Genomic DNA, 72,089 nt, shown 5'->3' on the forward strand with positions numbered 1-72,089 from the left:
CCATTGGTAACACATTACGCCGTAATGGATTAAAATCCTGCAGTGCCCGCAAGGTCCCCCTGCTCAAGAAGGCACATGTACAGGCCCGTCTGAAGTTTGCAAATGAACATCTGGATGATTCTGAGAGTGATTGGGAGAAGGTGCTGTGGTCAGATGAGACTAAAATTGAGCTCTTTGGCATTAACTCAACTCGCCGTGTTTGGAGGAAGAGAAATGCTGCCTATGACCCAAAGAACACCGTCCCCACTGTCAAGCATGGAGGTGGAAACATTATGTTTTGGGGGTGTTTCTCTGCTAAGGGCACAGGACTACTTCACCGCATCAATGGGAGAATGGATGGAGCCATGTACCGTCAAATCCTGAGTGACAACCTCCTTCCCTCCACCAGGACATTAAAAATGGCTCGTGGCTGGGTCTTCCAGCACGACAATGACCCGAAACATACAGCCAAGGCAACAAAGGAGTGGCTCAAAAAGAAGCACATTAAGGTCATGGAGTGGCCTAGCCAGTCTCCAGACCTTAATCCCATTGAAAACTTATGGAGGGAGCTGAAGATCTGAGTTGCCAAGCGACAGCCTCGAAATCTTAATGATTTACAGATGATCTGCAAAGAGGAGTGGGCCAAAATTCCATCTAACATGTGTGCAAACCTCATCATCAACTACAAAAAACGTCTGACTGCTGTGCTTGCCAATAAGGGTTTTGCCACCAAGTATTAAGTTTTGTTTCCCAAAGGGATCAAATACTTATTTCTCTGTGCACAATGCAAATAAATATATATAATTTTGCCAATGTGATTTTCAGTTTTTTTTTTTTTTATATATAATCTATCTCTCACTGGTAAAATTAACCTAGCCTAAAAATTCTAGACTGCTCGTGTCTTTGACAGTGGGCAAACTTACAAAATCAGTAAGGGATCAAATACTTATTTCCTTTTTTTGGGGGGGGGATATATGTCTCGGGGCTTGTGTCCCTAGCAACGCCCCCGATTCCTGGAGACGCGTTCACCTGTACCATTGTTTCAAACACACAACAATTTTTTCAATGTGGTAATGTGCATACAGCCAAAGGGGTTGTGAAGCAGTGGTTTCGGTTTGGGTGGACAAGCGGTAGCACAGTGGGGGTTGTGAAGCGGCGACAAGTGGGTGTATTAAATAGCCTGCATAGGGTTTTTGTGGCATGTTTGTAGTGGGGGCATGGAGAGCAGCAGTGAAATGTTTGGGGTTGGTAGCGAATGTGTTGCCATTTTTGGTGTGTGGGCGTTGCCGTGTTTGGTGTGGGGGGGTTGAGTAGCGTTGCTGTGTTTGGTGTGGGGGGTTTGAAGAGTAGCGGCAGCATATGTCGTGTGGGTGGTTGTAAATAGAAAGGAGTGTTTTGTGTGAGGGGTTGGAGAGAAGCGGTGGCATGTTTGTTATGTGACACTCACTTTCTCCCCACCATGGGGAAACGTTTTTCCCTCTGGTAGATGAAATTACAGTTTACACTTATCAGAGTTCCATTATGGGCAAATTAATTGACCTGAATAGCTCTCCTACGCCGGTTACTTGAGAAGGTCTGGATTACTCTTGGTCATTAGTCTATGTCCAAAAGTAGTTAGTTGTAACTTAGACCACATGATGTAAACCAGCCTATGACGGCTTACAGGGCACAGCAAGAAAAAACCCAGAAAAAATATCACTGACATCACAGGAACAAATACACAAGAATTCTCAAACTGATCTGTAGATTATCTTTGTATTAGTCATTTTTTTTTTTTTTTGTGTTCTTTTATTTCTTAGGAGGACGAGAAGGACAGCACCAGTCAAGAGTGAAGAGCTTGAGGAGTGCGGCTGTGGAGAGCAGATCCATACATTGACGGCGGCAGCAACAGCGGGACCAGCACTGCATCTGCTCCATGAGCGGCTGAGCAAAACATTGGCGTACCGTGCCTTTACGAGCACGAGTTCCCATAATTTTAATAGTGTAAGTTTGGCCGGACCCTCTAATGGGGTTAGGGGAAAGTAGCGTTGGGCTGTTTTTTGTGTGTGGGGTGGTTAGTAGTGGCTGCGTGTTTGGTGTGGGGTAGTTGCCAGACAAACGGCTGCATGTTTGGGGTGGGGGATTCGAGAGAAGCGGCGGCATGTTTGGTGGGGGGTGTTGTCATTAGCAGTGGCCATTTTTGTGTGGGGTGATTGGCAGAGAAGCGGCGGCATGTTTGTATACAAATACACATGAATTCACGAAATGATCTGTAGATAATTGGTTTATTTATAATTTATTTTAGTTTTTTTTGGTTTTATTTTTTAGGAGGACAAGAACGACAGCGGAAGTCAAGAGTGAAGACCCTGAGGAGTGCAGCTGTGGAAAGCAGATCCAGACGACAGCGGCTTCTGAAACACATAGAGTGAAACATACATTGGTAACACATAATAAACAACAACTTTCAGACTTGCTTCAGAATGGCGGGAAGGTGGTTACTGCTGCTCCATTCACACAACCGCCATGCTATTACGTGTGCAACACCTCCTTATGTTCGGCAACATTCCTCCCATTCACTGTATTCATGTGGTACAGGTTTCTCGTGGTCTTTGGGCTATGGACAAAAATGCACCTCTGGCTGCAAGTAACCCCGACCATGTCATGTAAAGCAGCCAATTGTTGTTTATGTGGTCCGGTTTACTTCACGCTAATGACCTATATGCACAGTAGGCCAATGACCGTGACTAACATGGCCCGCGTGTTATGAGTAGGTTTACCCTATGTCGGATCATTTTGTACTTGACATGAAGGAGATTTCCATGCTGGGCGACTTTTGGTCCCTGTTGTAATGCCGGGGTAGGGAGACAGACAGGTGAGCCCTAATCTACCCGCCACTCAGTCCCTGCCTACTTGCAACGGCCCATCCTAGGCGACGGTCCCTACGCTCACTATGTGCACGACAGACAAACAGACAAGGGTACACAGAAGCTAGGGGAACGGGGCAGTTGCCCACGGCAACACCGTGAGCAACAAGAGTAGTGAACCAGGAGTGTACGGGGTACCAAACGCAGAGCAGGAGAGTAGGCAGTAAGCCAGGGTCTATATGGAGCAGAGGACAATAGTACAAGCAGCAGCAGCAGAGCCAGGAAACAGACAGAATCACAGGCAAAGGAGGAGCAGGAAGTGAAGGTATAAATAGACAGAGGGCGGGAGCTAGCTCCGTCTGGCCAGGCTGTGATAGGCTCTCCCACTCCTCAGCCTCCCAGCCAGATTGGTAGAAGGAGGGGTCACTCGATCAGACTTAGGAGTAGGTGCAGACTGACTAACCACGGGCGTTGACACAGAAGCTGTGTCTGGCAGATCCTTTACACCTGTCATGTATAAGTACAAGTTGATGCCTGGTTTTCGTCTGCCATGGTAAAACATTGTTTCGTGCGGCATTTCTTTGGGAACTAGAAAAGTAGCAGAGTGACAAGACAGGGAACACTTTTTGCACAAACTACCACGTTGCGCATATTTCACTGGTTGAAGGGGATAAAACCAATTATATTTTTTATTTTATTCTTCTATAGGAAATATTACTTTGCCATGCCACATGATTGTCAGTACAAATGTGAAATACAATATGGAGGTCCGGTCGGATGATGAGACAATGCAAGGTGTTTCAGCCTTCAGCTAATTAGATTGTGATGGCCTTTGCCGCCTTTGGCCAGATTACTGGTTGTCGTCTGTGTTGTTTCACCAGCAGTGTTTTCTCTACGCACAATTTGAGGCACGGACTACAGTACACATTTCCATGTTGTCTCCTAACCAATCTAAATGTCTTTTACACTTTCTTCTTCAAATTTATATTTTTCTGTGTTTTTTCCTACCTGTCACTATTGACTTTTTTATGTACAATTTATTTGTGACTACAGAACAAAAAAAAAAATCTTTATGTTCTGGATGTAATTCATATATTTGCGTTTGTGATGAAAGACATTTTATGTGTTACTTTGCAATCCAATTAGGGTTTTATCAATAAAATAGAACTTGATATAGACATTTTCTTGTCTTTGGTTCCCTGTCTCTATTCCAGCCCAAATACAAGTAATTGTCAATGACTGTTTTGCAGTGATATAGTGTCACACAAGACCCTTTATTTTTCCCCTTGGTGAACAGTCAATTCCCTGTGCCAAACCGTTACCTATAAACTATTTTACATTTCCCAAACATAATTATCCACATGATATATAGTTGTCACCCACCACAGTCAATATTTATGGAACACTTTACGAAACAGAACCCAACCGTCCATCGCAGGTACCTTGCAATCAGTTGTCATTTGTCTGTAACATACTATGCATCAGGGGCATTTTGATCACATCACGCATTACTGATCACACAAAGCACAGATGGTCTCAAACACTAGACTAATTTACATCTTGTGCATAGAAAACACGAACTAACAATGTTAATCACAGCGTAATATAGATAGCAGCCGGTTAGCCTACATCTGTTTGGGGGGATGGGTAATGAAATGTTTCCACGCAGAGTGTGGCCGCAGACCGTACAGATTATTTTGATGGACTGGTGTGCTTGAGGTAGGAGGCTCCAAGTGCCAGCAGCATTTTTACCTAAACAAAATTAAACACGTGACATAGATATGTCACTCACCACAGTTTATATTTATGGAACACTTTTTAATGAAACAGAACACAACCGTCCATCATTGTAATCTGGTCGTTATACTTTGTCTAAAGAGTGTATTCCTGGTTTTGGCATATAAGTGCAAAGCATAATACTGCGTGAACCAGACATGTTTTTTTAATTTTATTCATCTTGGAACGGGATTAGTTAATTATTAAAACATCAACCAACAACAAAAACGTATTCCTTTCCTTTCAATGCCAATCCATTCACTTCAATAACAAAAGACCCAGCCGAAGTTGCCGTGTAGAGAATGCCTTATTGCTGATTGGGATGTGTAGCGGTCACATGGGATGAAACGTCACCCCAGGCCTGCAGACTGTCATGATGTTGGAGGGATGTGTTGCCATCCTAAGTATCCTTTTTTTGTTTACATAATGTATCCAGCTAATTTTGAATTATAAATCTCGTTGCACACACTAAATACGTCATTGTGGGTATCACATCTCTTCATTGATGCGAACATCCCCCCTCAAATACATGAATTATTTTTTCTCACGCAATAATCCGGGATTTATTATTTTTTTAAATCATTAAGATTTTTATTACGATTTTTCAAACACATCACAGAAAACAAATACATCAAAAAGTCAGCACCAAAGGTCTCTCAACATGAGAAGGCCCAAACATTGCCCAAAATAACATAACAGAAAACAATCCTGTACATACTGTGACTCCATTCATATATAATCACGAATTACTTAAAATATTTTGAGTTCTTCCATAAATTTCACACTGCCACCTTAGATTGAGGTGCATTAAAGTAATAGAAGAAGGAAGTTTCATGACTACAATCCACGTTTACTCTTCTAATTACCTCTGACAGGGAGGGTGAAACAGAAGACTTCCACATTTTAGCTATTGACATTCTCGCAGCTATAAGAATATGGTGAGAGATTAATCGAACCGTATGTGGAATATCTTCCAAGCCAATATCCAATACAGCCAATTCTGGGGACCCTCAAATATGTATACCTGAAATCTCAGAGATCAATTGAAACACTTCCTTCCAAAGAAAACTGATAGTTGGACAGGCCCACCACATATGTAATTTGGTACCTTTATTCCCACATCCTCTCCAGCATATATTAGAACTGCCCCACCAAAGTGGAAGGCATTAAGTACCAACTTAAATGTATTTTCTTAACTAGCTCAATATGATTTATACATCTGGAATGCTTGAAAATCCAGTTAGCAGCTGTAATCCACTGCTCTGAAGAAAATGAATTACCCAACTCTCCTTCCCATTTTAACATATAAGGATCTTTTGTAGCACGCCCTCTATACAGCAATAAATCATAATATGAGGCCCTTTGGAAAACCCTGCCAGTGAAACAAAAACTAATGAAATGAGGAGAATTGGAGCGGTTGGGTAGGAAGTTTTAAGCCTTGTATGAGAAATATGGAATGAGTCGGCCAAGTCGGAAAATGTTCTAAAAACCCCTTTATCATAAAAGTCAGAAAGAACCGTCAAACCTGCTGATTCCCATTCTATCATTGGAGTAGCAGGAATAAAATCTTGAATAGAACTTACCGGCATATGCTGTATGGAGACATACACCCACTGTTGTTTATACACAAACTGCGACCATACATGGATGGAGTCTTTCATAGACGGTATGGGGAGAGGAGGAACTGAACCCCCATATATGATGTTATCATTAGCGTTTTGAGAGAATGATGTGGGACAAGCACATTCTCAATTTGAGACCATAAGTGCATAGGGGGAAGCATGCCACAACTCCCTTAATTGGTCCATTATTGCTGCAACATTATAAGAAGCAATATCAGGAACTCCTAAATCCCCGTCCCTAATCCTACGATACAGAAATGATTTAGCTACTCGTGCTCGTTTATGATTCCAGATAAACCTAAGCAAAACATTTTGGAATTGTGTAGTGAGAGAGACAGGCATAAGAAATGGAATGGTTCTACATAAGTACAAGATCTTAGGCAGTAAGAACATCTTAACCAAGTTTATCCTGGCTATCCACGATAATTGAAACGTATTTAACCGGTCACATTCTTCCTTTATAGACAACAAAAGAACAGAATAATTTTCAGAAAGTATTTGAGAAGGACATGAAAATAACTTTATACCTAAATAAGTAATGCCTGCCTCCGTCCATGTAAACTGAAGCTTTGATAAATCCACAATCAGGGAACTAGAAATGTTAATTGGTAACATTACCGATTTATATATATTTAGTTTATAATAGGATACTCGAGAATATTGGGAGGTAACATTTAATACTGCATTCAAAGAATTCAAGGGGGAAGTACAAGTCATAACCACATCTTCTGCATAGAGTCCAATTTTATGCTCCATGGCGTCTACCTTAATACCTGAGATCTCCTGGGTAGTACGAATCAGTTCTGCGAAAGGTTCCATGCAGAGAGTAAAAATTAAAGGAGATAACGGGCATCCCTGACGAGTCCCATTAGTTATCCCAATAATTTTAGACATAAATCCGGAGGATAATACCCTGGCTGAAGGGGAGGTGTACAAATAGAGAATGGCTGTTTTTATAAAAGATTCGAACCCAAATTTTTCCAGGACAGCTTCCACGAAGCCCCAATGCACCCTATCAAATGCTTTTTCAGCATCTAGGGAAAGAAAAATCATTGCATCCTTAGATTGAGAGGCTATTTGAATCAAATCCAAAAATCTACGTGTTCAATCACTAGCATGCCTTCCTTTAACGAACCCAACTTGATCTAAAGCTATCAAGGAAGGTAAACAGTCATTTAGTCTTGAAGCTAGCAATTTAGAAAATAACTTAATATCACTATTTTGTAAAGATATGGGTCTAAAATTGGTTGGGGAATCCGGAGTCTTGGGAAGCGTAACAATAATGGCCTGCAACATTTCTGAGGGAGGACCATGAGGGGACACTATTCCATTGAAGCTATCTACCATATGTGGAATCGAAATATCTACAAACGTTTTAAAATATTCATTAGGGAGATCGTCTGGCCCGGGGGATTTATTTTGCTTGGATCTTAAAACTACTTTGTTTAATTCCTCCCCTTGTATAGGAGCGTTCAAATGGGTTAGTTGTGCCTCAGACAATTGAGGTAACTTTACCTTACTTAGAAAAGATTGTATAGACTCCCTAGATATTTGTTGGAGGGAAGCATCCTACCTAAGATTATAAAGTTCTCTATAATATTCTGCAAACTCTTCAGTTATCTGTTGAGGATCATAAATTCTCTGCCCTCTGGCAGAGTTTAAATAAGGATAGTAAACCTACAAAACAGCCTCAAGAGAGAGAGAAATAGGGAATCCCCAAAAACTGGTAACGACAACCTAAAAGCACAAAGGCAAGGGGACCAGACTCCCCAATAGATAATATAGCACAAATAACAGCTACGTATTGTAAAAGAACATAGCTTTATTAGTAAACAATACACGGTATCACATGAGATATATAATAACAATACAAATGGTTACATGGAGATTAGCAGCAACAGGTGTAATGTCGGGGTAGGAAAACAGACAAGTGAGCCCTAATCTACCCGTCACTCAGTCCCTGCCTACTTGCAACGACCCGCCCTAGGCGACGGGATACAACTGGGCGACGGTCCCTACACTCAATAGGTGCACGACAGACAAACAGACAAGGGTACAAAGAAGCCAGGGAAATGGGGAAGTTGCCCACGGGAACACCGTGAGCAACAAGCGAGGTGAACGAGCCGAGTCAAACCAGGAGATGAGCGAGGTACAAAAACGCAGAGCAGAAGAGTGGTCAGAAAAGCCAAGGTCAATCACAAGCAGAGGTTCAGTAGTTCAAGAAGCTGCAGCAGGGCCAGGAAACCAACAGAGAAGAATCACAAGCAAAGGAAGAACAGGAAAGGCAGGTATAAAAAGACAGAGGGCGGGAGCTAGCTCCGTCTGGCCAGGCTGTGATAGGCTCTCCCACTCCTAAGCCTGCCATCCTGGGTGGTGGAAGATGGAGTCAGTCTCACAGACATAGAAGCAGGTGCAGACTGATTACCTATGGGCGTCGACACAGAAGTTGTGTCTGGCAGAGCCTTTACAGTACCCCCCCTTTTATGAGGGGCCACCGGACCCTTTCTAGGTGGACCTGGTTTATTGCGGAAACGAAGGTGGAACCTCCTGAGCAATGCCCCAGCGTGAACATCCCGGACGGGGAGCAGCGTTTAAGGAGGGAGGCATGAAACACGTCGTGTACTCGAAAAGACGGGGGCAACTCCAGTCGGAAGGAGACAGGGTTAAGGACTTCAATGACCTTGTATGGCCCTATAAACCGGGGAGCAAACTTCTTGGACGGGACTTTAAGGCGCAAATTTTTTGACGATAGCCACACCAGATCCCCGACCACAAACAAGGGCTTAGTCTTCTATCTGCCTGAGTCTTTTGTATGCTCTGGGACGCCTCTAGGTTCTTCTGAACCTGGGCCCAGACTGTGCATAGTTCCCGATGAACGACATCTACCTCGGGATTGTTGGAACTACCAGGTGAAACGGAGGAGAACCGTGGATTAAACCCAAAATTACAGAAAAAGGGGGAGACCCCTGACGAGTTACTGACCCGGTTATTAAGGGAAAATTCGGCGAGGGGAATGAATGAGACCCAATCATATTGACAGTCAGAGATAAAACACCTTAAATATTGTTCAAGAGACTGATTAGTCCTCTCAGTTTGGCCATTAGTTTCAGGATGGAAGGCAGAGGAGAAGGACAGATCAATCTCCAACTTTTTACAGAAGGCTCTCCAAAACAATGAAACACATTGTACCCCTCTGTCAGAAACAATATTGACAGGGACCCCATGGAGACGCAGGATGTGTTTGACAAATAAGGTAGCTAACGTCTTAGCATTGGGTAGTTTCTTGAGGGGCACAAAGTGGCACATCTTACTGAAGCGGTCTACTACAACCCACACCACCGACTTGCCTTGAGATGGAGGCAAATCGGTGATGAAATCCATGGAGATATGGGTCCAAGGTCTCTGGGGAACGGGCAAAGAACATAGTAAGCCCGCTGGTCGGGACCTGGGAGTCTTAGACCTAGCACAAACTTCACAAGCGGCAACGTAGGCCTTAACATCTTTGAGCAACCCAGGCCACCAATAGTTTCTGGCAATGAGGTGCTTGGTACCCAGGATGCCTGGATGGCCAGATAGTGCAGAGTCATGATTTTCCCCAAGTACCCTTAGCCGGAATTGCAGGGGAACAAACAGCTTGTTCTCAGGAAGGTTCCCGGGAGCTGAACCTTGATCAGCCGCAATTTCAGAGACTAAATCAGAATCAATAGAGGAAATGATTATACCTGGAGGCAAAACACAAGCAGGATCTTCCTCCGAAGGAGGGCTGGCCATGAAGCTACGCGACAGTGCATCAGCCTTAATATTTTTAGACCCAGCCCTGTAGGTGACCAAAAAGTTGAATCTGGTAAAAAATAACGCCCATCGAGCTTGTCTCGGGTTTAGCCTCCGGGCAGATTCTACGAAAACCAGATTCTTGTGGTCGGTAAGGACCGTTACCTGGTGCCTAGCCCGCTCCAGGAAGTGGCGCTACTCTTCAAATGCCCATTTAATGGCTAAGAGTTCGCGGTTGCCAATATTATAGTTACTCTCAGTGGGCGAAAACTTCCTGGAGAAGTAGGCACAGGGGCGGAGATGGGTGAGGGACCTGGTACCCTGGGACAAGACAGCCCCCACTCCCACCTCGGACGCGTCGACCTCCACGATAAATGGCTCCATTTGGTTGGGCTGAACCAGCACTGGGGCTGAGATAAAGCACTTCTTAAGGACCTCAAAAGCCTGGACAGACTCAGGAGGCCAGTGGAGGAGATCAGCACCTTTGCGAGTGAGATCCGTAAGAGGCTTAGCGATGACCTAGAAGTTAGCAATAAATCTCCTGTAATAATTAGCGAACCCCAGGAAGCACTGTAACGCCTTCAGGGAGGCAGGTTGGACCCATTCCGCCACAGCCTGGACCTTGGCGGGGTCCATGCGGAATTCATGAGGAGTGAGGATTTGACCCAAAAACGGTATCTCCTGCACCCCAAACACACATTTTTCGGTCTTAGCAAACAGTTTGTTTTCCCGAAGGGCCTGGAGCACCTTCCTGACATGCTCAATGTGGGAGGACCAGTCCTTGGAAAACACAAGTATGTCATCAAGGTACAATACCCACAGGTAGTCTCTTAAAACCTCATTTATGAAATTCTGGAAGACCGCGGGAGCATTACACAACCCAAAGGGCATGACAAGGTATTCTAAATGACATTCGGGCGTGTTAAACGCAGTCTTCCACTCATCCCCCTCTTTGATGCGGATAAGGTTATAAGCCCCCCGTAGATCAAACTTAGAGAACCATTGGGCCCCCTGAACCTGATTGAAGAGGTCAAGAATCAAAGGAAGGGGATACTGGTTCCTTACAGTGACCTTATTCAAGTTTCGGTAGTCAATGCATGGCCTAAGACCACCATCCTTCTTCCCTACGAAGAAGAAGCCAGCACCTACCGGAGAAGTAGAGGGGCGAATGTAACCCTTGGCCAGGCATTCCTGGATATACTCTCTCATGGCTTCACGTTCGTGACAAGAGAGATTAAATATCCTACCCTTAGGGAGCTTAGCTCCTGGTACCAAATCAATTGCGCAATCGTATTCTCTATGAGGTGGTAACACTTCGGAGGCCTCTTTAGAGAAAACATCAGCGAAGTCCTGAACAAACTCAGGTAGAGTGTTCACCTCCTCAGGGAGAGAAATAGAATTAACAGGAAAACATGACGTCATGCATTCATTACCCCATTTGGTAAGATCCCCAGTATTCCAGTCAAAAGTGGGATTATGCAACTGCAACCAGGGAAGGCCTAAAACCAAATCGGACGATAATCCCTGCATCACCAGTACAGAGCACTGCTCCAAATGCATGGAGCCAACAAGGAGTTCAAAAACAGGGGTATGCTGTGTAAAATAACCATTAGCAAGAGGAGTGGAGTCGATACCCACTATCGGGACAGGTTTAGGCAAATCAATCAATGGCATAGCTAGAGACATAGCAAATTCCACAGACATAATATTAGCAGAAGACCCTGAATCCACGAAGGCACTGCCGGTAGCAGACCTACCCCCAAAAGAGACATGAAAGGGAAGCAAGATTTTATTATGTTTCATATTTACGGGAAATACCTGTGCGCCCAAGTGACCTCCCCGATGGTCACTTAGGCGCGGAAGTTCTTCCGGCTGCTTATTCTTACACCTAGGACAGTTGTTCACTTGATGCTTGTCATCCCCACAGTAGAAGCAGAGACCATTCTTCCTGCGGAACTCTCTACGTTGTTGGGGGGACACGGAGGCCCCGAGTTGCATAGGTACCTCCGAGTCTTCCGTGGAAGAACGAAGCAACGGAACCTCGGGAGGCATCATGGGGGAGTCAGAGGAGAAAACACAAACACGTTCAAGTCGTCGTTCCCTGAGACGTCGGTCAAGTCGTACCGCTAAAGCCATAACCTGATCTAGGGAGTCAGAAGAGGAATAGCTAACTAGCAGGTCTTTCAGGGCGTTCGACAGACCCAATCTAAACTGGCACCTTAAGGCAGGGTCATTCCACCGAGAAGCTACGCACCACTTCCTAAAGTCAGAACAATACTCCTCAACGGGTCTCTTACCCTGACATAAGGTCACCAGCTGACTCTCGGCAAAGGCAGTCTTGTCAGTCTCGTCATAAATGAGCCCGAGAGCAGAAAAGAAAAGATCAACGGAGGAAAGTTCAGGGGCATCAGGAGCCAAGGTGAAGGCCCATTCTTGGGGCCCGTCCTGGAGCCGGGACATAATTATACCCACCCGCTGGCTCTCAGAACCAGAGGAGTGGGGCTTTAAGCGAAAATAGAGCCTACAACTCTCCCGAAAGTAGAAAAAAGTCCTCCGGTCCCCTGAGAACCGGTCAGGCAACTTGAGGTGGGGTTCAAGAGGTGAGGTGAGGGGCACTACCAGGGTAGCATCAGGCTGGTTGTCCCTCTGAGCCATGGTCTGGACCTGTAGGGAGAGGCCCTGCATTTGCTGAGCCAGGGTCTCAAGAGGGTCCATAGTAGTGTCAGGGACCAGGGTAGACTAGGTATATGGGCTTGTGATTATGTAATGTCGGGGTAGGGAAACAGACAAGTGAGCCCTAATCTACCCGCCACTCAGTCCCTGCCTACTTGCAACGACCCGCCCTAGGCGACAGGGTACAACTTGGCGACGGTACCTACACTCAATAGGTGCACGACAGACAAACAGACAAGGGTACAAAGAAGCCAGGGAAATGGGGAAGTTGCCCAACGGGAACACCGTGAGCAACAAGCGAGGTGAACGAGCCGAGTCAAACCAGGAGATGAGCGAGGTACAAAAACGCAGAGAAGAGTGGTCAGAAAAGCCAAGGTCAATCACAAGCAGAGGATCAGTAGTTCAAGAAGCTGCAGCAGGGCCAGGAAACCAACAGAGAAGAATCACAAGCAAAGGAGGAACAGGAAAGGCAGGTATAAAAAGACAGAGGGCGGGAGCTAGCTCCGTCTGGCCAGGCTGTGATAGGCTCTCCCACTCCTAAGCCTGCCATCCTGGGTGGTGGAAGATGGAGTCAGTCTCACAGATATAGAAGCAGGTGCAGACTGATTACCTATGGGCGTCGACACAGAAGTTGTGTCTGGCAGATCCTTTACAACAGGTGTATATATGCATATACCAAGAGGTTAACAGACCTAACCCATCTTAACAAATGACGTCCTGTATATGATAAACCCCATATATGATGTATACTAGAGAGTAATATAAGTACAAAATAGGAACTGCCAAGCCAAATAACGCTAAAACAGCTGCATAGTGTATCTAGGTCAATAGTAAAAGATATATGATAAAGCCTATAAAGGTAAATGAACACAATGGCAGCAATTTCAGCAAACGCTAATGGTGGAAATATCTAAGCATACCTAGAGACATAGTGGGGAGACAAGACGTGATGAGATGTGGCACAAGGACAGAACGCCTCGACGCGCGTTTCGCCTAAGACCGGCTTTGTCAGGAGGCTGACGATATTAAAAATAAGGGGGGTATATATACAAAGCAGCTGGCAGCAATAATACACACCTGTGCACGATGAGCAAAGCGACGCTCAAGCCGCATGTTGCAATGGCAACCATCCCGGAAGCGCCAGTGTGTCTGCAAGGTGATGACGCGTATCATCAGATGACGGCAACACGCATCACCATGGAGATGCAGACAAACAAAGAGGCACTCCGGAATGGGGGCATGCGTAAAAGAGCGTACATGCACACAGTGCACAGAGTGAATGGAAAAGAATGTGGAAGGCAACAGGGTGTGGATACAGATCAAAACAAAATACTAGATACAGATGACATACGAATAAATAACAGAATATCATAGATTACAAAAAATATATATAATGATTGGTAATATAATTCATCTGAAAGATAGAGCCATATATAGTTTTAAATATATAAGGGATAATACATATCAATATATACTCAATATATATACAGAAACAAAATAAATAATATACATAGAATATCTAAAATAATAAAATCATGAAATACACACATACACTGTCCATGCTAATACATATATAAACACAAAAGTGTAGATAAGTGATCAAAATGTGAAATGAGTATATATAATAATAAAAATATAAATAGATATTGAAAATAAGATATCTACAGATCAAAGACCATACATAAATATGAAAATTGATAATAAATAAGTGAAAGTGAAAAAATGTAAAGTGGAAGTAGACAAAAACGTGACAAAAAGTTTAAATGCATATATATACACATACAGATATTCATGAATACATATGTTTACCCCTAGTAAGAAAGAGACATATGCAAAAAATGATGATACAAAGAGGAATACAATAAGTGATAACAGTGATAGACAAAAATAACATATACACATAGGCAGGTATATCTAAATAAGGATATAGACACTATATACATAGTAAATAATTGAATAAATATATAATATACAAAGAAAAAATTCTCTCTGTACATATATATATATATAAATAAAAAACACACAAATTACAATAAATGTAAAAATAACGTATGAAAATAATTAAATGAATAATAAATAGAGAAAAATAAAAAAATATAAAAAAATATAAAAATATAAAAAATAAAAAATAATAAAAAATGATAAATAATAAACAATAAAAAATATAAAAAATAATATATAACAATAGTAATTAGAAAAATAAAATGAATGAAAAGATATAAATATCTTATATAAAAATAAAAAATAAATATAAAAATAAATGAAAAAATAAATATGAAATAAGAATAATAATGGAAAAATGATACAAGTATAAATAAAAAATATATAAATAACAGCTCCAGGGCACGGCTATGGGGGCGACTTGTGCTCCCTCATATGCTAATCTGTTCCTGGGGCTGTGGGAGAGAGAAGTTGTCCTTAACACCCCTGGTCATGATGCCGTACTTCTATGGTCTAGATATATAGACGATATTTTGTTTATTTGGCAGGGTTCTCCGCAGAACTTGGAGACCTTTTTAGCCACCCTTAGTGTTAATGATTTGAACATTAGGTTGACATGGAAGCTAAGTAAGTCATGCATTGAATTCCTCGATGTTCTGATCTCTAGGGACTGTAACAATGTTGTTTCTACTGACATTTTTAGAAAAGCGACTTCGACAAACGCCCTTCTTCATGCCACCTCTTTCCATTACCCACAAGTTAAGAAGGCAATACCGCGGGGCAGTTTTTAAGAGTTCGACGTATTTGCTCTAATTTGAGCAGTTTTGAACATCAAGCATCTGATATGTCAGCACGATTTCGTGACCGTGGGTACAATCACAAAGTTATTAGACGTGGCTATTTGAGAGCAAAGCAATCGTCAAGAGAGTCACTCTTGGTAAGTAAGTTGGAAAAAAATGTACGATGGCTGAAGGAATGCAATTCCAACTATATTTGCTTATCAGGAAACAGAGTCTCCTCCATGTAAACGGAAAAGTATCGAACATGAACATAATTATACTTTGCAACCCAAAAGCATGGAATTATCTATGGCTTCTACATCCACACCCAGCATTCATCATGTTTCTACCAGTACTTCAATGAAAAAAGCTGCACCAACGTCAATGTTCAAAGTAATGGAAGGGAAACATGTAAAAATCAGTGTGAAACAAATTTTTTTTTCAAAGGAATGCTACAACAAACACATCAATTAGGACATTGGCAATGATAGCCACCAACACACCTTTGAAAAGAAAAAGAGATGCAACCACTGACTCACAAATCTTGACAGTGGATAGAGGATGCCAGTTTCCAGAGGAAGTACTTGTTTTTGCAAACCAATCGGCTATGAAGTTGAATCATTTCTACCCATCAAAGTTTTCTACCCCACGTACAAGCTGACAAAAATCATGCCGAGGTATATCGGAGGATCCAGAGGAAAGCTTTGTGTCTTCCCCTGGCAGAAATGATGCAAATGATCCTGACTACGAACCCCAAGATGCAAGTCTGTCATTTGAGAACTTGTCAAACAACTTCATGCTTCCCTCTGCTGACAAGCTTTAATGAATCTATATAATACATGAGTTTCACTTTTTGAATTGAATTACTGAAATAAATTAACTTTTTTATATTTAAATTCATTGAGAAGGACTAGTATACAGCACCAGCACCAAGCTCAGTACATATATATATGTTTTGAGCTTGGTTGTTCTGGTGCTGTATTTATATATATGTATGAGCTTGGTTCTGATGCTGTATATATGTATTGAGTTTGGTTCTGATGCTGTATTTATGTACTGAGCTTGGTTCTCATATATATATTTCTTATTTAAATATTAGTTTGCTTATAGTTTTCCCTTGAGTTCAAAATTAAAATTCACTGTATTTCATATCACAAGGGATATATTTTTTATTATTACCATCTAACTGTGGTTCATTTATTTGTCATCTTGGCTTGTACAGATTGTGGCAATAATATGCCTTTATTTCTAGTGCCTGTGCACTTTACGTTGACACCATAAATGTAGTAAGATAGATCAAAGAGTTTTAATTTCTGCCTGTTTGCATAAAAGGTCTCTTGACATTATTTGTATTTTTATTATATTTTTATATTATTTATATATGAATTTTATTCACCTTTTTGATGTTTTTGTATATATATTTATATTTTTCTCATCTATCAATAACAGTGGATGTGTTGACTGTTCCGCTCTGTATCCAAGTTCCTAGCACCTATATCCAAGAGGTGACTGGAGATAAAGAAATGAAACACTGTTGAAATCAGCCAAAACTCTATCACTACCAGCCCTACGCGTTTCTTTACTAGATTATGTCTGCCGTAAATCATCAGGGACTTGCAGAGTCAGAGTGTTATAACTTCTAGCATTCTAGAAGTGTAAAATGTTTTAGACCAATATATTAGACTAATGTATTAGGCCAAAAATGGGTCAATTTGCTCAATCAGATGTCTTCGGAAGCTCACTTTTTCAACATTTCTGCACCTATAAACGAAGAGCAAATTCTTATGGTGCCACAATCTATGCCCCTAAATATAATAGTATCATACACCATGGACCCGAATATAATAGTGCCACACACTGTGCCCCTGAATATAATAGCACCATACACTGTGCCCCTAAATGTAATAGTACCATACACTGTGCCCATGAATAAAATAGTGTCAAACACTGTAAAGTAATGCACCACACACAGTGCCCCCTGTAGATAGTGCTCGTCCTAGAGCCCCCTGTAGATAGTGCCCCTCATAGAGCCCTCTGTAGATAGTGCTCCCAGTAAAGCCTTCTGTAGGTAGTAGCGTTCCCTGTAGATAGCACCACATGTACTGTTCCCTGCAGACAGGGCCCACTGTAACGTTCCCTGTTGATAGAGACTGTTCCCTATAGTCCGCTGTAGTTACTGCTACCTATGTATTGTCCCCTGTAGTTACTGTTACCTATATAGCCCTCTGTAGTTCCTGTTCCCTGTATAGTCCCCTGTAGTTAGTGTTCCCTATATAGTCCCCTGTAGTTACTGTTCCCTATATAGTCCCCTGTAGTTACTGTTCCATATATAGTTCCCTGTGGTTAGTTCCCTATATAGTCCCCTGTAGTTACTGTTACCTATCTATTCTCCCCTGTAGTTACTGTTACCTATCTATTCTCCCCTGTAGTTACTTTTCCCTATATAGTCCCCCGTAGTTATTATTCCCTATATAGTCCACCAGTTACTGTTCCCTATATAGTCACCTGTAGTTACTGTTACCTATGTATTGTCCCCTGTAGTTACTGTTCCCTATATAGTCCCCTGTAGTTAGTGTACCTTATAGTCCATTGTAGTTACTGTTCCCTATATAGTCCCCTGTAGTCCCTGTTTCCTATATAGTCCCCTGTAGTTACTGTTCCCTATATAGTCCCCTGTAGATACTGTTCCCTATATAGTCCTCTATAGTTCTGTAGTTACTGTTCCCTGTATAGTCCTGTATAGATAAGGCCCTCAACGCTGCCCATGGTAGAAGGAAAAAAAACATTATATTCTTACCTGTTTCGTTCCCGTTCTGTCCCTCAGCGGCGCCAGTCCTCCTCCAGCAGAACGATGCAGCGGCGCAATTACGTTATCGCGCCGACTGCATCATCACTAAAGCGTCGAATGGCATCCTGTGCCTCGCCAGGACAGCGCTAGGCTACTCAATTGTATCCGCGTCCTAAGGACGCGAGTACAATTGAGTACAGGGGACCGTTTCCGGCTTCCCACTTCACCCGGTTCCGTGAACCGGCTGTCATCTTAACAACCGGTTCGGGAGAACCAGGGCGAACTGGCCGGATCCCACCCCTAGTCTTGTGTGACACTATATCACCGCAAAACAGTCAATGGTTGCAGTGCCAGACAGTTTCATCATCTCCATGGCATTGGTCGAGCAGATTTGTGTGATTTATCAAAAATTACTAGTATTTGGGCTGGAATAGAGACAGGGAATCAGAGACAAGAAAATTTCTAAACCAAGTTCTATTTTATTGATAAAACCATAAGTGGATTGCAAAGTAACACATACAATGTCTTTCATCACAAACACAAATATGTGAATTACATCCAGAACATAAATATTATTTTTTTCACTCTGTAGTCACAAATAAATAAATAAATTGTACAAAAAATGTCATAGGTAGGAAAAACACAGAAAAATATAAATTTGAAGAAGAAAGTGTAAAATACATTTATATTGGTTAGGAGACCACATGGAAATGTGTACTGTAGTCCGTGCCTCAAATCGTGCGAAGAGAAAACACTGCTGGTGAAACCACACAGATGGAAACCGGTAATCTTCCTATAGAAGAATAAAATAAAAACTACAATTGGTTTTATCCCCTTCAACCGGTGAAATATGCGCAACATGGTAGCTTGTGCAAAATGTGTTCCCTATCTTGTCACTCTGCTACTTTTCTAGTTCCCAAAGATCTGCCGCACTAAGCAATGTTTTACCATGGCAGACGGAAACCAGGCATCAACTTGTAATTATACATGACAGGGACCAAAAGTCCCGCAGCATAGAAATCTCCTTCATGTCAAGTACAAAATGACCCAACATGGGGTAAACCTGCTCAGAACACACGGGCCATGTTAGTCACGGTCATTGGCCTACTGTGCATTGAGGTCCTTAGCATGAAGTAAACCGGACCACATAACAAACAACAATTGGCATTTTACAGCTGTCAGTGGCTGCTTTACATGACATGGTCCGGGTTACTTGCAGTCAGAGGTGCACTTTTATTCATAGCCCAAAGACCACGAGAAACCTATACCACATGAATATAGTGAATGGGAGGAATGTTGCTGGACATAAGGAGGTATTGCACATGTAATAGCATGCCGGTTGTGTGAATGGAGCAGCAGTAACAACCTTCCCGCCATTCTGAGTCAAGTCTGAAAGTTGTTGTTTATTATGTGTTACCAATGTGTGTTTCACTCTATATGTTTCTCTACATGGATCCTCTAAAATTCGGTGGACTCCCTTGGACCTGTCTTACTTACTTTCTAAAATTCCTGGGAACTGCTGCTCGAAAGGTAAGGTACGTCCACGCCGTGCTCAACCGCTCTGCTTGCTGCCGCCGCTGTTGTCTAGATCTGCTCTCCACAGCCGCACTCCTCAAGGACTCCACTCACGACTGGCGCGATCCTTCTTGTCCATCTTCAAAAACAAAAAAAATTTAAATGTTTCCCATGGCGGAGAACGGGTGTCAAATACCAAACATGCCGCCGCTCATCTCCAACCCCCACCACAAAACATGCCACCACTACTCACAACCCATACACAAAACACGCCACCACTACAACGACCCCCCCCCCCCCACACCAAACATGCCGGCGCTCCTCTGTCAACTACCCGACACAATATACACTGCCGCTTTTCACACCAAAAAAATGTGTGCGTGTATTTATATGTGTGTATGTGTATATATAGCTATATGACAGCATATCTGTAGCACTCTGCCCCTATTGCAATGGATACGATTACATACTGTAGCTCAGCAGACCGTATCACACATGATGGGGTTAGATGCAGTGGTTCAGCAGATAGTATCACACATGATGGGATTAGATATAGTGGCTCAGCAGACAGTATCACACATGTTTGGAATACGTACAGTGGCTCAGCAGACAGCATCACACATGATAGGATTAGATATAGGGCCCAGCTCGCTGACATTGCGGCTCCAGCGCTCGACCCAGGACAGGGAAGTATAAGAATTTTTTATTTTTGTAATTGTTACAAATGTTTTTACCTTTTTTTTTTTTAAGATTTGGTTGTTGGACTACGTCGGATTAGAGGACTACTTCTATGACTGCTTTTTTTACTGTGGCTTTTTTTTTAATTTCAATAAAAATAAATTTTTATGTCGGATTTTTTTAAACTGTATTAGTACTGCCTTATTAATAGCTGCTGGCTGATTGACAGCGTCCATTACTAAGGCAGGGCTTAGTGTTAGCGGGTGTAGAGGTTAACACTAACCCCCATTATTACCCCGAAACCTACCACCACCAGGGGTGCCTGGAAGAGCTGGGTACCATCCAGTACCCAACGATGTGTAGGAATGGTCGGCCACTGGGGCAGCTGCAGGCTGTTGTTATTAGTTTGGGAAAGGCCAAAAACCGTGACCCCTTTCACCCTGGAAATGTTAGCCTGCCGCTGTGTTGTATCTGGCTCGTTATGGAAAATAATTGGGGGGGGGGAGCAGAATGTCATTTTTTCTAATAATTATTTTAGAAATAAATAAAAAAAATTACCTGGGGTCCCCCCCATTTTTTATAATCAGTCAGATTATGGGTATAAGATTATGGAATGCTGGGACCCCATATCTAAGCCTACAATGTGGTAAGCTTAGATACAGGTCCCATCAGACAGGATCAGACATGGGCCATGTATATAAGAATACCATGTGGTAGGCTTAGATACAGGGTCCATGTGTGACACGGTCTGTTAGACCCTGTATCTAAGCCTACCACAAGGTATTCTTAGATACATGGCTCATGCCTGATCCTGTCAGGTGGGACCTGTATCTAAGCTTAACACAAAGCTTATCCCCCAAACACACAGTCACACATCAGACACTATCATAAATTACCTGCTGCCTCCACTCTTCTTACCAAGTTCATGCCGCCTCCACTGCTCTTCCTTGCGCATCTGCTTTGTTGAAACTATTGCTGGAAGACGCGGCCGAAAGTCGTCATCTTACTGTCCGGCAGCGGCTTCCGTTCCACAGGAAAATGGCGCGGATTTCTCTCTAGGAACTAGCTTTGTTGAGATACTGGTGTGAACTGCGCATGACAGAGCATGCGCAGTTCACACACAGACTGCGCACGCTTCGAAGAATGGAACGGCTCCCGTTCGCATTCTCTATGGCATTGTATGTGCCGTATAGTATCTTAGTATGTGTCGTTAATTGACACATACACAGATGAAAAAAAATGTCAGCCCCATAGAGAACGAAAAGTATGAATAAATAAAAAAGTTTAAGGTGACAACATAAATAAAATATTTTTTAGTTTACGTTATGTTAAAAGCAATAAAATTACTAAATAAAAAAAACATGACACCTTTGCTTTAAAGAGGCTCTGTCACCACATTGTAAGTGCCCTATATTGTACATGATCGGCGCTGTAATGTAGATTACAGCTGTAAAGGATCTGCCAGACACAGCTTCTGTGTCGACGCCCGTGGTTAGCCAGTCTGCACCTGCTCCTAAGTCTGATAGAGTGACTCCTTCATCTACCACTCAAGCTGGGAGGCTGAGGAGTGAGAGAGCCTATCACAGCCTGGCCAGACGGAGCTAGCTTCCGCCCTCTGTCTATTTATACCTTCATTTCCTGCTCCTCCTTTGCCTGTGATTCTGCTTGTTTCCTGGCTCTGCTGCTGCTTGTACTATTTGTCCTCTGCTTCATATTGACCCTGGCTTTACTGACTACTCTCCTGCTCTGCGTTTGGTACCTCGTACACTCCTGGTTTGACTCGGCTCGTTCACTACTCTTGTAGCTCACGGTGTTGCCGTGGGCATCTGCCCCATTTCCCTTAGCTTCTTTGTACCCTTGTCTGTTTGTCTGTCGTGCACATAGTGAGAGTAGGGACCGTCGCCCAGTTGTACGCCGTCGCCTAGGACGGGCCGTTGCAAGTAGGCAGGGACTGAGTGGCGGGTAGATTAGGGCTCACCTGTCTGTCTCCCTACCCAGTCTTTACATAATCACAGGCCCATATACCTTTTCTACCCTGGTCCCTGACACAACTATGGACCCCCTTGAGACCCTGGTTCAGCAAATGCAGGGCCTCTCCCTACAGGTCCAAGCCCTGGCTCAGAAGGGCAACCAGCATGATGCTACCCTGGTAGTGCCCCCCACCTCACCTCTTGAACCCCACCTCAAGTTGCCTGACCGGTCCTCAGGGGACCGGAAGACTTTTTTCTCCTTTCGGGAGAGTTGTAGGCTCTATTTCCGTCTAAAGCCCCACTCCTCAGGTTCTGAGAGCCAGCGAGTGGGTATAATTTTGTCCCGGCTCCAGGACGGGCCCCAAGAATGGGCCTTCTCCTTGGCTCCCGACGTCCCTGAACTTTCCTCTGTTGACCTTTTTTTTTCTCCTCTCGGGCTCATATATGACGAGACTGACAAGACTGCCTTTGCCGAGTCAGCTGGTGACCTTACGTCAGGGTAAAAGACCCGTTGAGGAGTACTGTTCAGACTTTAGGAAGTGGTGTGTAGCTTCTCGGTGGAATGACCCTGCCTTGAGGTGCCAGTTTAGATTGGGTCTGTCGAACGCCCTGAAGGACCTGTTAGTTAGCTATCCCTCTTCTGACTCTCTAGATCAGGTTATGGCTTTAGCGGTATGTCTTGACCGACGTCTCAGGGAACGACGACTTGAACGTTTTTGTGCCTTCTCCTCTGGCTCCCCCATGATGGCTCCCGATGTGCCGTTGCTTCGTTCTTCCACGGAAAATTCGGATGAACCTATGCAACTCAGGGCCTCCGTGTCTCCCCAACAACGTAGAGAGTTCCGCAGGAAGAATGGTCTCTGCTTCTACTGTGGGGATGACAAGCATCAAGTGAACAACTGTCCTAGGCGTAAGAATAAGCAGCCGGAAAACTTCCACGCCTAAGTGACCATCGGGGAGGTCGCTTGAGCGCACAGGTATTTCCCGTAAATATGAAACCTAATAAGATCTTGCTTCCCTTTCAGGTCTCTTTTGGTGGTAGGTCTGCTACCGGCAGTGCCTTCGTGGATTCAGGGTCTTCTGCTAATATTATGTCTGTGGAATTTGCTATGTCTCTAGCTATGCCATTGATTGAATTGCCTAAACCTGTCCCGGTAGTGGGTATCGACTCCACTCCTCTTGCTAATGGTTATTTTACGCAGCATACCCCTGTTTTTGAACTCCTTGTTGGTTCCATGCATTTGGAGCAGTGCTCTGTACTGGTGATGCAGGGATTATCGTCCAATTTGGTTTTAGGCCTTTCTTGGTTGCAGATGCATAATCCCACGTTTAACTGGAATACTGGGGATCTTACCAAATGGGGTAATGAATGCATGACGTCATGTTTTTTTGTTAATTGTATTTCTCTCCCTGAGGAGGTGAACACTCTACCTGAGTTTATTCAGGACTTTGCTGATGTTTTTTATAAAAAGGCCTACGAAGTGTTACCTCTTCATAGAGAGTACGATTGCGCTATCGATTTGGTACCAAATTACAGCAAGGCAAGTGTAATCTCGCGAGAGTACGCTGTAAACGGTCTTTTAAAACGAGATTATGCTTTCCTTGCTGTAAATCTCACACAAACGTTTCCGAAGTGTCAGGATTCTGAATAGACATCACATCCTGGCTGGTAGTGATGTCTATTCACTGTCAGGAGACTTCAGTAACGTTAATATGTGAGTAAATGACTGCACATAGTGATCTAGCAAGATCACTATGTGCTGTGTAAATGAATGGAGAGAAGTGTATGATGCCGATTGGTCAGCGTCATACACTTCTCTCCATAACGCCCACTTGGTCAAAAAGTAAAACACGCCCAGTTGTCCATTAAGAAGTCATTAGAATAAATTAAAAATAGGTCATAACTCCGTCAAAAATGATCGTTTTTCTAAATAAAAAACACTGCTGTAATCAACATTACAGCGCCGATCATATTATGTACAAGATAGGGCACTTATAATGTGGTGACAGAGCCTCTTTAAGCTGTGTTTATAGACAGAGCTATAGTAAGATAACATATTTATAGGACGATTCTTTAACCGGTTAAGGACTAGGCTATTTTACAGTTAAAATGACCAGAGCAAATTTCACAATTTTGCTATGCGCTTCTTTAGATTACTATAACTCTGCAGGTAAATAAAGTTCATCTTTGAATTTTACTCATTTTAGAGGACATATAGGGCTTTGTTTTATTGGCATTTGTCAGTATACATTATTTTTATTTTTTTCTGTAAAGTGGGCAAAATTGGAAAAAAAAATGCAAGAATTTAGCAATTGCGTCAGCTTATGATAGCATTTTTCACACACAGTATAGACCACAGACAAAACTCATCTCCTTTCACATTCTTTCACTTCTCCCGTGCATGGGGATACCAAATATGTGTGCTTTATACACTGTGCGGGCATGTGCCAGGGCTTGGCATAAAAGGAGGCTTTTTGGCCTTTTCGGTCCAGGACTTCTGCACTTGATTTTATAGCAGCATACTGTATTCTGGGGGGCCTAATGCTGCTGAATCATTAGAAACACCCCATAAATGACTTCATTCCCACAAGTAGACCCCACAAGGTTTTCTTCAAGGGTATTATCATCTTTTTAGAAAGTCCAGTTTTCTTCTGAAAGTTTCTTGAATAAGATGGAACAAAATAAAATTAGCAATTTTTTAGCAAATGCGTCAGTTTATGCTAGTATTTTTCACTCACAGTATAGATCACTGACAAAATTCATCTCCTTTCACATTCTGCCACTTCTCCTGTGCATGGGGATACTAAATATGTGCACCTTATTTATCACATAGAGATGTAGGAGGGCGGACGATAGAAGAAGCTTATTTCACATTTCGCCTTTTTTCAAAGCTGGTTTTACAAAACTCAACAGAGTTTCTATAACACTTTCAAAATATCTGCTCTTGAAGCAGAGATGCCAAAACATTCATCTAGGGGTATTATGGGAATACATTTTTTGGGGTTTCTTAAAATAAGAAATTGCAGGTTTATGCAAATGGAGCTCTCCAGCAGATGAACTTTAGAAAATATGCAAACATGACATCCACCCCCCCCCCCTCCCCATTCCCTCCCGCACCCTTGGAGTAAAATCATTGGAAAAATACAAATGTAATGTAGGGCAAATATATTTTCAATTAATTAACTAAAATCCAATAATTCTGAACACTATGGTATTTTTTAAACATGTGTGAATGCACAGGCCTGGTTGCGAGGGACATGAGGGACAGAAATATCGGGAATCTTTGCGGTGCCCGCCTTTTCTGCAGGCGCAGAATTTTTTCTGCGTGTTGCTTCTAGTTGGTGTTGGGGGAATGCGAGTGATGAAATGTCTTTCAGTCAGTCGCTTGACATCCACAATCTCTAGTGTCCTGAACGTCAAAAATAAGGCCTTCAATAATTTTCTCCTGGAAATCCAGATATGTGTCTCTGCCTCTGTTTTTTTTTATAGAGCACAAATGAATTGCGGATGGCCACCTGTAACAGATAAATGGCCACATTTTTGTACCAGGTTTTTGTATTGTGTTTTACTAAATACAGCTGTAAAACCTGGTCGCTTAAATCAGGAAGGTCTCTCTGCCTCTATACACTACAGTTCTCTAGCAGCAGAGCGCATGGAAGAGACTGTGCACTGGTCTCTGTGCCTGCATGATTCTCCCCCTTCCCTCTGGCAAAGACTGCCAGGACAGTGTAATCTGAGCTGCTAATCAGCATCAGATAAGACTGGGACTGCTCCGTCCATCCCCCCCCCCTCACCCCCCCCAATCACCCTGCCGTCCTGTCTTATCTTCCCGGCACTTGCCAGGGAAAGTGAAAAGAAAAACAGATTGCTTTCTCCTGGAGTGTGCAGAGATATTTACATCTCTGTATATAATGTGTTGTGCTGTGCATAGCTCCGTGCTCGCTCACAGTATTGTAATGATCACCTCAGAGTTCACTGCCCATGAAATACAGACAGATCGTAACATCACACACAGCAAGACACGCCCATAGACACGCCCCTAGCAACTTGCCAGAATCAGAAAGTGTGAGAAAATAGATGTGAACGGTTTCACAAGAAAAAAAAGCTGCAAAAAAGGTACTTTGAAGTGAATAGCATAATAGCAGTTTAAATATTTTTATTTTTTTTGCGAAAGTTTAGCTACGCTTTAAGCCTTACACTTTTGTTTGGCGATTTTTCTACTACTTTTAGTTCCTTGGTGGATTCTCTTATTTGTTGTGAATATTTTTATTAGTTTTTGGGGCCATTTTTAGTGGTTCAAGGCCTTTCTGCTTCTCTTGTAGTTTACCACATATTTTTTTAACCAAACGTTCAATCATCTAGAGCACACATAGAGTATGTAATAATTAAACATTTCAGCGATTCTCCACTCCATATATCCATAATATCACGTATACAAGTAAGAGAAAAAGTTCTGTTCCCAGAAAAGAAATGTCACAGAAATACAATGAGATTCACTGCTGGCCATTGCAAGCTGTTGCACACTTTAGGTAGCTAAAGAATTTAATGCATGTATTAACTTCGTGATGATTCAATGCACATTTATCAGAGATTTTTACCCATCTTTTACTTTGTATTCAGTCGTCTGTAGCATCCAATCACTGAGCTGAAAAGCTTGATATAGATCATTATTGCATACTGTTGCAGGCTATTGCGGACCATTGCAGACTATGCACATAAAAGACTTCATGCAGAAAAATATCCTTCCTACATATTCAATGTACGTTTGTCCCGGGTTTTACCACAAGTATTCAGCCAACCGTTTCTGTAGCATCCATGGCCGCGGGTTCACTCACCTCCCGACGCCCGCAGCCATGGATCTGTGAGCGCTGGTCCCCGTCTCCCTCCTAGGAGACGCCAGCGCTCACTTCCGCTCCGTTCGGCTGTGTCCCGTAGGGTGCGCGCGCATGCTCACGCCCGGCCTTAAAGGGCCAGTGCGCGTAATAAGGAAATCGTCATCATCAACTGCCACGATTTCCTGGTCTATAAGAAGGCCCCTGGCCTTCTAATCCTTGCCTGAGCGTTGTTAGTTTTCCCAGTCTGTCTTGCAAATGGTCCCTTAGTGTTTCCCGTTCCTGTGGTTACCCGTGCCTTGTTCCCCGTTCCTGTTTCCCGTGTTGTTCCTTAGTATCAAGTCGTGCCACGTCCTGTGTCATCTGCCACGTCCAGAGGAATCTGCCACGTCCTGTGTCATCTGCCATATCCAGAGGAATCTGCCACGTCCTGTCATCTGCCACGTCCAGAGGAATCTGCCACGTCCTGTCATCGGCCACGTCCGGAGGAATCCGCCACGTCCTGTGTCATCTGCCACGTCCGGAGGAATCCGCCACGTCTGGTGCAACTTGCGGCTCCTGTGTCATCCGCCACATTTGGCGCCATCCGCTGCACCCATCTCATCGGTGCCAGAGCTGCGGCCACCATCTGGACTATTCAGGTACCCTTGTGCGGGATATTGTATTTCTGGGGTTTCCTGTGGTTTGGCCAGCTGCCTTCCCGCTACGGCGGTACGGCCTAGTGGGTCCACTAACCCGCTTCGTGACAGTTTCTTAATGATAGCCTATGTAGCTTATTTAGTGGCTTGTTTTTTTTTAAGGTTTAGCAACCTATTCCTTATATGCAGTCAAGTTAAAAGTTCAGGGCACTCCAGAGTTCCTAAGAGCATTTGCACAAACTCAGCCCCATGATGGATTAGCTACAGGGAGGCCAGGTGTACTATCATAGGTGGGGCTACACAGATGGAGCAGTACAATGCAATACAGGTGGAGCAGCACAGAGACAATAGCACATTAGCAGCATTATCACAGTAGGCCAGCCAAGATATCTGTGATGTCACAGCAGATCGGCATCACTTACATTTAAAGAATGAATAGGACAAATTCAGGGTCAGGGCGGTATCCCGCTCAAGTTTACCACAAACTCCAGGGGTCACCCCAGGATCTTCAGTAGTGGCCTCTGGAGGCTAGCAGGGTATGACAGAGAATGGCGGGGAGAGCCCAGTCGCGCATGTGTGCGGACGTTCCTACGCCATTACGCCACTGTCCTTAATGGGCAGAAGGGACATGTTAAAAATTATCCCCCTTTTACAGAAAACAGTCTGGTCTTATAATTCAATCAGCATGACAGGGTGATATCAGCTGCCTTGTCCTTGTTAACACTTTGCCTGGACTAACGAGAACACCACTGATATGATGTTAGCAGGTAATTTTGTGGCAGGGCTGAAATGCATTGCAAATGGGGACTTTGTGATGAAGTTAATTTTCCTGGCAAGGAATGACTTTGCAATTAATTGTAATTCATCTGATCACTCTTCAATCTAAAGTTAATGCAAATTGCCCCTATAAAAACTGAAGCAGCATATTTTGTGAAAAACAAAATTTGTGTCATTCCCAAAACTTTTGGCCTGGACTGTACAGCTGACACCCACTGGTGATAGTGGAGACTCCCCGTCATACATGAACAGCGGTTTGTGGAAATGCTATTACACAGTGCGGTTTTGTACGTGACAGATAACGGTAAAGGACGTTAAAATGAATCTCACAAAGTGATACATCAGATTAAAAAATAAAAATGGGGCTGTGTTCACATGGCCATAATTAGTTACGTCGCCAAGGTGTTATGGTCTGTGAATAACCTGATAAGTTAAAAATCTTTTTTTGCTCCAATAGCTTTTCCCACATTCAAAACAAGAATATGTTGGTTTTTTTTATGCAATTTTTTTGATGAGGTTCAAAATTTTATTTCCATGTAAAACATTTGCCATACATAGAACAAAATGACTTCTCCCCTCTGTGGGGTTTCTCACGTTTAACAAGTCTTGATTTATCTATAAAACATTTCCCACATTCCGAACATTAATATGGCTTCTCTCCTGTATGACTTCTATGGTGTTTAACAAGATTTGATCTATCTGTAAAACATTTCCCACATTGTGAACATGAGTATGGCTTCTCTCCTGTGTGAATTCTGTCATGTGAAGTAAGACCTGTTTTATCTCTAAAGCACTTCCCACATTCTGAACATGAATATGGCTTCTCTCCCGTGTGACTTCTCTCATGTATAACAAGACTTGATTTAACTGTAAAACATTTCCCACATTCTGAACATGAATACGGCTTCCCTCCTGTGTGAATTCTCTCGTGTGTAACAAGATTTGATTTTTGTGCGAAACATTTTCCACATTCTAAACATGAATACGGCTTCTCTCCTGTGTGAATTCTCTCATGTAAAGTAAAATGTGTTTTATCACTAAAGCACTTCCCACATTCTGGACATGAATATTGCTTCTCTCCTGTGTGACTTCTCTTATGTGTAACAAGACTTGATTTTTCCGTAAAACATTTCCCACATTCTGAACATGAATACGGCTTCTCTCCTGTGTGACTTCTCTCATGTTTAGCAAGATGTGATTTTTGTGTAAAACATTTCCCACATTTTGAACATGAATACGGCTTGTCTCCTGTGTGACTTCTCTCATGTTTTACAAGACTTGATTTTTCTGTAAAACATTTCCCACATTGTGAACAGGAGTATGGCTTCTCTCCTGTGTGAATTCTGTCATGTGAAGTAAGACCTGTTTTATCTCTAAAGCACTTCCCACATTCTGAACATGAATATGGTTTCTCTCCTGTGTGACTTCTCTTATGTGTAATAAGATGTGATTTTCGTGTAAAACATTTCCCACATTCTGAACATGAATACGGCTTCTCTCCTGTGTGACTTCTCTCATGTCTAACAAGATGTGATTTTTGTGTAAAACATTTTCCACATTCTGAACATGAATACGGCTTCTTCCCTGTGTGACTTCTGTTTGTAAAAAGACCTGAGATTTTTGCGACCTGTTTACCACATTGAAACCGTTTAACCCCTTTCCGAGCTGCACTTGTGGTAACAATCTGTGATTGGTCAGGAGAAAGTTCCTTATAATTAGGGGAATTATATGATAGATCTATACTGTGAAGTCCTGGATGTACACTAAGGGCAATGTGGTTTTCTCCTGAAGACTGCTGCATATCTTCATCTTCTACTTTATAATTTATCGAAAACATGACGTTTCCCTCAGAGTTCTTACTGGCATCTTCTGTTGGGATTAAAAATGGATATTGTGATTTTTATATCTTCCAAACCACAAATTAGACACATTTATAACATATTAGGCTGCATGCAGTTTTTTTTTTGTTTTTTTTATAGTCAGAAGTGGATCCAGCAGGAAGGCAAAGTTTGAGCCATTCCCTTCAAAACCACCACTGGCTTTAGCTCACAATACTGCCCCAAAAACGGGAATTCCTGATTCCAGCCTTATAAATCCTTAAAAAAACACTTTAAATTGACTTTTTAATTAAAAACTTGTGTTAATATAATAGTATACCTGATATATAGCAATTTTGCTATTTGATTTCTTTAAAAAATTTCTGTTTATCCTTGCAAAGTCTGTATGAAGTTACTGCCACTAGGTGACTCATTTTCTATAATTTGTTGTCCACCCTCGGTTGTCCTGCAAATTCAGTCTCTAGAAGAAGAGTAGACAGACTGCAGAAAATAGGGGTGACTCTCTCTGGTAAAGCTTCCTGTACTCATAGCCTGTGTCACGGGCACAGTGTATGTGGACCAACTAGGCCGCTCCGCCGTAGCGGGGAGGCAGCTGACCAGGTCACAGTCTAAGCAGAAGTAAATGGCAGACAGTATGCTTGGGTACCTGAAATAGTCTGGGCGGTGGCTATGGCTTCAGCACGGATGGAGGCAGGTGCGGCAAGTGGCGCCAGACGTGGCGGGCAGTTTCCGATGACACTTGATGTGGCAGATGGCACTTGATGTGGCAGAAGACACTTGACGTGGCAGATGGCACTTGACGTGGCAGATGGCACTTGACGTGGCAGATGGCACTTGAACGCGGGTAGGCACAGGAACAACACGGAATACAGGAATGGTAACAGGGCACGGGTAACAGCTGAAACGGGAGACACTACGGAACCATTTGCGAGACAGACTGGGAAAGACTAACAACGCTCAGGCAAGGATTAGAAGGCATGGGGCCTTCTTATAGACCAGCAAATCGTGGCAGTTGATGGTGATGACGATTTCCTAATTGCTCGCACTGGCCCTTTAAGGCCGGGCGCGAGCGTGTGCGCGCGCACCCTACGGGATCCAGCCGAACAGAGCGGAAGTGAGCGCTGGCATCTCCTAGGAGGGAGATGGAGGCCAGCGCTCACAGATCCATAGCTGCGGGCGTCGGGAGGTGAGTAAACCAGACGGCCCGCGGCCATGGGCGCTACAGCCTGCCTGACTCTCTCATGTAATCCTTGCAGTAGCTTCTTGCATCTCTGTCTGCTTTGTTATAGATATTTTCCGAAGTCCCAGCATTTCTCTGACTCCCATGTGCACTTCTCCCTAGATGTTTGCGGCAAGTATTTCTCAATAATAACTAAAAAGCTGCAGGTACAGGATTCTCAATTAACGATAAAAATTGTCTTTTACAGAGAATTGCAGGAAATTTACATTTTGCTGTAACAACAAAAATCGCAGCAAAATTGTAGTTTTGCTTTAATTTTCAGGAATTTTCAAAGCTCTAAAATGCGAGTGGAACATCATAAGATCTTTGGGGACAGAAGAACAAGACTATTTTGAACTTTTGGATAAAGACATAGGTGTGCTTTAAAATCTATCAATGATAAAGTCCAGGATTCTGGCCTACACCTAGTCACCACTTTTATTACACAAACCTTAAACTTGAAAAAACAAAAATATTTAAAAAACCATAACCTGTCTGACAATCCCACCTGTCCGCTGCCAACACACTTTGACCCTTTAAAACCAATTGGGAATCACTTTATTACAAGAACCTAATATTGTCATTGACAATCTAATCTTGGCCACATATAATGTGTCACGAGACAAAGCACACATCTCCGGCTGAATTCACGGACATGACAATGAGGTCTGTATATCCTAATGGCTGCACAGTCACCAGATCTCAATTTTATAGAACTTCTTTAGGATGTAGTGGAATATACAGAACGTCGTCATCAATCAGAATCTATAATGAAGGTTTCCAGTACATTGTTATGTAATTTCTGTAGCGTCCATGGCCGCGGGCCATTGGGTGTACTCACCTCCCGACGCCCGCAGCCATGGATCTGTGAGCGCTGGTCCCCATCTCCTTCCTAGGAGACGCCAGCTGTAATGTCCGTGGCTGCGGGCTGTTAGCTAAATTCCCCCCTGACCGCTGCAGCCACGAGTCGGCAAGCGCTGGCCCCAGCCTCCTCCTCAGGAGATGCCAACGCTCGCGTCCTCACCTCAGCCGGATCCCAGAGGGTGCGTGCGCACGCCCATGCCCGCTCTTAAAGGGGCAGCGCGCGCACTGGACCTTGTTGATAAACTTTGACCTGGGAGTACCCTGGACTATAAGGAGTGGTCCAGCCCCCTGGTTCTATGCCTGAGCGTTGTTGTGTTCCCCAGTTTGTCTATGTGATGGCCTCCTAGTGTGTACCTGTTCCAGTTTCTTGTTCCTGTACCTGTTCCAGTTCCTTGCATTTCCATACCATCCGGGTCAAGCACTGTGCTGTGCCAAAGTCGGGTCTTGGTGTATCCACGTCTGACCTGCTTCACCTCGCCTGATGTCTACCTGCTGCCTAGTCCAAGCCGAGCCTGCCCTGCTGCTGTCTGAGCTGCCACAGGTACATATATGGACTATAGACTTTCCCTTGCTCCCTGTTGGCCAACTGCCTTACTGCCAAGGCGGTGCGACCCAGTGGGTCCACAGACCCTTCGTGACACCAGCGCTCACTTCCGCTCCGGTCCAATGTGCCCGCTCTTAAAAGGGCCAGCGCGCACATGAAAATATTCATCATCAACCCACATGATTTCCTGGTCTATAAGAAGGCCCCAGCCCTTCTGATCATTGCCTGAGCATTGTAAGTATATCCCAAGTCTGTCTTGAAAATGGTCCCTTAGTGTTTCCCATTCCAGTTGTTACCCGTGCCCTGTTACCTGTTCCTGTATACCGTGCTGAGTTCTTGTTCCTATGCCTACTAGTGTTGGAGTCGTGTCCTACTGCACCTTATGTCGTTTGCCACGTCCAGTGTCTTCTGCCACGTCCAGTGTCTTCTGCCACGTAGTGTCTGCTGCCACATTTTGTACTGCCCGCCACGTCTGGCGCAACCTGCTGCACCGACCTCCATCCGTGCTGAAGCCACAGCCAGTCTGGACTAGTTCAGGTACCCGAGTGTTACGAACTGCTATAGACTTTTGTATAGACTAAGACCTGGTCAGCTGCCTCTCCGCTACGGCGGAGCGGCCTAGTGGGTCCACATACCCTGTGACAGTACGTTTAGACCATGGAGCCCGCTGGTCGGCCCAAGACCGCAGTCCAGAAGATACAGTAGGAGATGCATGACCTACGCCCACATCAGGATCAACTCCTTGAGGCTGTAAATTCTATCATCATCCGTCTGGATCAACTCACTGTTCCACCTCCGGTTCTTCCTCCAGAGGCTGTTTCTGTACCACTGCCCGTTGCTCCTCTGGTTTGTTCCGGATACACAGTTCCTCTGCCTCTTCCTCCTCGCTATGACGGTGGTCCAAGAGCATGTAGAGGATTTATTAACTAATGCACGGTTCATTTTAGGCTACGGCCTCATATCTTCACCTTCGAGGAGGCCAAAGTAGCATTTATCATCTCCCTTCTTGCTGGCAAGGCCCTCACATGGGCGAACCCAATCCTGGAGAAACAAGGACCTGTATCCTCGGACCTAGCCTTGTTCCTGCAGTCCTTTTGTGCCATGTTCGAGGAGTCGGGTCGAACATACTCTGCCACAGCTACTCTGTTGTACCTCAAGCAAGAGAGTTCCACAGTAGGGGAGTATGCTACCTCCTTCCGTACCCTGGCAGCCGAGCTGGCATGGAACAATGAGGCACAGGTGGCGACCTTCTGGCAGGGACTATCCTCTCACATCAAGGACGAACTGGCTGCCCACGACCTTCCTTCTACCTTGGATGCCCTCATCCTGTTAGCCACTCGGGTTGACATGAGAATCCGGGAGCGCACTAAAGGAGGTTCGACAGGGGAGCCGGGGCCACAGACCAGCACCCTCGTTCCAGAGACCACTATTGCCTTCCCCTAGTGCGCTACCTGAAGAACCCAGGTAGACAGAGTCCGATTGTCTGAACAAGAGAAGCAGCGCAGACGCTCCTCTGGACTATGTATGTATTGTGGCCTTAAGGGTCATTTTGTGCGCCAATGCCCACAGAAACGGGGAAACTCCAGTACCTAGGGTTGGTTGGAGAGGCAACACTAGGTGGGACGTCTCCAAACGTTAAAACCTCTTCCAAATTATCGATTCCTGTGGCCATCGTCTCCGGAGAGACGTCACATCCCTCCTCTGCCTATCCGGAGCAGCTGCTAATTTCATCCAGCAGGATTTAGTGGATCGTTTACATCTACCCAAAGTTCTTCTGGAAGGACCCCTGGCTGTTGTCTCTGTGAATGGTCTACCATTGCCCGATCCGATTGTGTTTATCACGGAGCCGTTGATACTACGGGCCAGAGCTCTTCACTCGGAACCGATCGCCTTCCTTGTACTACCTAAGGCTATCAATCCTATCCTGCTGGGACTGCGGTGGCTTCGCCTACACGCCCCGGTTCTTGACTGGAGTTCCGGAGAGATTCTTCAATGGGGTTCCAGATGCCATAGCCATTGCCTGTCACAAGTTCGCCCTGTTATGCCCCCTCTGCCTCAGTCACTCTCCGATCTGCCATCTCAGTATGCCAGTTTTGCAGATGTCTTCTGCAAGCGAGAGGCTGCGACGTTGCCTCCATCGGAATTATGACTGTCCCATTGAACTGGTTCAAAATGCTTCTCTTCCCCGTGGACGGGTATATCCTCTCTCCTTGCCAGAGACTTTATCCATGTCAGCCTATATCAAGGAGAATTTGGAGAGCGGTTTTATATGAAAATCTTCCTCCCCGGCTGGGGCAGGCTTCTTCTTCGTTAAGAAGAGAGACGGATCTCTTTGACCCTGCATTGACTACCGTGGTCTCAACCAGATCACGGTCAAGTACAAATACCGTTGACACTTATATCCGAATTGTTTGATTGCAAACGAGGAGCCCACAATTTTTCTAAGCTAGACCTGCGGGGGGCTTATAAACTAATCCGGATTCGCCGGGGTGACAAATGGAAAAACAGCATTTTAACACCCGTGACGGGCACTACGAATACCTAGTGATGCCCTTCGGACTGTGTAATGCTCCCGCAGTCTTTCAGGAATTCGTCAATGATATCTTCCGAGATCTCCTATATATGGGTGTTGTAGTTTATCTCAATATTTTGATTTTCTCCCCAGATTTGATGACCCATCTGAGGTATGTTCGTCAGGTTCTTCTGTGACTAAGGGAGAATCGCTTATTTGCCAAGTTGGAGAAGTGCGTCTTTGAAAAGAAGTCTTTGCCCTTCCTGGGCTACATCATCTCAGATCAAGGTCTTAGGATGGATCCTGAGAAACTAAAGTCTGTCCTGGAATGGCCACATCCTCAAGGCCTGAGGGCCATACAGTGGTTCCTGGGATTCGCCAATTTCTACCGGCAGTTTATTCCAAACTTCTCAGCTCTGACGGCTCCCATCTCTACCCTTACCAAGAAGGGTGTGAACGCCAAGGTGTGGACCCCAGGGGCAGAGTCCGCATTTATTAGCCTCAAGAAAGCCTTCACTTCAGCCTCAATCCTCCATCATCCTGAAGTATCTCGGCAGTTCTAATTGGAGGTGGACACTTCCTCTGTTGGTGCAGGTGGCTATTACGCGAGACTTTTTTCTTCTGCAGAGCGCAAATACTCTATTGGGGATCGGGAGCTACTGGCCATCAATTTGGCTCTGGAGGAGTGGAGACATCTTCTAGAGAGCACAGCTAACCCAATCTTGGTCTACACCGACCACAAGAACCTTACCTATCTTCAGTCCGCTCAAAGACTAAATCCCCGTCAAGGCAGGTGGTCGCTGTTCCTCACCCGTTTCCAAATTGTGCTCCACTACTGTCCCGCTGACAAGAACGTGCGGGCCAATGCCCTGTCCAGGTCATTTGAGACGGATGACACGGTGGAGTCCCTTCAAACTATCATAGACCCGTCCTGCATTGTCACTGCTAATCCTCTGCAGGTTAGAGACATCCCTCCGGGGAGGACTTTTGTTTGGTTGGCAGACAGGAGAAGAATTCTCCGCTGTGGACACAGTTCTAAACTGGCTGGGCACGCTGGAGTTCGTAAAACCCGAGACCTGATTGCTCGTCACTTCTGGTGGCCCACGCTACCTAAAGATGTTCTGGACTTTGTCTCTTCTTCCACGGTGTGTGCTTCTAACAAAGTTACTCACTCCAAGCCTGCCGGCCTGCTTCAACCTCTGCCTGTACCCAATGCCTCATGGCAGCACATTGCGACGGACTTTGTCCAGACCTTCCTCCCTCAGCAGGATGCAACACTGTCTAAGTGGTGGTGGACCGGTTCTCGAAGATCGCACATTTTATCCCGCCGACCGGCCTACCTTCTGCTCCCCGACTGGCGAGTCTCTTCATTCAGCACATCTTACGCTTGCATGGTTTGCCCCTTCACATTGTGTCTGACCGGGCGGTTCAATTTACCTCAAAGTTCTGGAGAGCCCTCTGTAAACTCCTGGATGTGAGTTTGGACTTTTCCTCAGCTTATCACAATCAGTCCAATGGGCAAGTCGAGGGGATCAACCAGATCATGGAGAATTATCTCCGCCACTTCATCTCTTTACGGCACGATAACTGGGTACAGCTTCTTCCATGGGCCGAGTTCTCGTACAATAACCACACAAGTGAATCCACCACTTCCACTCCATTTTACATTGTGTACAGTCAACATCCTAGAGTCCCTCTTCCTGTGTCGACTACATCTCCAGTACCCGCTGCTGACTCTGCATTTGGGGACTTTCTGCAAATCTGGCAACAGACCCGGTCCTATTTTGCTGGCAGTCGATCACATGAAGTGAAAAGCGGATACAAACAGAAGAGAGCCGCCTCAGTATCTTCTGGGTACCAAAGTCAGGCTGTCCTCTCGGAACATTCGTTTGAAGGTGCCTTCATACAAGTTTGCTCCCAGGTTCCTTGGTCCTTTTGAAATTCTGCAACAGATAAACCCTGTTTCCTATAAGCTGCGGCTGCCTCCTACCTACAGAATCCCTAACTCCTTTCATGTGTCCCTCCTGAAACCAGTGGTCCTGAACCACTACAGAAAGGCTTCTAGTTCCACAGTTGCTCCCAGCTGTTCTTCTGATGTGTTCGAGGTGAGGGAGATCCTAGACTGCAAAAGGGTAGGAGGAATGACTTTCTATTTGGTGGACTGGAGAGGGTTTGGTCCTGAGGAGAGATCCTGGAAGCCGGATGAGAACCTCAGTGCTCCTGCTCTTATTAAGAAATTCCTCTCTCGCTCTGGCCCAAAGAAGAGGGGGGATACTGTAGCGTCCATGGCCGCGGGTCATCGGGTTTACTCACCTCCCGACGCCCGCAGCCGTGGATCTGTGAGCGCTGGTCCCCATCTCCTTCCTAGGAGACGCCAGCGCTCACTTCCGCTCCGGTCCGCTGTGTCCCGTAGGGTGCGCATGCATGCTCGTGCCCGCTCTTAAAGGGCCAGCGCGCACACATGAAAACAATCATCCTCATCAACCCACATGATTTCCAGGTCTATAAGAAGGCCCCAGCCCTTCTGATCCTTGCCTGAGCATTGTTATATCCCAAGTCTGTCTTGCAAATGGTCCCTTAGTGTTTCCCATTCCAGTTGTTACCCGTGTCCTGTTACCTGTTCCTGTATCCCATGCTGTTCTTGTTCCTGTGCCTACTAGTATTAGAGTCGTGTCCTACTGCACCTGCTTTCGTTTGCCACGTCTAGTGTCTTCTGCCACATCTTGTACTGCCCGCCACGTCTGGCGCAACCTGCTGCACTGACCCCCATCGGTGCTGAAGCCACAGCCACTGTCTGGACTAGTTCAGGTACCCGACTGTTACGAACTGCTATAGACTTTTGTATAGACTGAGACCTGGTCAGCTGCCGTGGGTCCACATACCCTGTGACCGTGACAATTTCACTAAGACTTCAGGCTGTTCTAAGGGCAAAGAAGGTCCTATCAAGTACTAATAATGTGGACCTAGTGAAGTGGCCTCTCAGTGCAGGTGATCATCGCTGAAACATCTTTGTATGTACAATAATTACATGTGAAATGCGAGCTTCCTAATAATCATGGATCCAGAAGATTGGATTACCCCAAAATAGAACAAAAAAATCCCCTTGTGACTTGTGTGCAGAGTTGTTGTGTGTTTTCTAATAGTTCCTCGATTCTAGTCCCAATTTCATATTAAAGAGAACCTTTCATACATGTGCAGTTGGGTGTGGCACTGTCCATATCTGGTTGGACAGTGTCACAGCCATAGTAACACGCCCCCTTGCCATTACACGCCCCATTGACAGTTCAGGGGGTTATTTAAATATCGGGCGCCAAATAGAACGGCATCGATATCTAAATAACAGAGGAGGGTAGGAAAAAATGTAAAGTGCCCCAGGGTTTGTGCAGCCCTCCCCATTACATGCTACACTCAGCTGCACATGTATGGGGAGGTGAAAGGTTCTCTTTAAATATAGAACTATAATGAGGATGTTTTTTCTCAGCTGTTATTATTAGGGGATTTGTAATGGTTGAATCAAATAAAATTAAAAAAGTAACAAAATGTATGTTTTTTGATGTTAAACTATAACAAAATGTTTTTTAACCTTTTCCCGCAAAATATAAGTGATTGGTGGTATGTAGTTCCTCCACAATGTACTGACCTTTATAGTAAATTCAGACGCGGCAGATTTGTTATAGAAACTTCTGCAGATGAAACTCATGTGAATGGAATAGTTTCTGTGCATGAATTTCTGCAAACCTCATACAGATGAATGGAAAACGTCGCAGAAATTTCTGCAACAAATTTGCAGAATGTAAATTCTTGAGTTGTAAAAAACGCCATGAATTTCATGCATGTTTTACTGGCGTCTCATGTGGACTTTTTTTGTTTCTTTTCTTCATATATTTGTAACACCTTTTTCTGCCGTTTTTCCGGTTCTATAGAGAAGCAGGCTGCGTTTTGAAAATAATGCCACAGAAGCAAAACACTCACCAAAAGAGCAGAAAAAAACCACAAATAAAAAACAGCCATTGTGTGCATTGCATTTTATATTTTACTATAAACTGTAGTGCAACATCTGCCTGAAAAAAAACCCCAAAAAACGGCAGGAAAAACGCCACAAAAATCTGACACTGTAAAGGTGGTTTCACATACAGTGCAAGGCTGGAAATGTCAACGAGAGCCACCTATCAGCATTGATCTCAGTGCTCAATTGGTTAAACTGAGATTTCCCGGCTGTAAAGGGCAGCTGTTGCCCCCCAAAATCTGATGCTAAGCCTAGTGCAAGACCGGATTCATAGAACACCTTGTAGAGAACTTCTACGTGCAGTCACAGCTCCCCCCCATTGTCGGAAGTGTTACTGTAATGTAGAACTAAGGAGGAACCGCACCTTAACAAACCTCCCAATTCACTTTCTAATGTCATTATTACTTACCTGTGGTAACACCTCCTGGAATTTCCTCCTCCACTTCACTATTACACAGTTGATTGCCCCTCACCCGCTCTTCTTCTGCTTCATCCTCCACTTTAATATTAGTCAGATCTTCCCCCTGATATCAAATATGTAACAATTCAGTACAATACAGCAGGGAGTGCGAAGAATCTAACAGATCAACATAACAAACCACCAAAATCTATGACCACATCTATGACCACAGGACCCAAAAGCTCCACACCCCCCTATATAGATCTGGTATAGGGCTCAGCTTCATCTACCTGATGATTCTCTGGGACATTGTGATTTTCCTCTGGACAGTCCTGGGAATACAGAGGACTGGGACAACTCTCTGGTGGATTTCTCCTACTAGATCCATCTGTAGGAAACACACAGTGACTGAATACATGACTACTGTATATCTGTCTATATATCACACACTTCTCACTACACTTCTATGTTTACTGATCAGAGCCGAAATTACAATGTTTTGCTTCTCACCACCAGCACCACGGACCCAGTGCTTTGTAAGACGCAGTTCTATTATGGCCTATCAGAGTGAATGGACGGGAACCAACGGCTTTCTGCTCCACCATAGTATTCAATTGCATTTGCCTCCTAAGCATGTGAATACACGTGAAATTGGCAGGAAGCAGGGGTCCTATTATAAGAGACTCATGCCAACCAAAAGACTACCAGGTCGTTGCCCTCGGTACAATACCCGCTGCTTATCAGGGAATTCCACAATTCACGAGAGGAAACCCACGGTCAGACAAAGTACCTGTAGTAAGGAAAACAAGTACTCTAAGTTTCCTCTCTACAAGGGATGGTATTGGAGGTATTGGAGGAAGCTCTATGGTTATATAACCCCAAGTTTCCTTTCCCTGGTGCTGTTATGGCGACTGGGGGAAAAAAATAATATTTATGATTATATTTACCGATAATTTGTTTTCTGTGAGACCATGACAGCACCATGATAGAGACGACCCATACCGTCCTCCTCCATATACAGTATACACCGATCAGCCATAACATTAAAACCACTGACAGGTGAAGTGAAGAACATTGATGATCTCGTGACAATGGCGCCTGACACGGGGGGGGGGGGATATTAGGCTGCAAGCGAACAGTCAGTTCTTTAAGTTAATGTGCTTGAAACACGAAGTCTAAAATAACAAGGGCCAAATTGGTCAGAGAAACCCCAAAACGGCCAGTCTTGTGGGGCGTTTCTGGTATGTAAAGGTGTAAACGTTCTTACCTACCAAAAGTGCTCCAAGGAAGGACAACCGGTGTACCGGCAATAGGGTGATTGGCGGTCAAGACTCATCAATGTGCGTGGGGAGCTCATCTGGTCCCAACCCACAGAAGACTTACTGTACCACAAATTACCACTGCTAGCTATAATAGAAAGGTGTCAGAACATGCAGAGCATCGTAGCTTACTGCGTATGGAGCTGTGTAGCCGCAGACCAGTCAGAGCGCCCATGACCCCTGTTCACCACCAAAAGCGCCTACAATAGACAGTATCAGAACTGGGCAATGGAAGAAGGTGGCCTGGTCCCATAAATCCCGTTTTTTTTAACATCATGTGGACGGCCAGGTGCGTCGCTTACCTGGGACAGAGATGGCAGCAGGATGCATTATGGGAAGAAGACAAGCCGGCGGAGGCAGTGTGAAGATCTGGGCAAAGTTCTGCTGGTCCTGGCATTCATGTAAATGTGACACGTACCACCTACCTAAAGCTTGCTTCAGACAAGTACCCCCTTTTGCCAGTGTTTTTCCTAGTTGCAGTGCACTTTCAGCAGGATAATTCCCCCTGCCACACTGCAAATATCGATCAGGAATGGTTCAAGGAGTTGACTTGCCTACAAATACCCAAGATCTCAATCTGATTGATCATCTGTAGGACGTGCGGGAAAAACAAGTCCGATCCATGGAGGCCGAACCTCACAACTTACAGGACCTGAAGGATCTGATAACGTCTTGTGCCAGATACCATGGAGATGCCACGTCTCCATGGGTCAGAGCAGTTTTGGCAGCACGGGGGTGACCTACACCATAATGGGCAGGTGGTTTTAATGTTAGGGCTGATGAGAGAAAGAGAGAAAGAGAGAAAGAGAGAAAGAGAGAGAAAGAGAGAGAAAGAGAGAGAGAGAGAGAGAGACATTTTACATAGTTACATAGTTAGTGGGTTAAACAAGGTATAAGTCCATCAAGTTTAAACTTTTTAGACTTACAAACCCCAGTTCATCCAGAGGAAGGCAAAAACCACTCTTTATAGGACTTGTCGGCTCTCCTCACACATCTGTATAATAAATACTTGTATTCCCCATGAATCAACAATTCTGGAGCATCTTTTCTCAGAACTCTTTGTTATGCCGTTCCTGTTATTCCTACTGGAAGTCTAAGAATAAATTGAGAAAAGGGTTTTACCATTCCCCTTGTGAAAGTGTCGTGTCCCTACACCTTCTGTTATTGTCAGCACTGATTGGACATTGTCAGACTATGGACACGCCCCCAGACTGGTAACCCCTAGTTGTCAAATCATGCATGCATTTCTAGGAGGAATAACAGAGGAACAGCACAATGCAAAGTTCTGAGAAAAGGTGATGTATAATTGTTAAATTATGGGAAATGCAAGTATTTAATATAGATAACCAATCCCAGTACATCCAGAGGAAGGTGAAAACCAATCATCACTCAACGGAGACCCAATTCTACATAAAGAGGAAAACACCTCCCTGCCCCGGCTGACAATCAGACAGATCCCTGGATCCACATTCTACATTACTACTAGTGACCCTGTATATTGTGTCTTACAAGGAAGATATTTAACCCTTTGTTGAATCTCCACATGATTGTCATGTCCGCTGTTCCCACATTGTAAAGCTTTACACTCCTCATGTTGTAGAGATTATAAGAGCAGCACAGATCAGTCACTGGTTATATAAGACTATATTCAAACATGGAGAAATGGTGGCAGAAATTTCTGTGATTGTCCAACTCATCTGACTGTGGTTAGTAAAAATTCATGTACCTGCTACAGAAACAACAGCATTCTGTTATATGGAAACTTCTACAACAAATCTGTGACCATCCCCTAGTGCAGCACTGCAGCAAAGCAAGGAACGTGTGATCGGAGATCAGGAATCACATATCTGTATATACTGCACATGACTAAATTAACACTTCAACAACAAATAATAATAATATATAAATTATATATCTATATCTCACCTTGTGATGTGCGCGGCCGGTAGCTCTCCATCATGACCTCCTCGTACAGATCCTTGTGTCCTTCTAGATACTCCCACTCCTCCATGGAGAAATAGACAGTGACATCCTGACACCTTATAGGAACCTGACACACACAATGATACAGTCATCCCCCAGACACCTCCAGTGCTGTTAGGCTGGGTTCACACGACCTATTTTCAGATGTAATGGAGGCGTTTTACGCCTCGAATTACATCTGAAAAAACGGCTTCAATACGTCGGCAAACATCTGCCCATTACTTTCAATGGGCTTTACGATGTACTGTGCCGACGACCTGTGATTTTACGCGTCGCTGTGAAAAGACGGCGCATAAAATTACTGCCTCGTCAAAAGAAGTGCAGGACACTTCTTGGGACGTAATTGGAGTCGTTTTTCATTGACTCCAATGAAGAACAGCTCCAAATTACGTCCATAAAAGACGACCCTCAAAACGCGAGTACATGCAATTAGGTCTGAAATTCAGGAGCTGTTTTCTCCTGAAAAGAGCTCCGCATTTTCAGATGTAATTACAGTTATCGTGTGCACATACCCTTACTGTAGAATTTCCCAGCATTCCCACCTCTCCAGTCAGCAGCTCAGTCATCTTGTAGATCAGGTCTAAGATCTTCTTCTCATGTATCCGGGAGCGAGGGAGAGGCTCTGTGATGGGACTACTGCTCCATCCTCCTGACTCATGGATGATGGGAGTCGTACAGTCACCCGATGTCTTCTTCACTATTGTGTACTCCTGTGTATGGAGAGAGACACTTAGAGAACTGAACACAGTATTCCCCCCTCAGTAGAAAGAGGGAGATTGTGACCCCGCTGTATAGAGCTTTAGTGACCCCACATCTGTAATACTGGAGACCTCACCTACAAAAAGATATTGAGAAAAAAAGAACGAGGCCAAAACAAAAAAGCAAATAATATTGGGGGGACTAGATGGACCATGTGCTCTCCTCCTGCCGTCATCTCCTATGTTTCTATATAGATGTCATCCTGATCCTCCTGGTTCCTGGTCATTCTCATGGCTATTGCTGCATTGGTGACATGACACATAACTGACCATATTGGTGGCTGATCTTCAGCTTCTTGACGTCACTTGGAAGGTCTGGACGCTGTTATACAGGACACTGGATTCTTCCTATTATGTATTGTCCCTTCCCTATGTGTGACTTGTTCCATAATGTAGAAAAGTTTACCTCTCCGCTCAACAGGTAGATGATCTCTAAGGTGAAGTCTAATATTCTTCTGCTCATCTCATTCCTGTCCTTGTCCATCCTTGGTGGGTCATTCAGGAGAAGAAACGTTGTGGATGAGAAAACTGGAGGATCTGGAGGATCTAGTACTGCAGACGTCTTTATGAAGAAAGGAGAAGATGGAAATCATACAGGGGACAACATCATGTGTGACATACAGAACCTCACTTATTGATCATTGAGGGAAACATCTTCTCAGAGCCGTCACCACATGGAATAAAGGGGTATTCCCAACACGGACATTTCTTCCCAGGATACGCCAGAAATGTCTGATAGATGCGGCTCCACCTCTGGCCGTGCTCGGCTGTTTCTAGACCTCCTATACAAGTGAATGGAGAGAGCCGTGCACATGTGTGGTCACCTCTCCATTCATTCTCCACCTGGATGTAGTCATCACCTCACCAGACGGGTCGGGGGACCCCTGTTCTCCACATAGAGGTGGGACCCCCATATATCAGACATTTATGGCATATCTCTCAGGTGAGAAGAGTAAAATGAAGACATTTCCCCCAGACAATGAAGACCTGACTCCTGACAACCTGACACATGGCGGATACTGGGGAGACACTGCTGACATCGCACAAGACACGGTGCACACTATGCAGTCAGTGTTTGATATGAACTGTGAGGTTCTGCAGCAGTTGAGGTGACATTATATATAAAGGGAACATGCAGTGTGATCTCTTATCATCATGTTATAGCGCAGGTAGAGCAGAGCAGAGTGATACATTTCTTTGTGGGATAAGATTCAGTATAAACTTGTATTTTACTCATTTAACCCCTTCCTGCACAGGAAATTTACCGCTCAGGAGTTGTTCACATGACATAGCGAAGACCTGACACCTGCTGCAAAGGCCGGAGACCTGAGAGAACTAAGATTATTAAACTACTTCGATCTTGTGGTCAATAGCGACTGCAGAATCTAAGCTGTAAGAAAGAGGGGGTGGTCCTCTCTGACAGCTGATCGGCCCTACGCCACACGATCACGGGGAATGGATGGTTGTCATGGCAGCATGGGGGTAATGAAGGTCCGCCATCTTTCCGCTCCTATAAACACCTTTATATTAATCACGATATATTGTGATACATTAGTATTACAGTGAGTTTTACCAGCAATCTAATCATCACTAGTTCAAGTCCCCCAGAACAGTAATACATTTTTTTTTTTAAATAATAGTTAAAGTTTTGATTTATGTATAATTGTTTTTAAAAATTTAAAAAAAAAAAACCTCCCTTCTCCCATTTTTTCTCTAAAGTAACGTAAAAAACATAAGCATAACTGGTATAACCGCATCCCTAAAAGTCAGAATGATTACAATATAATATTATTGAACCCGCATGGTGAACGCCGTAAAATGTTTTTTTTAAATTATATAAAATAAAAAAGTACTAGCAGCTCTAAAATATAAAATAAAAAAATTATTATAAAGTGATCAAAAACTACAGCTCGTCCCACAAAAAATAATCCCTCACTCTGCTACATCAACGGAAAAATAAAAAAAGTTCTCGGTTTTCGTATACAAAGTTGCCAACATTCCCCCCCCCCCAAGGACAATTAGGGTGTGGCTTATTTGGTGGGTGTGCCTAATGGGGCGTGGTTTATCTGGTGGGTGTGGCTAATGGGGTATGGCTTTCTTCCCAGAATTTCTGCATCCAAATAAACAAACAAAAACGTCTGCACTAGTTTGGCTGACAACCACTATGGTGGCCAGCATCTCTCTGGTTGTTTACAGGCAGGTGATGTCTCACTTTATCACTAGGGCTAGATGATATGTGCTGACCTCTACTGGCAGCGTAAATACCAGCGTAGATTGTGTCACACTGTAGATAGTGCTCATTGTAGATGGTGCTTCACACAGCCCCTGTAGATAGCTCCACACACAGCCCCCTGTAGGATAGAACCACACAGGGCCGCCATCAAAAATTTCTGGGCCCCATACAGCCAAGGAGTCTGGGGCACCCCTCACTATTGGGGCGGGCACAAAGTAAAGGGGTGGGAGGTAAGGCAGCGGTGAAAAGCAAACTAGTCTCTTTGGAGGGGCAGGGCAGAGACAGCTGGTGGGTATCAGGGGGCAAGATGGAGAGACTAAGTGCCAGAGCTCAGTGGGGGAAGGAGGGGGATTTCTGGGAGAACAGGAAGTGGCATGAGTGGCGACACCGGGCATGAGGGCGCCCGTGCCGCCCGTCGGAACGGGCCCCCCCATGGCCGGCGGCGTACTATAGCAGAGCAGGGAGGTATATCCCTGCTCTGCAATCTACTAGTGCCACTGTAGCTCCCTGAAGGAGCGAAATCCCTGTGTGGCCAGGGGTTCCACTCCTGGTGCTCTCCTCTTGATGTCTCTGTCCGTATATGGACAGTGACATCAGGGGCAACTCCTTAAGGGGAATCCCCATCCACAGCGTTGACGACTCTGTGACCAGGGATTCCACTCCAGCAGAAGCCCTTGACGTTACTGTTCATAAATGGACACAGACGACAGGGGTTTCTCCTGGAGTGGAATCTCCGGACACAGCGTCGGCAACGCTATCTACAAGAAGGGGGGTGCTATCTACAAGGGGGCTGTGTGGCACTACCTACCAGGGGGCTGTGTGGCACTACCTACCAGGGGGCTGTGTGGCACTACCTACCAGGGGGCTGTGCGGCACTACGTACCAGGGGGCAGTGCGGCACAACCTACAAGGGGGCAGTGCGGCACTACCTACAAGGGGGCTGTGCGGCACTACCTACAAGGGGGCTGTGCGGCACTACCTACAAGGGGGCTGTGCGGCACTACCTACAAGGGGGCTGTGCGGCACTACCTACAAGGGGGCTGTGCGGCACTACCTACAAGGGGGCTGTGCGGCACTACCTACAAGGGGGCTGTGCGGCACTACCTACAAGGGGGCTGTGCGGCACTACCTACAAGGGGGCTGTGTGGCACTACCTACAAGGGGGCTGTGTGGCACTACCTACAAGGGGGCTGTGTGGCACTATCTACAGGGGGAATTTGTGAGTCACAGGCTGATGGTTATTTTACTGTGAGGGGGGGCTGATGGTCATTTTACTGTGGGTGGGGGGGGGCTGATGGTCATTTTACTGTGAGTGGCGGGCTGATGGTCATTTTACTGTGAGTGGCGGGCTGATGGTCATTTTACTGTGAGTGGCGGGCTGATGATGATTTTACTGTGAGTGGGGGGGGGGGGTCGATGATTATTTTACTGTGAGTGGGGAGCTGATGGTAATTTCACTGTGAGTGGGGAGCTGATGGTAATTTCACTGTGAGTGGGGGGCCGATGATTATTTTACTGAGAGTGGGGGGCTGATGGTCATTTTACTGTGAGTGGCGGGCTGATGGTCATTTTACTGTGAGTGGCGGGCTGATGATGATTTTACTGTGAGTGGGGGGGGGGGGTCGATGATTATTTTACTGTGAGTGGGGAGCTGATGGTAATTTCACTGTGAGTGGGGAGCTGATGGTAATTTCACTGTGAGTGGGGGGCCGATGATTATTTTACTGAGAGTGGGGGCTGATGGTCTTCAAGTGGTTTCCACCTCTTACCTCCAACTGAAATTAATAGGAGGCAGAAAATACCTGCGCCGCCCGTTTGGAGCTTTTTTTCCTGCGTCTTTTGCATTTGATTCAACAGCTTACAAAAAATGAAGGAAGGAATTTTGAGGCAGATTGTTTTTGCCTTGCAAAAAACGCTGTGTCAACATAGCCTATGCGTGTAGTGCTTGTTTTTAGCTGTTTTCTGTCTTTCTCTAAACAATGTTTGGTAGGGTGGCCCTGAGGAAAAAATTTTTTCCAGTGGTGCCTCGAGTCCGAAAATGTTGAGAAACTGTGTACTAGGCTACAGGATCACCCCGGCCGACGCAAGGATCCCGTTGTGGAGCAGCTCAGTTCATCGTGGGAACGGGGCCTAGGTGAGTACAACTTATTTTTTTGGGGGGAGGGCACTGTCTACAAGGGGGAGGTGGGGAGATGTATGGCACGATCTACAAGGGGAGGTGGGGGCTGTATGGCGCGGTCTACATGATGGAGATGGGGGACTGTATGGCACGATATACAAGGGGGAGGTGGGGGCTGTATGGCACTGTCAACATGAGGGAGGTGGGGGGGGGAGTGTATGGCACTGTCTACATGAGGGAGGTGTGGGGCTGTATGGCACTGTCTACAAGGAGGAGGTGGGGCTGCATGGCACTGTCTACATGAGGTGGGTGGGCTGTCTGTATGGCACTGTCTACAAGGGGGAGGTGGGGGGATGTATGGCACTCTCTAGAAGGGGGAGGTGGGGGATGTATGGCACTGTCTACTAGGGGGAGGTGGGGAGATGTATGGCACTGTCTACAAGGGGGAGGTGGGGGGATATGGAACTATCGAAAAGAAGGCTGTATGGCACAATCTACAGAGGGGCACTATCTACAGGGGGGGCTGTGTGTGGCATCCAGGGGAGGGGGCATTATACTGTGTGTGGGCCTCTAAGCGGACATTATACTGTGTAGGGGTACTACATGGGGCAATATACTGTGTGTGGCAGCCAGGGGAGGGGGGCATTATACTATGTGGGCACAATTAGAGGACAAAATACTGTGTCCTTGAAGGGGTTATAATATATTATTATTATACTGTATGGGGGGAACTAAAGGGGCATTATACTTTTTTTATGGGGCATTTTTTTTTTATGATGGGGTGGGGCGCCGAAAGATATTTTCGCACGGCGCGCCATCTTTGTAAGGACGGCCCGGTCACTACCCACCACAGGTTTGAAGGCTATGAAATCCTTTGAATGTGTTTTTTGTTGTTTTACCAGTCTGTTTGGTGCTACTTTGTAAATACTTTTTATTAAAAATTATTTTTACTTTATGAGATACAGCTTCTTTGTATCCTGTATACAGAGCAGCTGTATCATGCACTGAAACCTTTATATGTCAGATCAGCGGAACTGACGGGTTCAGTGTCAGCGGGTCCTGCGCGTCCATGTTCATAATTTAGATTTGATCGATAACAGGTGGATCCTGACCCGCCGACACTGAACCCGTCAGTCCCCCAGACTTGACGGATACAGGATACAAAGCAGCTGTATCTCCAAAAGTAAAAATAATTTAAAAAAAAAGTATTTACAAAGTTTCATAGTACACACTAGTAAACTCTTTTGTATGAAAAAAAGAGGTGTATACAGCCTTTAAGATCTCTCCCCCTCCCCAAGGTATCCCCTCTCCTTCCTCTACCACTCCCTTCAGATATCCTCTTTTCCTCCAGTTATCATGCCCCTAGTATAATGTCTCCTTGAGTGTCATCCACCCTCCATTATTATCTCCTACCCACTACACCATCATCTCCCTGTCCCCATTGTCATCCCATCCCCACATAGAAAACAAGTACCTTACCCATGTCTGTATGATCCTCCGGATACTGAAGCACCACATTGTATCACTAGCAGCAGTTCTACAACCGGCTCTTATCTCCTGTGCTGCGTATAACGGGACAATAAACCTGTCTTTTCCCTCTGCTACGCAGACCGGGAGATAAGAGGGAAGAACTGCTGCTGGTGATGCAAGACCATGAAGCAGAGCTGGGAGGATATAGTACCGACATGGGTAACATTGCTTTTTATTGGGGGGGTTGTGATGTGAGGAGGCTCCGGGCAGAAGCAGCAGTCTGACAGACATTACATACTGTACTCACTGTGTCAGAGGACTTCTGCTGCTGCTTGACGCCTCCACTGCATTCAAACCTCCCGCTGACTTCATGACGTCTCCCTCCTTATCTCCTCCACACACGCTGTCACGCCGCTGTGGAGGAGGGTCGGGCTCTATGTTAATAGCGGGCCCCTATGATTTTACTTTGATGTAAAGAACGGGCCCCGGCTCTGTGATGGGACCTGTTCCTTTTACCAAAGTGAAATCATAAGGGCCCGTGAGCAAATGAATTCCAGCAGTGGAGAACGTTTTTTCACATTTATGACCGGCCTGATGGCAGCCATGGCACCACACACAGCCCCTCTGTAGATTGCGCCATACACAGCCCCCCTGGAGATTGCGCCACACACAGCCCCTCTGTAGATTGCTCCACACACAGCCCCCCTGGAAATTGCATCACACACAGCCCCCCTGGAAATAGTGCCACACACAGCCCCCCTGGAAATAGTGCCACACACAGCCCCCCTGTAGATAGTGCCACACACAGCCCCCCTGTAGATAGCGCCACACACAGACCCCCTGTAGATAGCGCCACACACAGACCCCCTGTAGATAGCGCCACACACAGACCCCCTGTAGATAGCGCCACACACAGACCCCCTGTAGATAGCGCCACACACAGACCCCCTGTAGATAGCGCCACACACAGACCCCCTGTAGATAGCGCCACACACAGACCCCCTGTAGATAGCGCCACACACAGCGCCCAGTAGATAGCGCCACACACAGTGCCCAGTAGATAGTGTCACACACAGCCCCCTGTAGATCGTGACACACCCAGCCTCTTAGATAGTGCCACACACAAACCACACTTTAGATCGCGTCACACACAACACCTGTACATAGCGCCACACACAGCTCCCTTGTAGATAGCGCCACACACAGCCTCCCTGTAGATAGCACCACACACAGACCCCCTGTAGATAGCGCCACACACAGACCCCCTGTAGATAGCGCCACACACAGCGCCCAGTAGATAGCGCCACACACAGTGCCCAGTAGATAGTGTCACACACAGCCCCCTGTAGATCGTGACACACCCAGCCTCTTAGATAGTGCCACACACAAACCACACTTTAGATCGCGTCACACACAACACCTGTACATAGCGCCACACACAGCCCCCTTGTAGATAGCGCCACACACAGCCTCCCTGTAGATAGCGCCACACACAGCCTCCCTGTAGATAGCGCCACACACAGCCTCCCTGTAGATAGCGCCACACACAGCCTCCCTGTAGATAGCGCCACACACAGCCTCCCTGTAGATAGCGCCACACACAGCCTCCCTGTAGATAGCGCCACACACAGCCTCCCTGTAGATAGCGCCACACACAGCCTCCCTGTAGATAGCGCCACACACAGCCCCTTGTAGATAGCGCCACACAGGGCCAGCCTTAGGGGTGTGCGACCTGTGCCATTGCACAGGGCGCATCACTCCAGCAGGTGGAAGGGGGCGCTGCGCTTGCTCCCTTCCCCTGCTTGTTTCAGAAGCCCCTGGGCCTGACGTCTCAGCAGCTGCCTTTCCGCCTGGGCGCTTCTTCTCTCAGTGTTGCCGCTACCGCTATAGCAGCCATAGCGGCAAAACCGGGCATGAGGACGCACGTGTAGCCCGTCGGGACAGGCCCCCCATGGCCGACGGCACCGCTAACAGCTGCTACGCCACATTCAATAGTATCTGCGTCCTTAGGAAGCAGGTACTATTGCATACTATAGCAAAACAGGGAGGTATCTCCCTGCTCTGCTTTCTACTAGCACCACCGTGTGGCCAGGGATTCCGCTCCTGGACGCTCGGAGTGCTTGATGTCTATATATATGGACAGTGACATCAGGGGAAACTCCTGATTCGGAATCCCCATCCACTTGCTATCTACAAGAGGGCTGTGTGGCACTACCTACAAGAGGGCTGTGTGACACTATCTACAGGGGGAATCTCTGAGTGACGGGCTGATAATCATTTAAGTGAGAGTGGCGTGCTGATGGTCATTTTACTGTGAGTGGGGGCTATTGGTCTTTTTACTGTGAGTGGGGGCTGATGGTCATTTTACTGTGAGTGGGGGGCGGATGGTCTTCAAGTGGTTTCCACCTCTGAGCTCCAATTGAAATAAATAGAAGGCAGAAAATACCTGCGGCGCTCGTTTGGTGTTTTTTGCTGCGTCTTTTGCATTAACCCCTTAGTGACCACCAATACGCCTCTTTTACGTTGGTCACTAAGGGGCCTTAGGCTAGGCTGACGCCTTTTCACGTGAGCCTAGTCTAAGTCCTGCACGGGTCTCCCGTGCAGGCTGGAGCCGGGGCTCTGCTGTCTGATGACAGCTGGGCTCCTGCTCCAACGCCGTTTAACCTGTTAAATGACACCGTCAATACGACCGCGGCATTTAACTTGTTTACAGAGGGAGTGCGCTCCCTCTGTCACCCATCGGCGGCCCGCAAATGCAATCGCGGGTCTCCGATGGGGTGTCATGGCAGCCGGGGGCTTGATAAAAGCCCCCAGGTCTGCCCTGGACATATTCCTGTTAGGACGCGCCGGAGGCACGTCCTAACAGATTGCCTGTCAGATTTACACTGACAGGCAATAATGCTCTGGTATAAGAAGTATACCAGAGCATTATAGCAGCGATCTGAAGATCGCACAGTAAAGTCCCCTAGTGGGACTAATAAAATCAGTCATCAAAGTGAAATAAAGATTATTAATAAAAATTACAGTAAAAAAATAAATCAATTTTTTTCCATAAAAAGTGGTTTTATTTTGTAAAAGTGTAAAAAATAAATAAAAGTACACATATGTGGTATCGCCGCGACCGTAATGACTCCATTAATAAAGTTAATATGTAATTTAAACCACAAGGTGAACACCGTAAAAAAAAAAAAAAAAAACTCAAAAAACAATGGCGAAATTGCAATTTTTTTCCATTGCCCCCCAAAAAAGTCATAATAAAAATGAGTCAATAAGTCCCATGCACCCCAAAACAGTACCAATCAAAACTACGTCTCGTCCCGCCGAAAATATCACTACATTGATGGAAAAATAAAAAAGTTACGGCTCTTGGAAAGCGACGATGCAAAAACAAATAATTTTAGTTCAAAAGTGTTTTTATTGTGCAAAAGTCGTAAAACATAAAAAAACCTCTACATATGTGGTATCGCCGTAATTGTACCGACCCATAGAATAAAGGTAACATGTTATTTACGGCGCACAGTGAACGGCGTCAATTTAAAAACGCATAGAAAAATGGTGGAATTTCAGGTTTTTTTTATAATCGCCCCAAAAAAAGTTAATAAAAGTTAATTAATAAATTATATGTACCCAAAAATGGTGCTATTAAAAAGCACAACTAATCCTGAAAAAAACAAGTCCTCATACAGCTATGTAGACGAAAAAATAAGAACGTTATAGCTCTTTGAATGTGACGATAGAAAAACGAATAAAATAGCTTGGTCATTAGGGCCTAAAATGGGCTGGTCACTAAGGGGTTAACTTCAACGGCTTTAAAAAAAAAACGCAAAAAAAAAGTCAAACAACGCTGTCAATTCAAAATCTGCACATTTTTTTCTGCCTTACAAAAACGCGGTGTGAACATACCCTAAGAGTGTAGTGATTGTTTTTAGCCGTATTCTGTCTCTCTCAAAACAATTTTTGGTAGGGGGGTCCTGAGGAAATGTTATTTTTCCAGTGGTGCTTCGAGTCCGAAAAGGTTGGGAACTCTGTACTAGGCTACAGGATCACATCGGCCTACGCAAGGATCCCGTTGTGGAGCAGCTCAGTTCGTCTTGCGATCGGGGCCTAGGTGAGTACAATTTTTTGTTTGTTTGGGGGCACTGTCTACATGAGGGAGGTGAGGGGGGGGGGGGCTGTATGGCACTGTCTACAAGGAGGAGGTGGGGGGCTGTATGGCACTGTCTACATGAGGGAGGTGGGGGCTGTATGGCACTGTCTACATGAGGGAGGTGGGGGCCGTATGGCACTGTCTACATGAGGGAGGTGGCGGCCGTATGGCACTGTCTACATGGGGGAGGTGGCGGCCGTATGGCACTGTCTACATGGGGGAGGTGGGGGACTGTATGGCACTGTCTACATGGGGGAGGTGGGGGACTGTATGGCACTGTCTACATGAGGGAGGTGGGGGACTGTATGGCACTGTCTACATGAGGGAGGTGGGGGACTGTATGGCACTGTCTACATGAGGGAGGTGAGGGACTGTATGGCACTGTCTACATGAGGGAGGTGGGGGCTGTATGGCACTGTCTACATGAGGGAGGTGGGGGGGGGGGCTGTATGGCACTGTCTACATGAGGGAGGTGGGGGACTGTATGGCACGGTCTATATGAGGGAGGTGGGGGCTGTATGGCACTGTCTACATGAGGGAGGTGGGGGCTGTATGGCACTGTCTACATGAGGGAGGTGGGGGGGGGCTGTATGGCACTGTCTACATGAGGGAGGTGGGGGCTGTATGGCACTGTCTACATGAGGGAGGTGGGGGGGGCTGTATGGCACTGTCTACATGAGGGAGGTGGGGGGCTGTATGGCACTGTCTACATGAGGGAGGTGGGGCTGTATGGCACTGTCTACATGAGGGAGGTGGGGGCTGTATGGCACTGTCTACATGAGGGAGGTGGGGGCTGTATGGCACTGTCAACATGAGGGAGGTGGGGGGGCTGTATGGCACTGTCTACATGAGGGAGGTGGGGGGCGGCTGTATGGCATGGTCTACATGAGGGAGGTGGGGGGGCGGCTGTATGGCACAGTCTACATGAGGGAGATGGGGGGGCTGTATGGCACTGTCTACATGAGGGAGGTGGGGGGGCGGCTGTATGGAACAGTCTACATGAGGGAGATAGGGGGGCTGTATGGCACAGTCTACATGAGGGAGATGGGGGGGGCTGTATGGCACTGTCTACATGAGGGAGATGGGGGCGGCTGTATGGCACAGTCTACATGAGGGAGATGGGGGGGCTGTATGGCACAGTCTACATGAGGGAGATGGGGGGGCTGTATGGCACGGTCTACATGAGGGAGGTGGGGGGGCGGCTGTATGGCACTGTCTACATGAGGGAGGTGGGGGGGCGGCTGTATGGAACAGTCTACATGAGGGAGATAGGGGGCTGTATGGCACAGTCTACATGAGGGAGGTGGGGGGCGGCTGTATGGAACAGTCTACATGAGGGAGATAGGGGGGCTGTATGGCACAGTCTACATGAGGGAGATAGGGGGGCTGTATGGCACTGTCTACATGAGGGAGGTGGGGGGGCGGCTGTATGGAACAGTCTACATGAGGGAGATAGGGGGGCTGTATGGCACAGTCTACATGAGGGAGATGGGGGGGGCTGTATGGCACTGTCTACATGAGGGAGATGGGGGCGGCTGTATGGCACAGTCTACATGAGGGAGGTGGGGGGCGGCTGTATGGAACAGTCTACATGAGGGAGATAGGGGGGCTGTATGGCACAGTCTACATGAGGGAGATAGGGGGGCTGTATGGCACTGTCTACATGAGGGAGGTGGGGGGGCGGCTGTATGGAACAGTCTACATGAGGGAGATAGGGGGGCTGTATGGCACAGTCTACATGAGGGAGATGGGGGGGGCTGTATGGCACAGTCTACATGAGGGAGATGGGGGGGCTGTATGGCACTGTCTACATGAGGGAGGTGGGGGGGGCGGCTGTATGGAACAGTCTACATGAGGGAGATAGGGGGGCTGTATGGCACAGTCTACATGAGGGAGATGGGGGGGCTGTATGGCACTGTCTACATGAGGGAGATGGGGGCGGCTGTATGGCACAGTCTACATGAGGGAGATGGGGGGCTGTATGGCACTGTCTACAAGGGGGAAGTGCAGGGCTGTATGGCACTATCTACAAGGGGGAGGTGCGGGGCTGTATGGCACTGTCTACATGAGGGAGGTGGGGGGCTGTATGGCACGATCTAAGAGGGGGAGGTGGGGGATTATGGCACTGTCTACAGGGAGGCTGTATGGCACAATCTACAGGGGGGACTATCTACAAGGGGGGCTGTGTGTGGCAGCCAGGGGAGGGGGGCATTATACTTTGTAGGGGCCACTAAGACGACATTATACTGTGTAGGGGTATTACAGGGGCAATATACTGTGTGTGGAACTTAGGGGGATAGTACGGTGTTCTTGAAGGGGTTATAATATATTATTAAATATTATTATTATACTGTATGGGGGGCACTATATAGGGCGTTATACCGTGGGTGGACATTATAGTTTTTTATGGAGCATTTTTTTTTATGACGGGGCGGGGGGCCGAAAGATCATTTCACTCGAAGCGCCATCTATCCTAAGGCCGGCCCTGGTGCCACACACATCCCCTTGTACATAGTGACGCACACCCCTCCCTATAGACAGGCCATTGGGGCTCCCCCTGAGTGTAGAATCCCCAGTCAGAGGGTTGCCGACGCTCTGGCCGGGTATTCCGCTCCCGGAGGAGTGAATGGCAGAGCAGGGAGCGGAGAGTTTCCTGCTCCGCCACAGTATTCAGTAGTACCTGCGTCCTGAGGATGCAAATACAATTGAAAATGGCGGGGACAGTTATTTGCCGGGACTGTCTCTGTAAATTTGGGACAGTCCCGGCAAATTCAGGACTGTTGGCAACTATGAGAATATGGCGACACTAAATAACATTGTTTTCTAACAAAAAATTATTTCTATGTAAATATCGCACATCATGAAAAAAACGATAGAAATTTGGTATCGTCCGGCAGAATGTAATCCTCGCACCGCGGGACCGGCAGAAAAATAACCAAGAAATAGATCTGAGGGAACAACTAAACCCGTCCTGGTCATTAAGGGGTTAACCTGCGGTGCGGATTATAGACACGCAGGATATCGGATTTATACCGCGGATTCGCTGCGCATTTGTTGCAGAATTTCCCCATTAAGTTCAATGGGAAAGTCAAGTTCTGCAACAACCGCCATTGTTCCCAGAATCCTCTGCGGCTCCACCGCGTGTTCACAGCAACGCTGCAGGTTACACATATATAAAACAGAAGGCGTCACGTGACCCCTGCAGCCAATCACAGGCCGGAGAGGTCACATGTCATTATAGGGGTCACCTGGACACGGCCGGAAGAGCAGGGACGTGTTGCTATGGTAACGCTCGGAGAGGTGGGGGATCGGCCTGGTTGTATTTCTGTAGTAGATATTCGGGGGGATTATACGTCCACCATTTGGGGTGAATATTCGGGGTGATTTCCTTGCGTGTTGTGGGTCGTATTCGCTGCGTGTGAACATTCCCTTAAACCGCACTGTGAACGACATGAAGAAGAAATGTATAAAAGTCAGTGAATAAGTTGTAAGTCCCGAATATTATGTCATTACAAAACACGACTCGTCCCACAAAACATCCGACCACTACAAAGACCAGAAATAACAACTTACCCCAAAGAGGCCGGCACTGGAGGGGTTAAACTCCGGCTAGGAGTCCAGTGGGCGGGGTCACTCAGTGATTGACAGCTCTCTGTATACACACTCATACAGGGGTGACTGATAACAGAGAGAACACCCGACCGGCGCTGCTCTCCACCTCTTACACGGAAATAGCTGAAGGACCTGTGATGACGTCACCACCATGTGACCGGGAAGGAGGGCGGAGCTTATCAGTGGAGCGAAATGGGGGGATGAAGAACCTCTGATAATGATCACTTGACATGAGGGGCGGAGTTCTCTCTCCTCCTTCCCCGGTCACATGGTGGTGACGTCATCACAGGTCCTTCAGCTGTTGCCGTGTATGAGGTAGGGAGCAGCGCTGGGCGGGTGTACATGACTTCTGGTCACCGCTGTTGTTTAGTGTTCTCTCTGTTATCAGTCAGGAGATTTCCCATGATGCAGTAGTAAGGTAAGGTTACATGAGGACATTTCTGTCCGGTTTTGGTGCGTTTTTGTCTGGCACAGTGTTGGTAATTATTATTATTTATTTTAAGGGCTGTAAATATGAAATACAGGAGGGTTTAACCCCTTGGTGACATCAGATCTATAGTATTATCTTGTACGTGCGCCGTCACACTAGAAGGAGCGGAGCCTGCACCGTACACGACTTCTCACAGCCGCCGGCAACCGCCAAGATCAGAGACAGCGCAATCCCGGCCGCTTAACCCCTCAGATGCCGTGATTAATAGCGACCGCAGCATCTGATCAGTTAGAGATCGCGGCTTCCTCTGTCCTCCGAAGAAACTGCGCGATGTTGACCGGTTACCAGTGTAATACATTGTAATAAGTTTTTGTAAGCATTAAAAATAAGTAACGTAATCGCCGCATCCGTTAAAGTCCAAATAATTAAAAAAACAAGTTATAACCGGCACAAAATAATTCACAATGTGAACGTCGCTATTTTTGGTCGCCGCGCTTCTCCAACATTTGGAATAAAAAGTCATAAGTCCCCAAAATGTCACAAACAAAATCTACATCTCGCCCCACAAACCCCCCCCTCCCCCACACTGCGCAATCACCGGAAATATAAACCCCCTCACACCGCGCAATCACCGGAAATAAAACCCCTCACACCGCGCAATCACCGGAATTATAAAGCCCCCACACTGCGCAATCACCGGAAATATAAAACCCCCCCACACCGCGCAATCACCGGAAATATAAACCCCTCACACCGCGCAATCACCGGAAATATAAAACCCATCACACCGCGCAATCACTGGAAATATAAAACCCCTCACACCGCGCAATCACCGGAAATATAAACCCCCCACACCGCGCAATCACCGGAAATATAAAACCCCTCACACCGCGCAATCACCGGAAATATAAAACCCCTCACACCGCGCAATCACCAGAAATATAAACCCCCCCACACCGCGCAATCACCGGAAATATAAACCCCCCACACTGCGCAATCACCGGAAATATAAAACCCCCCCACACCGCGCAATCACCGGAAATATAAACCCCTCCCCCACACCACGCAATCACCGGAAATATAAACCCCCTCACACCGCGGAAACACCGGAAATATAAACCCCCTCACACCGCGCAATCACCGGAAATATAAACCCCTCACACCGCGCAATCACCGGAAATATAAAACCCCTCACACCGCGCAATCACCGGAAATATAAACCCCCCACATCGCGCAATCACCGGAAATATAAAACCACCCACACCGCGCAATCACTGGAAATATAAACCCCTCACACCGCGCAATCACCGGAAATATAAACCCCCCCCACACTGCGCAATCACCGGAAATATAAAACCCCCCCACACCGCGCAATCACCGGAAATATAAACCCCTCCCCCACACCACGCAATCACCGGAAATATAAACCCCCTCACACCGCGGAAACACCGGAAATATAAACCCCTCACACCGCGCAATCACCGTAAATATAAACCCCACACACCGCGCAATCACCGGAAATATAAACCCCTCACACCGCGCAATCACCGGAAATATAAAACCCCTCACACCGCGCAATCACCGGAAATATAAAACCCCTCACACCGCGCAATCACCGGAAATATAAACCCCCTCACACCGCGCAATCACCGGAAATATAATCCCCCACACCGCGCAATCACCGGAAATATAAACCCCTCACACCTCGCAATCACCGGAAATATAAACCCCCTCACACCGCGCAATCACCGGAAATATAAACCCCCCACACCGCGCAATCACCGGAAATATAAACCCCTCACACCGCGCAATCACCGGGAATATAAACCCCTCACACCGCGCTATCACCGGGAATATAAACCCCTCACACCGCGCAATCACCGGAAATATAAACCCCCCACACCGAGCAATCACCGGAAATATAAAACCCCCCACACCGCGCAATCACCGGAAATATAAAACCCCTCACACCGCGCAATCACCGGAAATATAAACCCCTCACACCGCGCAATCACTGGAAATATAAACCCCTCCCCCACACCACGCAATCACCGGAAATATAAACCCCCTCACACCGCGGAAACACCGGAAATATAAACCCCTCACACCGCGCAATCACCGGAAATATAAACCCCCTCACACCGCGCAATCACCAGAAATATAAACCCCTCACACCGCGCAATCACCGGAAATATAAACCCTTCACACTGCGCAATCACCGGAAATATAAACCCCTCACACCGCACAATTACCAGAAATATAAAACCCCTCACACCGCGCAATCACCGGAAATATAAAACTCCTCACACCGCGCAATCACCGGAAATATAAACCCCTCACACCGCGCAATCACCGGAAATATAAAACTCCTCACACCGCGCAATCACCGGAAATATAAAACCCCTCACACCGCGCAATCACCGGAAATATAAACCCCCCACACCGCGCAATCACCAGAAATATAAACACTGCGCAATCACCGGAAATATAAACCCCTCACACCGCGCAATCACCGGAAATATAAACCCCTCACACCGCGCAATCACCGGAAATATAAAACCCCTCACACCGCGCAATCACCGGAAATATAAAACACAGCGCAATCACCGGAAATATAAAACACAGCGCAATCACCGGAAATATAATCCACTCACACCGCGCAATCACCGGAAATATAAAACACAGCGCAATCACCGGAAATATAAAACACAGCGCAATCACCGGAAATATAAACCCCTCACACCGCGCAATCACCGGAAATATAAACCCCTCACACCGCGCAATCACCGGAAATATAAAACCCCTCACACCGCGCAATCACCGGAAATATAAAACCCCTCACACCGCGCAATCACCGGAAATATAAACACCCTCACAGCGCGCAATCACCGGAAATATAAAACCCCTCACACCGCGCAATCACCGGAAATATAAAACCCCTCACACCGCGCAATCTCCGGAAATATAAACACCCTCACAGCGCGCAATCACCGGAAATATAAAACCCCTCACACCGCGCAATCACCGGAAATATAAAACCCGTCACACCGCGCAATCACCGGAAATATAAACCCCTCACACCGCGCAATCACCGGAAATATAAACCCCCTCACACCGCGCAATCACCGGAAATATAAACCCCCCCACACCGCGCAATCACCGGAAATATAAACCCCCTCACACCGCGCAATCACCGGAAATATAAACCCCCTCACACCGCGCAATCACCGGAAATATAAAACCCCTCACACCGCGCAATCACCGGAAATATAAACCCCTCACACCGCGCAATCACCGGAAATATAAACCCCCTACACCGCGCAATCACCGGAAATATAAACCCCCCCACACCGCGCAATCACCGGAAATATAAACACCCTCACAGCGCGCAATCACCGGAAATATAAAACCCCTCACACCGCGCAATCACCGGAAATATAAAACCCGTCACACTGCGCAATCACCGGAAATATAAACCCCTCACACCGCGCAATCACCGGAAATATAAACCCCTCACACCGCGCAATCACCGGAAATATAAACCCCTCACACCGCGCAATCACCGGAAATATAAACCCCCTCACACCGCGCAATCACCGGAAATATAAACCCCCCCACACCGCGCAATCACCGGAAATATAAACCCCCTCACACCGCGCAATCACCGGAAATATAAACCCCCTCACACCGCGCAATCACCGGAAATATAAAACCCCTCACACCGCGCAATCACCGGAAATATAAACCCCTCACACCGCGCAATCACTGGAAATATAAAACCTCTCACACCGCGCAATCACCGGAAATATAAACCCCCCCCCCCCTCACACCGTGCAATCACCGGAAATATAAACCCCTCACACCGCGCAATCACCGGAAATATAAACCCCCTCACACCGCGCAATCACCGGAAATATAAACCCCTCACACCGCGCAATCACCGGAAATATAAAACCCCTCACACCGCGCAATCACCGGAAATATAAAACCCCTCACACCGCGCAATCACCGGAAATATAAACCCCTCACACCGCGCAATCACCGGAAATATAAAACGCCTCACACCGAGCAATCACCGGAAATATAAAACCCCTCACACCGAGCAATCACCGGAAATATAAAACCCCCCACACCGCGCAATCACCGGAAATATAAAACCCCTCACACCGCGCAATCACCGGGAATATAAACCCCCCCCCCCACACCGCGCAATCACCAGAAATATAAACCCCCTCACACCGCGCAATCACCGGAAATATAAACCCCTCACACCGCGCAATCACCGGAAATATAAAACCCCTCACACCGCGCAATCACCGGAAATATAAACCCCTCACACCACGCAATCACCGGAAATATAAACCCCTCACACCGCGCAATCACCGGAAATATAAACCCCTCACACCGCGCAATCACCGGAAATATAAAACCCCTCACACCGCGCAATCACCGGAAATATAAAACCCCTCACACCGCGCAATCACCGGAAATATAAAACCCCTCACACCGCGCAATCACCGGAAATATAAACCCCTCACACCGCGCAATCACCGGAAATATAAAACCCCTCACACCGCGCAATCACCGGAAATATAAACCCCTCACACCGCGCACTCACCGGAAATATAAACCCCCTCACACCACGCAATCACCGGAAATATAAACCCCCTCACACCGCGCAATCACCGGAAATATAAAACCCCTCACACCGCGCAATCACCGGAAATATAAAACACAGCGCAATCACCGGAAATATAAAACACAGCGCAATCACCGGAAATATAATCCCCTCACACCGCGCAATCACCGGAAATATAAAACACAGCGCAATCACCGGAAATATAAAACACAGCGCAATCACCGGAAATATAAACCCCCCACACCGCGCAATCACCGGAAATATAAACCCCTCACATTGGGCAATCACCGGAAATATAAACCCCCCCACACCGCGCAATCACCGGAAATATAAAACCCCTCACACCGCGCAATCACCGGAAATATAAACACCCTCACAGCGCGCAATCACCGGAAATATAAAACCCCTCACACCGCGCAATCACCGGAAATATAAAACCCCTCACAGCGCGCAATCACCGGAAATATAAAACCCGTCACACCGCGCAATCACCGGAAATATAAACCCCTCACACCGCGCAATCACCGGAAATATAAACCCCCTCACACCGCGCAATCACCGGAAATATAAACACCCTCACAGCGCGCAATCACCGGAAATATAAAACCCCTCACACCGCGCAATCACCGGAAATATAAAACCCCTCACAGCGCGCAATCACCGGAAATATAAAACCCGTCACACCGCGCAATCACCGGAAATATAAACCCCTCACACCGCGCAATCACCGGAAATATAAACCCCCTCACACCGCGCAATCACCGGAAATATAAACCCCCCCCTCACACCGTGCAATCACCGGAAATATAAACCCCTCACACCGCGCAATCACCGGAAATATAAACCCCCTCACACCGCGCAATCAACGGAAATATAAAACCCCTCACACCGCGCAATCACCGGAAATATAAAACCCCTCACACCGCGCAATCACCGGAAATATAAAACCCCTCACACCGCGCAATCACCGGAAATATAAAACCCCTCACACCGCGCAATCACCGGAAATATAAACCCCCTCACACCGCGCAATCACCGGAAATATAAAACCCCTCACACCGCGCAATCACCGGAAATATAAACCCCTCACACCGCGCAATCACCGGAAATATAAACCTCTCACACCGCGCAATCACCGGAAATATAAACCCCTCACACCACGCAATCACCGGAAATATAAACCCCTCACACCGCGCAATCACTGGAAATATAAAACCCCTCACACCGCGCAATCACCGGAAATATAAACCCCTCACACCGCGCAATCACCGGAAATATAAAACCCCTCACACCGCGCAATCACTGGAAATATAAAACCCCTCACACCGCGCAATCACCGGAAATATAAACCCCCCCACACCGCGCAATCACTGGAAATATAAAACCCCTCACACCGCGCAATCACCGGAAATATAAAGCCCCTCACACCGCGCAATCAGCGGAAATATAAAGCCCCTCACACCGCGCAATCAGCGGAAATATAAAGCCCCTCACACCGCGCAATCACCGGCAATATAAAACCCCTTACACCGCGCAATCACCGGAATTATAAAGCCCCTCACACCGCGCAATCACCGGCAATATAAAACCCCTCACACCGCGCAATCACCGGAAATATAAAACCCCTCACCGCGCAATCACCGGAAATATAAACCGCCTCACACCGCGCAATCACCGGAAATATAAAGCCCCTCACACCGCGCAATCACCGGAAATATAAAACCCCCCCACACTGCGCAATCACCGGAAATATAAAACCCCTCACACCGCGCAATCACCGGAAATATAAAACCCCCCCACACCACGCAATCACCGTAAATATAAAACCCTCACACCGCGCAGTCACCGGAAATATAAACCCCCCACACCGCGCAATCACCGGAAATATAAAACCCCCCCGCACCGCGCAATCACCGGAAATATAAAACCCCTCACACCGCGCAATCACCGGAAATATAAACCCCCCCCCACACCGCGCAATCACTGGAAATATAAACCCCCCACACCGCGCAATCACTGGAAATATAAAACCCCCCACACCGCGCAATCACCGGAAATATAAACCCCTCACACCACGCAATCACCGGAAATATAAAACCCCTCACACCGCGCAATAACTGGAAATATAAAACCGCGCAATCACCGGAAATATAAAACCCCCCACACTGCGCAATCACCGGATATATAAAACCCCCCACACTGCGCAATCACCGGAAATATAAAACCCCTCACACCGCGCAATCACCGGAAATATAAAACCCCTCACATCGCGCAATCACCGGAAATATAAACCCCTCACACCGCGCAATCACCGGAAATATAAACCCCTCACATTGGGCAATCACCGGAAATATAAACCCCTCATACCGCGCAATCACCGGAAATATAAAACCACTCACACAGCGCAATCACCGGAAATATAAACCCCTCACACCGCGCAAACACCGGAAATATAAAACCCCTCACACCGCGCAATCACCGGCAATATAAACCCCCTCACACCGCGTAATCACCGGAAATATAAACCCCCTCACACCGCGCAATCACCGGAAATATAAACCCCCTCACACCGCGCAATCACCGGAAATATAAAACCACTCACACAGCGCAATCACCGGAAATATAAACCCCTCACGCCGCGCAATCACCGGAAATATAAAACCCCTCACACCGCGCAAACACCGGAAATATAAAACCCCTCACACCGCGCAATCACCGGCAATATAAACCCCCTCACACCGCGCAATCACCGGAAATATAAACCCCCTCACACCGCGCAATCACCGGAAATATAAACTCACACCGCGCAATCGCCTGAAATATAAAACCCCTCACACCGCGCAATCACCGGAAATATAAAACCCCTCACACTGCGCAATCACCGGAAATATAAACCCCTCACATTGGGCAATCACCGGAAATATAAACCCCTCATACCGTGCAGTCACCGGAAATATAAAACCCCTCACACCGCGCAATCAGCGGAAATATAAAACCCCTCACACCGCGCACTCACCGGAAATATAAAACCCCTCACACCGCGCAATTACCGGCAATATAAACCCCCTCACACCGCGCAATCACCGGAAATATAAAACCCCTCACAACGCGCAATCACCGGAAATATAAAACCCCCCACACCGCGCAATCACCGGAAATACAAAACCTCTCACACCGCGCATTCACCGGAAATATAAAACCCCTCACACCGCGCAATCACCGGAAATATAAAACCCCTCACACCGCGCAATCACCGGAAATATAAAACCCCTCACACCGCGCAATCACCGGAAATATAAAACCCCTCACACCGCGCAATCACCGGAAATATAAACTCCTCACACCGCGCAATCGCCTGAAATATAAAACCCCTCACACCGCGCAATCACCGGAAATATAAAACCCCTCACACTGCGCTATCACCGGAAATATAAAACCCCTCACACCGCGCAATCACCGGAAATATAAACCCCTCACACCGCGCAATCACCGGAAATATAAACCCCTCACATTGGGCAATCACCGGAAATATAAACCCCTCATACCGTGCAGTCACCAGAAATATAAAACCCCTCACACAGCGCAATCACCGGAAATATAAACCCCTCACGCCGCGCAATCACCGGAAATATAAAACCCCTCACACCGCGCAATCACCGGAAATATAAAACTCCTCACACCGCGCAATCACCGGAAATATAAAACTCCTCACACCGCGCAATCACCGGAAATATAAAACTCCTCACACCGCGCAATCACCGGAAATATAAAACTCCTCACACCGCGCACTCACCGGAAATATAAAACCCCCCACACCGCGCAATTACCGGCAATATAAACCCCCTCACACCGCGCAATCACCGGAAATATAAAACCACTCACAACGCGCAATCACCGGAAATATAAAACCCCTCACACCGCGCCATCACCGGAAATATAAACCCCCCCCCCCACACCGCGCAATCACCGGAAATATAAACCCCTCACACCGCGCAATCACTGGAAATATAAAACCCCTCACACCGCGCAATCACCGGAAATATAAACCCCCCACACCGCGCAATCACCGGAAATATAAACCCCTCACACCGCGCAATCCCCGGAAATATAAACCCCTCACATTGGGCAATCACCGGAAATATAAACCCCTCATACCGTGCAGTCACCGGAAATATAAAACCCCTCACACAGCGCAATCACCGGAAATATAAAACCCCTCACACCGCGCAATCACCGGAAATATAAACCCCTCACACCACGCAGTCACTGAAAATATAACCCCCCCCCCCCTCACACCACGCAATCCCCGGAAATATAAACCCCTCACATTGGGCAATCACCGGAAATATAAACCCTCATACCGTGCAGTCACCGGAAATATAAAACCCCTCACACAGCGCAATCACCGGAAATATAAAACCCCTCACACCGCGCAATCACCGGAAATATAAACCCCTCACACCACGCAGTCACTGAAAATATAACCCCCCCCCCCTACACCGCGCAATCACCGGAAATATAAAGCCCCTCACACCACGCAATTACCGGAAATAAAAAACCCCTCACACCGCGCAATCACCGTAAATGTTAAAACCCTCACACCGCGCAATCACCGGAAATATAAACCCCCCACACCGCGCGATCACCGGAAATATAAACCCCTCGCACCGCGCAATCACCGGAAATATAAAACCCCTCACACCGCGCAATCACCGGAAATATAAACCCCCCACACCGCGTAATCACCGGAAATATAAACCCCTCACACCGTGCAATCACCGGAAATATAAAACCCTCACACCGCGCAATCACCGGAAATATAAAACCCCTCACACCGCGCAATCCCCGGAAATATAAAACCCCCCACACCACGCTATCACCGGATATATAAAACGTTCTGTCTCACAATTTGGCGACCCAAAACCATTTTATTTTATGAACAAATAGTTTTTTTCCTTGTAGAAGATAAATATATAAATTTTGTGTCGTCGTAATCGTATTGACCCGGAGAATAAAGGTAACGAGTGATTTTTACCGCATGGTGAACGCCCCAAAAAACAATAGGATTCACTGCTTTTTCCCCTATTCCACACCACGATTGTTTTTCTCTTTCCCAGTACATTATAGGGGACAGTAAAGGGGTTTTCCATGATCGGACAATTGATGACCTCCACCAGAGAGGTCATCAGTATAGGATCTGTGGGGGTCCGACACCCGGACTCTGCACCAATCAGCTGCTCTGACTGCCTCCGGGCACCAGACGTCCATCCTGAAAGCATATACTTCGGTAACGGAATAGCGGCCGTGCTGCAGTGCTGTTAAAGTGAATAGGAGCAGAGCTGCAGTTCTACAGAATGGCCGCTTGCGGTTCAAAACATCCGGCAGCCGTAGCAGCTGATCGGTGTGGGGTTCGGGTGTCGGACCGCCACAATCATATACTGATGACCTATCCGGTCGTCATCTGTTGTCCGATCGTGGAAAACCCCTTTAAAAATTATATCACGTCCCACACAAGACGTGTTCTCATACGGCTATGTCAACGGAAATATAAAAAAGTTATGGCCTTTGGAAGGAGGGAGGAAAAGTGAATATTGGCTGCGTGTCCAAGGGGTTAAGTGCATAACAAGAGACAATAAACGTTAAAAGGGTTGTCCAACTTCTGACAGCTGATGACCTATTCACCGGATAGGTCATCCGTATGTCATCGGTGCGGGTCCGACACCGATAAGCCTCCCCGGCGGCCTGCGGGCACTGGATGTTGTGGCACATAATGCTATGGACGAATCCTGGAAGCAGTTGGCTCCGTACATAGCATAGCGGCCGTGCTGCAGAACTGCAGGTCTGCTCCTATTCACTTGAATACAGTACTGCAGCTCGGCCGCTATTCCGTGGCCGGAAGGAACTGCTTCTGGCTTATACGTCCAGTGCACGGAGGAACCGGACCAGCTGATCTTTGCGGGGCCCCGGTGTCGGACCACCGCAGATCATGTACTGATAACCTGTCCGGTGGATAGGTCATCAGTTGTCAGAAGCTGGAAAACCGCTTTAAAGGGGTTGTCCGAGATATATTTTTATTTTAAATTTAAACACACAATGCACACATTAACTATTGAATAATATACTTACCTGTGCAATCTTGCTTCTGTTCTCCGTTCTGGCAGCTCTTTTCTTCTGATCACATGTCTTCTGACGTCACGTTTTCTTCCTCCTCCACTGTCGTGTCGTATCCCGATCACATGGCCTCGCCCCATCGAGACCTCGGATGGGATACGACACGTCACTGGAGACGTGTCGTTTCTGCGGGTGCCTGCCCGCCCAGCCTATGCAGCTTTTTACTGTGAGCGCGCCTATGCGTGTTCACAGTGAAAAAAGTGAAGAGGGACGGCACCTGCGGACTAGAGAGGTACAGTGGCATCTGTACTTTTAGTTCTTCCCCTATTAAAGCCTACACATAGTAGACTTTGATAGGGAATTATACAATACGATGCAGCACACGGGTCGCATGCAGCCCTTGAGGCGGTTATCTGCGGCCCGTGGGACACCGTTGCGCCGTAGGACCGAGCAGGCCCAAGGAGTAGCCGCACTACGCTAGTATAGGCTCTGTTCCGATGTCAGGCGAGTCCCGGAGCAGAGCCTATAATAGTACACTGTTTAACAACTGGTTCCCGACCGCTGGCTGGGTATTTTTACGGCCAGCGGTCAGGGACGGGTCCTTAAAACCCGAGCCATAGACTTTTTACGGCTCGGGTTTTAACTTGCTGCCCGCGCGATCGGGCAGCTGAATGTCGGGTCTCCAGCTGTCAGTGACTGCCGGGGACCCTGAGGAGAGGATAGAAGCAGCTTTCGCTGCTTCTGTCTTCTCCGATGTCTTTTTACACAGCGTTCAATGAACGTTGTGTATAGGAATAGAGAGAGCAGCAGCAGCGGCGCTGTCTCTATTCCTCCCGGTGATCATGTGACTGGTCACATGATCGCCGGGTGCCGTTAGTGGCAGACTGCTGCTGGGTCTTACAAGACCCAGCACAGCCCTATTAGTGACAATCGTCACTATGAGAGGGCTGATTTCCCCTGTAACTGGGGCTGCTGTGCAGCTCCAGTTACAGTGGAAAAGATGGTGTAAAAGAAAGAAAAAAAATATATAAAGTTCCCCAAAGGTCTTTTTTGACCTTTGAGGGACAGACAATAGTAATAAAAAAATAGTAAAGTACAAAAAAAAATGAAATAATAAATACACATAAAATATCCACCCCAAAAAAATACTGTCCCCCCCCCCCCCCGCCAATCATTGTTGTAACGCTAGCGCTGACCCAATTACCCTAATATAGACATGTAATATATTAATATTTACGGTAGACAATGACGATCACAAATAAAAGGTCTATTTTAGGGTAAAACTGTTATTACCAAAAAAAAAATTGCTGAAACGTAAAAAAAGCTTATTTTTTTACTATTATTTTCAAACTTTATGAATGAAAATTCTAAAATGGCAAAAAAGGTGTGTATAAAAACGATCAAAAAATAAACCTCCATTGTCTACGGAAAAAAACGTCGCAAAAATAACGTCGTTATCCCAACAAATAAAAAAGTTATTGCCATTTAACGAACACGTGCTAAAAATGGCTAAACGGTGCCCCGTCCTGAACTAGATAAGATCTTCTGGGGTCCTGTATCTAAGCCTACATTGTTAGGCTTAGATACAGGGTCTAACAAACTGTGTCACACATGGAGCCTGTATCTAAGCCTAACACAATGTAGGCTTAGATACAGGACCCCAGATGACATTCTTTTTATTCCTGTATAAGGGTATGTTCACACGGCCTATTTACGGACGTAATTCGGGCGTATTAACCCCCGAATTACGTCCGAAATTACGGCTTGAAAGCGTTGACAAACATCTGCCCATTGAAAGCAATGGGCTGACGTTTGTCTGTTCACACGAGGCGTATATTTACACATCGCTGTCAAAAGACGGCGCGTAAATAGACGCCCGCGTCAAAGAAGTGTCATGTCACTTCTTCAGACGTAAATGGAGCCGTTATTCATTGACTCCATGGAAAACCAGCTCCAGTTACGTCCGTAATGGACGCGGCGTTCAAGCGCCTGCACTTGCCGTTACGGCTGAAATGACGGGGCTGTTTTCTCCTGAAAACAGCCCCGTAATTTCGGCCGTTACGGACGCTGCCGTGTGAACATACCCTAAGATTAGTGTTTTGGGGCCCTGTATCTAAGGCCGGATTCACACGAACGTTGCGTTTTTGCGCGCGTGAAAAACGCGCCGTTTCGGTTGCGTTGCAGTTGCGTGTGGCATCCGTTTGGGCAGCGTGATAGCGTATTTAACGCGCGTATGGCATGCGTTTTTTACGCGCGTCAAAACAACGGAGGGTGGAGTAATAGAGAGGACAGCCTACAAAAAGACACCTTCTCCAACACCTGCTTGCTGTGAGCACATGTTCGCATCCAGATTTCACGTTCCCTCACACTTTGGTCCGTGTTTGTTGTATTTGGGTGGTTTTACCGGTAAAAAAAATTCAATATGCCCTTGACTCCGCTGGGCCGTATGCTGCTCGCATGGATGGTTTCTAGGAGATTTGGTGAACGCCGACCCATGCTTGAGGAGGTAACCCGTAGAAGAGGGAGGATTTGGGTTCATCCACTTGTGGCCCAGCGCAGCTCCAAAGGCCATTTTCATACTCTATATGAGGACCTTCGCAGCCACCCTGAGACATTTCGTTCGTTTTGCCGCATGTCTGTGGTGACTTTTGATCTTCTACTGGAGCAGATTCGCGCAGGCATAACCTACAGGGACACCAATATGCGGCGCTGCATTTCCCCCGAGGAGCGACTCCTAGTGACGTTAAGGTATGTGTGTTTAAAACTCTTGCTGCTTACAGGCTGGTGTGTGGTTCTTATGTCCTCAAGCACGCTTATTTGTGTTGTGTGTTTTTACATCTCGCCCATGTAGATTTCTAGCTACCGGAAACAGCTATCATTCGATACATTTCGAATTCCTTCTTGGAGTGAGCACAATTTCGGCCATTGTCACAGGCACCTGTGTTGTGTTGTGGCTGCGATTGAAGGCCACAGTGATGCCGCAGCCGACGACAGACCACTGGCTTTCCATTGCATCAGACTTTCTCACCACCACCCAATTTCCGAATTGTATTGGTGCCCTAGACGGGAAGCATATTCGGGTCAAGAAGCCCCCCCACTCCGGATCCCGATTCTATAACTACAAACAGTATTTTTCAATCGTCTTGATGGCCCTGTCCGACAGCAATTATTGTTTTACAATTGTACATATAGGGTCCTATGGAAGCTCCGCTGATGCCCGCATCTTTCGTACATCCCGGATGGGCGAGCGTCTGATGTGCAATCTGCTGTCGGTGCCGACCCACCTGCCTGGCTCGCGAGGA

The 72,089-nt window shown here is 46.5% G+C and overlaps 2 protein-coding genes across 2 annotated transcripts; both read right to left on the reverse strand.

The window, feature by feature from the left end:
* Window positions 1-29,092: 29,092 nt before the first annotated feature.
* LOC142696808 (uncharacterized) lies at window positions 29,093-41,460 on the reverse strand. The gene is made up of 4 exons (XM_075847683.1): window positions 41,418-41,460; window positions 40,257-40,354; window positions 39,976-40,090; window positions 29,093-30,452 (listed from the first exon to the last, which is right to left on the reverse strand). The coding sequence occupies exons 1-4, from the start codon at window positions 41,458-41,460 to the stop codon at window positions 29,227-29,229; spliced, it is 1,482 nt and encodes a 493-aa protein (XP_075703798.1). The 3' UTR covers window positions 29,093-29,226.
* A 669-nt stretch (window positions 41,461-42,129) lies between these two features.
* Window positions 42,130-44,583, reverse strand: LOC142675996 (oocyte zinc finger protein XlCOF29-like). The gene is made up of 2 exons (XM_075847232.1): window positions 44,433-44,583; window positions 42,130-43,978 (listed from the first exon to the last, which is right to left on the reverse strand). The coding sequence occupies exons 1-2, from the start codon at window positions 44,508-44,510 to the stop codon at window positions 43,748-43,750; spliced, it is 309 nt and encodes a 102-aa protein (XP_075703347.1). The 5' UTR covers window positions 44,511-44,583; the 3' UTR covers window positions 42,130-43,747.
* Window positions 44,584-72,089: the final 27,506 nt, after the last annotated feature.

This window comes from Rhinoderma darwinii, chromosome 1, assembly GCF_050947455.1.
Source record: "Rhinoderma darwinii isolate aRhiDar2 chromosome 1, aRhiDar2.hap1, whole genome shotgun sequence".
NCBI lineage: Eukaryota > Metazoa > Chordata > Amphibia > Anura > Rhinodermatidae > Rhinoderma > Rhinoderma darwinii.

Coding starts and splice junctions, on each gene's coding strand:
- LOC142696808 (XM_075847683.1), bottom strand. CDS start 41,460: ATGGGCGCTCTGACTGGTCTGCGGCTACACAGCTCCATACGCA. Junction 40,355..41,417: donor GCTACACAGCTCCATACGCA/GTAAGCTACGAT, acceptor TGTTTCCTACAG/ATGGATCTAGTAGGAGAAAT. Junction 40,091..40,256: donor ATGTCCCAGAGAATCATCAG/GTAGATGAAGCT, acceptor ATTTGATATCAG/GGGGAAGATCTGACTAATAT.
- LOC142675996 (XM_075847232.1), bottom strand. CDS start 44,510: ATGGACAAGGACAGGAATGAGATGAGCAGAAGAATATTAGACTTCACC. Junction 43,979..44,432: donor TCTACCTGTTGAGCGGAGAG/GTAAACTTTTCT, acceptor CTCCATACACAG/GAGTACACAATAGTGAAGAA.